The sequence below is a fragment of the Aulonocara sp. 'chitande type north' Nkhata Bay genome, linkage group LG13 (assembly GCF_057382095.1).
Source record: "Aulonocara sp. 'chitande type north' Nkhata Bay isolate Kocher_YH1m ecotype deep benthic linkage group LG13, A_spYH_male_GT1.1, whole genome shotgun sequence".
Lineage (NCBI taxonomy): Eukaryota > Metazoa > Chordata > Actinopteri > Cichliformes > Cichlidae > Aulonocara > Aulonocara sp. 'chitande type north' Nkhata Bay.
The window spans coordinates 16,065,628-16,122,822 of NC_141356.1; the positions used below are offsets into that span (position 1 = coordinate 16,065,628).

General features: G+C 36.7%; 2 protein-coding genes across 6 annotated transcripts; one reads left to right on the forward strand and one right to left on the reverse strand.

Annotated features, from left to right (window-relative positions):
- Positions 1-13,458: 13,458 nt before the first annotated feature.
- LOC147315879 (acetylcholine receptor subunit alpha) lies at positions 13,459-34,188 on the forward strand. 2 transcript variants are annotated; one of them, XM_086258851.1, is made up of 12 exons: positions 13,459-13,697; positions 20,549-20,689; positions 21,233-21,364; positions 23,747-23,883; positions 29,381-29,425; positions 29,791-29,900; positions 30,047-30,242; positions 30,341-30,578; positions 30,681-30,904; positions 31,010-31,124; positions 31,226-31,350; positions 31,997-34,188. In XM_086258851.1, the coding sequence occupies exons 1-12, from the start codon at positions 13,643-13,645 to the stop codon at positions 32,123-32,125; spliced, it is 1,647 nt and encodes a 548-aa protein (XP_086114977.1). In that variant the 5' UTR covers positions 13,459-13,642; the 3' UTR covers positions 32,126-34,188. The 2 variants fall into 2 exon arrangements, with proteins under 2 accessions (XP_086114977.1, XP_086114978.1); XM_086258852.1 differs by lacking the exon at positions 20,549-20,689.
- Positions 34,189-34,698: 510 nt separating this feature from the next.
- lnpk (lunapark, ER junction formation factor) lies at positions 34,699-46,729 on the reverse strand. Of its 4 annotated transcripts, none has more exons than XM_086258855.1 (16): positions 46,590-46,729; positions 45,551-45,621; positions 44,230-44,271; positions 43,984-44,034; positions 43,755-43,891; positions 43,482-43,540; positions 42,887-42,927; positions 41,707-41,790; positions 41,562-41,613; positions 41,282-41,398; positions 40,933-41,019; positions 40,547-40,652; positions 39,824-39,894; positions 39,331-39,501; positions 38,078-38,158; positions 34,699-36,788 (listed from the first exon to the last, which is right to left on the reverse strand). In XM_086258855.1, exons 2-16 carry the CDS (start codon positions 45,575-45,577, stop codon positions 36,589-36,591), a joined length of 1,326 nt encoding a protein of 441 aa, XP_086114981.1. In that variant the 5' UTR covers positions 45,578-45,621; positions 46,590-46,729; the 3' UTR covers positions 34,699-36,588. The 4 variants fall into 4 exon arrangements, with proteins under 4 accessions (XP_086114981.1, XP_086114979.1, XP_086114983.1 ...); XM_086258853.1 differs by having other exon boundaries at positions 40,933-41,037; XM_086258857.1 differs by lacking the exon at positions 38,078-38,158.
- Between the last annotated feature and the right edge of the window lie 10,466 nt (positions 46,730-57,195).

A 57,195-nucleotide genomic window follows, 5' to 3' on the forward strand; every position in this document is an offset into this window, starting at 1 on the left:
GCCATGAATACTATTCAGAGGGCTCTCATGGCCCTGAGTACATAGAGATCTCTGTGAATGGTACTCTTGGCAACTGAATATGGGTTGTGGCCATGAAAAGTTTCTTGCACTAAAAATCCTGCATCCAGATGAATGGAATCAATTTTCTGGGACTTCCTTACCTGGATTATTGAGAACGCATCAAGATTTGTGTCCTACAGTTTGCCATGCCTGACTGAAGTGGAACATACACTGGTCATTGACATCAACTCGTCTGAGGTAAGATAAAAGTTTGCTGGAATGCACTCAGCTAGCCAAGCTTCAGTACCACAAACATCAAAAGAGTTTTATTTTGAACAGTAAACACACATACTAGACATTATCTCAGTGTTATGTCTCTAGTTTAGGTCTGACAATGCTTAGGGTTTCAACTCTGTATAGCCTGGTTTTACAACAAGCTGCGATTTACATATTTAAAGAGAGACATGACAATTGTTACTTTTATGTACTATAAAAAGAAAATACAATCTGAAATGTTTCATGTCAGGCAAAATGAAAAACAAACTAGCAGACCATCTGAAACTCTCAGCTATGCAAGTTAATAAATCAGTAATAGAGCCTAAATTGGCATAGAGCTTAGTATTACATACATTCTGCTTTGTGACAGAAAATAACAATTACTGTAGATTAATGAATCTTAATTTTCTTGCTAAATCTTTATTTCCGAGCATAATTCTGACTTTGTAAGTCTAACCATCTAGACACAACAGAGCGAGAGAAAAAAAAAGAAGACAGGTGGAAGCACAGAAATAGATCAACAGACTGTCAGAAAAGAGCAGACACATGAAGCCCTGGGGAGATGTTGCGTCTAGGTGAGGTTTTACAATGTGGAACATCACAACACTTCCATATCAGACATGAAGAGGATTTCCACAGCAGCTCTCTTCCTTCTTCTGTTATTTTACTCTCTCTCTTCCGCTCTTTTGCAGATCTTTCTGCAGCCCCACCCTTCTGCTATGGTTTCTTGCCACATCTGTCAGGTAGAAGACAAAAACCAACTTTTTTTTTCTCTACAGTGTATTCTAAAGATAAAGTGTTGTTTCACTGAAACTTTATAACCAAAATTACACAATCTAGCATTTTAAAAAAATATAAACCGCCGAAGCAGTGAAGTAGATTTTCATTGGTGTTTGCGTGCATACTGAGAAGTGCTTTAAGTAACCCCAAAGTAGAAAAACATTATGTAACTGGATACCATTTACTGTTTAAAACTGCTACTTCCTGTATACCACCCAGTGTCTCCTGAGCAATGCAGCTTATTTGACTTGACTGATTAACATTGACAAAATAATTTGATAATTTTAAGTCTGTCCATTACGATTTAACTTAGCTATAAATTATGAAACAGTTTCATAAAAAAAAAAATGTTGCTTCCCATTTCTCTGTAATTCAGTACATGACTTCCCTCATGGATCTAATCACTTTAAAATATTAAGTGTCACTATAGCAAGCCTAGCCAAGTGTATCTAATGTTACTCAATGTACTTAGCATGGGCATCAGCAACACAGAAGCTAAGAACAAATGCATCATTTTTGATTTGTATATATCTTTAGCTTTGCATTGTTTTTCATGTTTTGTTGTTTGCACACTGCTGACAGATGAGGATGTAATAAATGAAATAAATATTCTGCAAAATGCATGATGTAGTGTCCAGTTTTCAGTCTTATATGAACTAACTAAATAAATAAATGAACAACAAGCATTTTATTTATCCCAGCATTGTTAGTTCTTGCTGGACGCTTTATGTTTTCAGGTTGTCTGTCCTTGACACCTTGAAATATTTTTTCTTTATAAATTTGGCCAAAATATTTACCTTACTCAAAAATGAACAGACAGGATTTTTGGTTTTCTTTGTGAACAGTTTAGCGAAATTTTAGTGAAATTGAATTAAATTAATTATCTTTATAATTATCTTTTTTTTTTTGCTTTTAAAATGTTACTGAACACATAATTTTCCATTTTTACTGTAAAAATGTTCTCTAAATATTACACTATTAAATGGTATGTCAAAGTGATAAGATAATAATGATGTTTCAGTGTGCTTACTAAGGCCAATTAACACATTGTTTTTAATGCTTACCTATTCATACTGTGAAACATCACTTGTGAATGGCCTTTTTATAAACAGCTGGTGTTTTCTAGCAGCAAGATCTGCTATAAAACTTTGTTTATTTTGAGTTGTATAATCTTTTCATAGAGGGTAAAGATTGATTTGCCCTTCTCGAGCCAATAATACGCATGAGGCTATGTTGATAATGACAGTCAAGCACACACATCATCCCCAACAGACTGCAGGTATATGGATCACACCCTAAATTGCATAGAGCGCCTCTATGTATGTATGCACTCAAGTAATCATGCATTCACAATTTTAACATCTTTGTGTAAATGCCTGGTGTGAGCCCATATGTGTAATGTGCATACTAATGTGTATGTGACAGTCAGTTTTTGTGCTGCAAATGTGTGAAAATGCTGTCTGTGTGTGACTGGGAGACAAAGGTAGAGGGAGCAGAGAGAAAATACCAGCATTGTCAGTTGCACTTAGTTCAGAGCCCATGTGATGAGTTCTCCACAGTGGCTGCAGGGGCCATAACCCCATTATTCGCAGGTCGCACACGCTGACCCCTAGTGTGGGAGTTTATGGGATTGAAAGTCCGGTTGTGGTCTCGTTGTGTACTTTATGGACTACATACATCGTGTGTGCATGACTGTACGTGTATTCGAGTGAATCATGACAAAGATATATATAAGAGAAAATGTAATATCAGCTAAGATTTGACCATTTTAACTAATTTATGTTCAGTTCAATATAAACAGCCCTCAGATATGCCCACAATCCTTTTTATAAGGAGGAGAGAATATACTGGAGAATTCTGAAATGCACAAGATGACCTCACTGGTCCCAAAGAGCCAATCAACAGTCAAACTGTGAAACACATTAGCTAATCATAATGCATTGATGGATGGGAGCGGATTTAAAATAATAATAATAATAATAATAATAATAATAATAATAATAATAATAACAACAACATTTCAGCTGTGTGATGGCCAACATACTTCTGTGCTTATTATAAGCAGTTATATAGCTTGGATAATATATAGCCAAGTGTACCTTTTAAGCTTTTCTTTATGTACTGTGTCTATAACACAAATTAGCCTAGCCTTTGTTAAGTGTTTTCATGTGACAAACAAAAACGTGGTTCATGTTGACATCTGGACCAAGTGTTGTAACAGCTCTGTCACATTCATTAAGAATGTGGCTACAAAATAATAGAATCATTTCAAAATAATAGAATCATTTCAACATGGCTGCCAAGCTTCTTCTTTGTTCTAGAAGCCCTTAGTATGCTCTGTGATACAATCATCTCTGTCACCGCCTGTGTCTAGAATCTGGGGGCCATGTTCTACTTCCTACCAGTGTTGGACTTTACGCTGCTTCATCATTCTCTGTATAATTGACAATTATTATTTATTTATTTAAAAAAAAAAAAAAAAAAACGCAAACTCTGTACTTCATTAACCCTTTAAAGCCGGTCGGAGCGGACACGCTCCATTTTGCGTAACTATTTTAAAATCCCGGTAGCACTAGAATCACGTAAGCTAGCGCAATAATTTTTTTTGCATATGATACCGGAGGAGTTGTACTTACATCTTATGCCATCAACTTGTCCTAGGTCACAGTTTCCTTCTACATATAGCTTTGCAAAAATTGCATAAAAAGCGCTTGCAGCAACAAAAACATAATATTCCAGAAACACGCTTTGCCGATCCGATCAGCTGTTCATAACACTTCCTATGTCCATCAGCGTCGCATGTCCGCCATGACCTGGCCGAAACCGGAAGTGACGTCATTTTGCGGAAATGTAGTTTTTTACCATCAAGGCCTCATGAGCCTATACTGGTGTTTTTAAAAGTTATGTTTGACTTTATGACTTTCTGTGTTGTTTCTGGGATGCTGAGGACTCATATTGCACTGCTGGAAATAGTTTATTTTGATGCATATGCTGTTATTTTGCAAATTTGCATTATAATATTTATTTTCGTCTTTCCTGCAGTATATGAAAATTGGTGTATTTCAAAAATAAAACTATGAAGACACTCAAAATAAGTTTTTGTGGTGGGAAACTAGTTTGTGCAACTTTTTTGTATTTACAGTTTTGAGGGATAAGCCTCTTAAATTTCTCTAACTAGAAATATATGTTAAAAAAATCAAAAAACGATTTTCAATTTTTTTGTAGTTTATTGCACTTTTTTGCAATTTATGCAAGTACTATGCACTTAATGCATACATATTATTAAAATTTGGGCTATAATGGTTGTATTGATGTATAGCAACTTGAAATGCTCCCAAAAATGGCTCCACAGCATGTAAAAATATAATATAAGCTCTGGCGGACTTGGTTCTATGGTAGGTCTTAAAGGGTTAAATCATACTGAGTTCCTTCAAATGATTTAAGTGCACTTGAACTCTAAGAACTCCACCCAGAATATTTTGGCAATGCACCAGTTGTTGTCCATCAGCTAGAGCATGCTCACAGGTATTAGCCCTGAAAGCTTCAAAGTTCTCTTTTCCTTTGTAGGACTGGAGCTTAGATCCTGCATGAAAATTTTGACACTACATTTTGATTATTCATGACTGTGGAAAAGAAGGATGGAGTTGAGACACAAAAAGTGGAGGTCATGCTATTTTATGTAAAGTCACTTAAGCACGTTTTTGTTAGATTAGGAATATAGATAATGCTTATTGTTATTATAGTGTTTACAAGTATTTTTTTTCTTTTACAGGCAGAATTTTTGCTATTTAGTCTGGTCTGTGGGTTTTTTCAAAATTAATCAGTACTGTGATTCCTCCTCTGACATGCTTTAGGGTCACAGGGAGAATTGATTTTTTTTGTACAGTAGTTATTGGGGGTCATTTGGGTTGAAGTAGAACCAGAAAATGATATATACACTTACGAACTGTAGATGTGACATGTAGGGCTGATCATGTATGTACTCTTAGACTACATATTTGAAACAAGTTAAGACTGCATTGCATATCGTAAGAATTCGAAAGTTGATACATTCAGACATAAACTCACTAAAACTATGCTTCTGTTTCTGTCAGCCCCCCAAAATCTTGTTTCCTCAAGTCTGTATATTTGCAGAAGCCAGTATACTTTAATCAATTTAAAGCATACCACAGTATCTTAAAATTCTTGAAAGTTTTATTTCAGTAAAACAAAAAAGTCATCTTTTACTGTTAAACTGATACAGAGACTGAAAAACAATATCAATGGGACATGGATTTCCATCTTTCTAACTAGACACTTTAACAAACTAAATAAACTTCTTGTTGTGTACACCAAGATGGTCATATTACCTCATGCCCACCAGGGACCAAACGTAGTAGATGTAGGTAAATTAAAAACACATCAGTGCTCTCATCTTACAAGGACAAAATGTAAGTAAATATAGTATCTCTACCAAGAATTGAGGCTAATTAAAATATACTAGGACTCTTGGCATTTAGGGACTTAAGTGATCATCTCTCACCTGGGGCCTGTTCAAGGGGACATTGGATTTTGACTTTCCTTCTCTAATAGAGTTTCTTTGAAACAAAAGAGCAAGCGAGAATTTTTCCTACTTCAAAGAATCATGAGCACAGAACTCAAAGCAGCAGAGAAGAAAGACAGGCGCATGCCCTCAAAAAAGAAAAATTAAATCTCGCTTCCTGTCCATCTCTTCTGTCTTTTGCCTTCTACTTTCATACTGTGCTATAGTCAATACCTCATGCTGTGGAGTCAGAGAGGTGAGTTACTGAACATGTTTTCTAACAAAGTCAATTTTGTTCACTGTCCCGGTATATAAGCACACAACAATAAAAAGCACAGTCTCGATTTTGTAACGATAGAGCCCCTTGACACTGTTGTATTTGGATTAATAGCATGTGGCTGGGTGATTATTTTTGTTCTTTTAACCATTTAGTGCCCTTTGGACAACATTCCAAGAAACACTATTCAGTGCATGATCGCACAAATACTCTGATATCTCGACATCACTATAAAAATGAGTGAATACATTAAGCCAAGTATGACCTGACTACACAGAAGATTTGAAAATCCACTCTTGATTTTATAAAGATGTAAAAAAAGGATCAACAACATAACTAATTTCCCCCCCATTTCAGATTTGACAAGATCGTGATTTTCAAATGTTTGAAAATAATAAGCAAAAAAGAAAGGTTGATGTGACTGTTTTTATCTTAAAATGTATAGGTTCTTTGTTTTTGAACCATCAGGTGAATGAAGTCCTGCAGTCCAGTCCAGTGTTCATGGTGTAGCGTAATTGCATGCTGCTTTACTAAAGCAAAAAAAACATGCTGAGCCAAACCTAAAACCATCAAAAAGTCTTGTGTGGAATTCCTTTAAATAATGAGCAAAACGTGGTCCAACACCCACAGCACCAGTTGAAGATAGCATGTCACAAGTGTGGGAGTGTCATTTAAGAGTAAGTTGGGGTGGAGTCTTCTAAGAACTGAATATACTCCCACTGAAAATTAAACTGTATTTTTCCCTTTTTTAGATCTTGACTCGCTCTATTGGGGAGAACATCCACAGTGTTTCATTAAGCTTCCATGGTCTTCAATGCAGGATTGCTTGACTTTGAAACTCTTCTCAACATATAATGTCTCTCACATGATACTCACCTTATGTAATACATCAAAACTTTTGAAAACATTTCTGTCTTTGTAGAAAAACATTATATGCAAAGAATAACACGAAAAGGATGTGAGCTACACAGCTGTCCTGAATAGATCATTTCTGTTCTCATTCAGGATACTGGATTCCTGATAAAAAAATTTTTTAAAAAAAACCAAACGAACAACTTTGCAAAGACAGGGTCTAATACATCCACAAAATCAAAAGCCTATTTCTTTTCCTTGACTATATGACAGCAATGAGACTGGCAGCTTTTTGACAACTGTCTCCTCTTAATCAGTAATCTCTTTCTCTGCATTTTACGCAATGGCGTTTGCTGTTACCAGTGACCGCAGTTTACTCTGGTCAAATTACCTTCAGCAATTTGCCTTTGATTTCTCCTGAGAACCATAGATACTTTGTAGCAGACTACGCAACTACACTTCCCTGAAGAGCTGAGATATGTGATGTAATACATTTCATTTTTGGTGATGGGTGGAAAAAAGTTACACAACTTCCATCTTTTGTGCTCCCTATTCTACTATACTTTAAAAATACCCAATAGTCTAGAAGACATCCACATATTTTCCTATCCTTACAAATAACCATCCTCTTAGGGCAGTATTTGTATTACACACAATCATTTATTACACAAAGCCACATTTACAGAGACCATGGCAGGATGAAATTGATTTTTTGTGCCTCGTAAGGACACTTTCAATTCTCTTGATGGTGTCTCACGACAAAGGCCTTTCTCAAAACCCTGTAAAAAAGATTTCATTTTTTAAAATCTCTGCTTGGCTGGAATGACTATCCTTGTTTCTTCAGTATGTCTATCTTTATGTCTCTCCCTCCCTTTATGTGGCCTGTTGTATTCATGTGATAATCAGATGTTTTTACATTGCAAAATATTTAAAATGACTGAATGATGCCAGACAGAATGAGTAAACAGACCAATATCCCCTCACACAGCACTTCAAATTTTCATCAAGCACCTCAAATTGCAAGCATTTTTATTTAACATATGTTAAACATATTTCTGTCTGGTCTTTTTAGACTCTAACCACTGGAATGTAAGCTCTTCACCAGACATCGTTTAGCCAGCTGGAGAAATCTGCTCTTTCTAATCTCAAAGTATTCAGACTTTAACTTCCAGCATATTGCATGGATGAAATATTACTCCCACCTCCTCTCATATGTTCCAGTCCAGTTTCATTCAACAGCTGTGGTAACCATCAACACCCCAGCTTGAGAAAAGAGTATATTGAATAAACACACAGTATCTGTATCTGCAATATGTTATCCCAAACAACAAATTAAAATGAAGCTGTTTTGCATTTGGAGTCTTTCCAGTCCTTCAGTTGGTCAGAATAATAGCTGAGTAAATAAAAAGCTGTGAGGTTTTAAAGATGTTTCATGTGTGGAGCACGCTAGAAATACGTTTGAATATAGAAGTTTGTTTTTTGTTCCAGATCCAGTCATGTTTTAAAGTGAACAGGCCTGCCCACTCTAACTAGGTGGCCCAAACATCTATGAACCAAATCCTGTATCTTTACACACGTAGTCAAGTTAAAGCATTACATTTTTACTTGTCATCCAATTTCGTCTTCCAAACAAGAAACTGTGCAGCTTAAATTTAATCATTTGGGATGTTCTTGTTTTGACAGTTAGCTGTATTTATGAAAGATCAGTGTCAGTTAAGCCTAGCAAACACTGATGGTGTCATATTGTACTTTGCTTGCTGCGGTTGAATTTACATAAGAAATTCTGCTGTTAACCCTTTTTCAGTGCACATTCATGTTTTGGAAACTAGTGTGCAACAAAGAAAAGAAAAAATAATCTATCCTTCATTTTCCTTACTATAGATAAACTGTCAGCTCATCTGAAGAACTAAGCATACTGAGATTTTCTCTATATGTAGTGTATGTGTCTAAAAGTAGGTCATCTTTAACCTAAGTCTGGCCTTTCTATGTCAGAACATAAGTGGCTTCGTCCTTACTGAGTAGCCTGTATTTTACTGTGAATACAGATTTTTTTTTTTTTTCCTGCCCATTTCTTCCAACATCTTCATGTGTTTCTTTGGTGTGATTCTGGAATTTACTTTCATCTGTAGGAGACAGATTATGTCTCCTTCCTGACTTACGTGATGGCCGTATGATCGAGTTGTGTTTATGTTTGCATATTATTGTGTGTGCAGATGAATAACATACCTTCAAACATTTCAAAATGACTTCAAAGAATGAACTAGACTTGTGTGAGATCTTTCTTTTGATTTCACCATGATGTCAAGCAGAGAGGTTGCACAGCAGTTAAAGAAGCATCAAACTGACTAATAATGTCTGTTAACCTGTTAGAAACTGTTTGCATCATGCGCATAAATTCTGTTTTCTCAAAATTTAAGCATAGAAAGAAAAAGACTTGAAAATAATGCGAAAATAGACACTACAGGATATTAAAACTGTTTTGGCAGAGGAAGCAATTTACCACTTCATGTGATCTTGTGGGAATGGAGATGTTAAGAAAAATGAAGGCTGTGATTCAACAACTATAACTGTAACATTAGCAATAATAACAAAAGCAGAGGCCAAATAAGTCTGGATGAGAAAGTAGCTGGGATGACAGGGTCACTGAGGGTTGACTCTTCAGCAATAAGTGGCAGTAAAATTATTTCCATGAATGTGTTTTTGCACTGCATGTTTTGCTTGTTATAAAAACTATCTAACAGGAATCAGTATTACAGACTTCACTGACGTTTAGTTAGCAACTGTATGATCTGATCAAATGAATGCATTTGGAAAACAGTTGTCTGGACCCATTTTTGTAAATTCCTGGCTTAAAACATTTGGTTCTGTCATCCAGCCTTTTGCTCAATGTAGTTAATATTTTTCATAATCCAGCCTCACAGAATCTCCAAACACAAGAGCTGAACATAGAAAAAATCTGTGCACCTTGCTGACTTTGTAGGTTATCATCGCCACGTCACTTCTAGTGATCCTCACTTCCAGTGTGGAGGCTCCTTAACTACCATCTAAAGTAAAGTAAATTACAAAGTAATATGTAAACCGAGAAAAAACAGAAAACTCAAACCCAAAGTAGATTCAAATATTAATACCACCACCCCCACCCTTTTATTAATAAACAGCAGACACAGAACAAAAAAAGAAACAAAAAAAAGTCATGGCAACATGCAAAGAATATTTTCTTTAAACAAATCGGCTTTTTCAAAAGATTTCAGTTTGCTTAATAGCATCTCTGATCAAAGCCATTAACTTAGTCTGGTTGACAGCAAGATTACAGGAAGCTATATTTAGGTCAAAAATAAATAAATAAGATTAAATGCACATTTATTATGACTTCATAAAAAAAAAAGTGTACACAATAATAATTCACTAGGTTGGCTCAAATGAGCTATTGTAACCTGGTTCAGTCCAGCAGGCTGGTTATTTTTTCAAAGGAAAGAGTGTCCTTTTAATAGCTAGGCAACTCCCTCACACTGCAACTAAATTAACCTCTCATGATGCACTAATACCAAATTTCTTTCACAGCTTGTTTCCTCACTAACTTAAAATCGTGTCTTTCCCAATTAGAGCATCACGCCTGTGTGTCTACTAAATAACCTTCAGTAAGCCTTGAGTCATATTAAATCATGGTTGCTCATTTGCAGATAAAATTAGCAGCCTAAAATGAACACAGACAACATAGTGCATGTAATGTGTCACTTATCCCTCTGGGAAAACAGTTGTTACTGGTTTGTTGTGAGTTACCAGAAGAAGACCAAAAAAAAAAAAAAAAAAAAGTCCTTTTTAATAATGACAATCTTTTCAGGAATGTAGTTTTATAACATGAGATCTGACACTTCAAAGAGATGGTAGAGTGTGCAGATGTAAAGTCTTGATTGGCAGTACCTTGTCAACTGTGCAACCAGTAAAACAGTCAAATTTGGGGTAATAATTGTAGCGCAGAAATGGTTTTTTATAACTGAAAATAATGTAAATTCGCCATGACATTTGATCCTGTGATTTCTTTGAGATAGTGGCAGGCGGTTATCACCACTTATCTCAAAGTATTCTTTCATATTCCCTTCAAAGACCAGTATCAGCTTTTACAAGAAAGAGGAGAGACCGAAAACTAGATTTTGGTGTGTGGGCTCGTGTGTCCTGAACAGAATCTGAGACAGGAAGCAAAACACATAAAGACATGTGAAACTAGTGTGCCAGACAGAGAGAAAGCCTAGAGGAAATGTACAGAGTGGCAGAGAGAAGCACAGAGTTTTAGACAGGGCAATAGAGGCAAACACACACAGACACACACCCAGGGTAGGCCACAGTGCCATCAAACCCTGTTGTTTAGTCTTGTACTGCCATCTACTGTGGGCAGCAGTCAGTTCATTCAGGTTAATGAGTTATTTCAGTGAATATTTATTAACTAAATGACTTGCTACACACTAATCGCGTGCTATAATGTCAGTGTAATGCAATTCTGTGATTCTTTAAACACCACCACCTTTAAGTCCACCTCTAATAATGAACAAGTTACACATTAGTTGGAGATACAAAACTCTTGACTATCATTACCTGCATAATGACATTGACTTCTAGATAAAATGTTTTTCTGATGCACATTTAGTGCAAAGGTTTATAAAGAAAAAAAAACAAGGCATTACATTTGCTTTTGAGAAAGTCCGATTTTAGTTTTGATTTGAACGCACTGAGAATACAGTGTACACAGTCTATTTAAGACCCATTACTGTTACTGTTCATCACTGGGATTATCTGGAAGTAAAAGTTGTGTGTGCTAGGAGTGAAACTTTGTGTCTTTGGTACACTTTTAATGTGAAGTAGCACTGGGTTGTTTTGATCGTCATCATAAAATTTTGTTCACTTGCTTCTTCAAAATAAATTAATATAATGGTAATGGTGTCATATTTTACCCTGTGGTCCATTCGAGTTTAGAGGTTGAGCTACATTAAATTTTTATTCTCACAGCTGCTAATGGCTGCCCAGTCTAATCATAAAACCTACTGATTTGTGACAAGGCTTCTGATCTGAGCAGTTTCATCACATACAAAGTAATATCATGTTAGGAGATAAATAAACCAGCTTTTTGTCACTGCAGCCCAGAGTTTGTGGCAAAGTTTCTGAGCAGTTTTTTGTTACAACAGTATATTCTGCTGCTCCCAGTTAAAGACGTTACTCACATTCAGGCTCGTGTTCTCACGCTTTTTCTCTGGTTTGATGCGCTAAGCTTCTGCTCTCAACCAAATCCTGCCATCTAGTGGATGAACAGCTGGCATGATCAGCTAACAGCAACTGCATTCATAAACTGTACAGTGGGTCAAACATATTTTTGTTAAATGTTTGATAAAACACTAGAATTTCATTAACTAAAACTAAAGCACAAATTTACTAGATGCCCTATACTACACAGCAAGTGTTAAAGGGTTCTATTAAGAATATTTCAGAATGCAGGCACAGTGGAGAGGTCCAGTTCAGTGCGCAGAAGTGAGGCCTAGCAGGCAATGATGAGCTTCAGCTGCCCGTGTCAGGGGATCTGTCAGTCAAAACCAAATGGATAACTAATGAAAATAAATAAATAAATAAATAATTATAAAAATCACCCCTTGTTGAATTTTAATAAAGGGGGACACTATAGTGGCCAAAAGCATATTTTTTACCAACCTGTAAAAATACCATTCCCTAAAGTTGGGCCTTTTTAAATTTAATTTATTTTTCCACCCTTGTACTTTTTTCTTTTTTTTTTTTTTAAGTTACTTCACATTTTACAGACACTTACTTGGAAATGTAGCACACTTAAAGAAAAGAAATTGAAGAACAAAATAAAATAATGTTCAGGGGTTTGTAATATTGTCTCCAGTTATAAAAAACAATATGCAATTTCCACTTTTGGTTAAATTAATCATACCTTTTGTTGAATTTTAACAAGTCCTGCTAGAAAAGGACCAACTGAAAATCATGATTAATCTGTCTAGACTGCTCTACCAATATGCAAATCAATACAATGAAAAGCCCAAAGTAACAAAAAACTTAATGTGTGATTTTGAAAATTCTAAGTGCATACTCACATGTATACTTAAAAAGTTTTTCAAAGGAAAAAAGCAGTAATGAAAATCACTTCACAAAAATTAAATAAATTGCCTCGTCAAAAGTCAGTGGTTCGGTCATAAAATAAAACTGCTCTGAGTCATTTTTAACAAAATAAAATTCACCTTAAGGAGGAAAACTTTTTTGTAACGTTTAATACATGTCAATCGGAAGCACACTGCTTCATGCAAGCTAGCAGTGTAGTGGGTATAGTGTGTGTCTGTCTGCTAGAGTGTGTATTACCGCTTAGCAGCATGTGTGGACATGCTTCTCATTCCACCAGTGACAGCTATCAGCTGTCCTCCTGTTGGCCTTCCCGTCTCTGTCTCCTAAAGTGTTAGCATGTTTGTCTTCACTGATTTAAGCCAAGCTTTCTTTATGTCTGACTGTTCTTTGCTACTCCGTTTCATTGACAGAGCCTGTGTTGGGTTCAGTGAGAGAAAATGATGATTGTGCTGATTTGTGTATATTCAATTCACAGACACACACACACACACACACACACACACACACACACACACACACACACACAGTCCCAGCTGTCTCCTCTGCATGACACGCGCTGAGAGGTCTGGATGTTGTTGGGTGGGGGAAGTAGAGTTGACCATAAGAAACATGAGCTCACATACTGGATGATCCCCTTCCCACTACTCACTTCAGCTTTAAGGTGACTGCTACAGCTTTAGTGCATGTTTCTGTGTCTATGTAAAGTTAGCATACAGGTTAGATTTGGTTCTGACCTGATAACGAGTCAACAACACATTACCAAACGGATGCCGTGGAATTCTAAGCTGTTTCTTTAAACATCTGGTGGAAATATGAATGTTCCAAAGGTCCACCTCTTACTGACATGCATCCTCTGTGTATGTTCTGGTAAGTAGTCCTCAGTATGTGTTGATATTTCAATCTTATCAGTTATGTTTCAGCTTGCTGTAACAGTGCTGGTTCGAAACAGATAAAGAAGAAAGAAAAAGAAATATATTATTTAGAAAATCAGATATTAGAAATGGTTAATTACAAAGTACTTCCCATGCTGTGAAATTTTAGTCTTCTGTAAATTATGTTCTATAGGACCAGTCTCAGGAAACAGGACATCACTTTCTGACCAAAAATAAACACGTTAAGCAACGTTAATAATATTTTAAACAATCACAGAGGAGCAGCTGATTTTGGCAAATCCATTATACTGAAATCAAAGGGCTTCATCACATCGATGAAAAGCATAAAAATAAATCCAAATAAAAATCTCGAAGCATCATAATCATAAGATTGAATCCCCTGGGAAACAACTGGCACAATGAGAGATAGGCATTTGCTACTTCTGAAAAACCCTTTACAAAGGAGCAATGTCTAAAAAGAAAGAAAAAAAAAGTCTCTGGTAATTGTGCTTTTTATGTATATGTGAAGACCATCTCTTTAGAGTTTACAGCTGCTGTATCGTGTTTTCACTATGGTATTCAGTCTTTTGTTTTACTTGTAAATCATTTTTAAAATGACGCTGTGGTTTCATCGGTCCTTGAAATGTCCCATACCCACAAAAAAAGTCTCTCCAGCATTGTTAACATTCCTTTTGCATTCAATACTGTGTATTTATCATTGAGCAGGTATGCATTTAGTGCCTTTGCCCAAGGACATTTAATTGTGACACATAGTTGTTAATCAACACACTGTTTCTTGGTGTACTTAAAACTGTGACCTTTCAAGTACTAGATAGTTAAATAACCACAACTTCAGTACCAGAATACCAAAAACCTCAGAGTCTTATATTCTCTGCATTTTCGAATAAATTCCTGCAAGGTTCATGAGGTTTATGCTACTATTTTTCCCATGGAGTATGGTACTTTTCATCACCTCATCCCATACAAATGAATGCACGGTACACATATCATTTACTCATGTCATATACTGTTTTGAAAGGAAGATGAAAGATGCTCTGGTTCTATTTAGTATCAAATTACCTCAGCCACTTTTATCTCAAAGAACCTATAATAAGATTAACTGTACATGAAATCAGTCAAGGAGAACAAACACAAACATGTCCTCTGTATTGATGATACATAAAAATAGCACTTCAGAGTTTGTTTAAAAAATAAAAATAAAAATAAAAAAAAACCTAAGGATTTAATATTTAGCAGATAATATGTACAAATGTATCCAAGACTAGAACATAAGGCTAGTGTATGTGCAACTGGAATAAATAAAATTAATTTATTCTGAAGTTTCTTTCAATCTCTTGAAAATAGGGCTGTGCAAGATCATCCACCATATCACTAATAGCAATTTCTACACTATGTAAAGGTTTTGTATTGCAATATCATTGCTAGAGAAATGCCATGTTTTTATGTTCCTTGGTGTGTACAAACAGGGGACAAGCCCAGATATGAGAGGGCAACAGCTAGGACAATTTATTAGATTCCAAAAAAAAAAAAAAAAAAAAAAAAAAAAGCTACTTCAACAACCTCCAACAAAGCACTGTACTTTGCAAAATATGGAAGAAACTTGGAAAACAGGAAAAGCAAATGGTGGATGGAAATTACTGATGTGGTTATATGCAGGAAAAGTAGGGCTTTAAGCAGCTGGGACACAATATCCAAGTCAGAAAATACTTTTATTATGTGACAATATTGCACAGGTTCCAAACACATATTGCCGAATCGCAACTATTGCACTGCTGCTACTGCTGGCACCTTGTTTCAATGCATTCCTACTTCAAATTAGGTAGTGTGTCATCAATGACAGTAGCTCACTAGAAAAGAATGGAAAATGCCTTTCATTTACTTGCGAGCACCAATCAAATTGTACTTTTTTGCTTTGCTTTTTCAATATTGCCAGAAATATAATTATATTATATATAATTAAATAGAATTATAATTAATATATTATAAATAAATTAAAGTGCTGAAAACACACAACCACTGGCAGCCAGTAGTTTGTTACTTGTCCACACTGTTGGTGTCCACCACTAATCCGGGAATAACATATTTTTCTATTTCAATTCAGTGACTCATACTGATAGATTTCATGAAACACATTGATGATAAATTGATGTAAGATGGAGGTGGTATGTCAGGATGAATGGGTGTAGCATGTAAGCCACCAGTTGGATATTATCTGCATCACTGCAGACGTGAAACAAAAATGGATGCTCATAAAGAATTTGAAAAGGTTTTTATTTCAAGATGTTATGAGTGTTCCTCGAAACACATTTACTAGGGTCTTATATCGACATTTCAGCATGTCAAAACTCTACTTAAATATAGTAAGAATTAGATATTCAGATAAAAAAAAAAAAAAAACTATATTCTACAATGGCATATCATGTTTTAATATATAACCCTAACCCTTTGAGCAAAAACCATCTTTTTAGATTGGGCTTAAGAATTCACAAGGTACCAGAGATAAGTTGAAATATGTGTTTTTTAAAGGCTCTTGTTTGCCAAAAAGTTCTAACAATCTGTAAATTGTAAATAAAAGCAGAATATCATGACTGCAAAAAATTTACAAATATCAAATGGAAAATCTGTGATCTTAGACACCAGCTGCGTATGGTCCTGCTGGTCCACAGCTAACTGAATCTGAGATGGTAGAGTTTTCATGTTGGATTATGTCCATAGGAGAAGGAATTTTTGGAGAGGAAATGAAACATACTACTAGATTTTTTTCCATTTGTTACAAGGTAGTTAGAATATTTGCAGAAAATAACCTTTTAGAGGCTTTTTTGAATAATTAAGTTAATAAAGTATTGGTGTGTCATCCACACCCCAACTCAACTACCCCAATAAATTTGGCCCATTCCAGTAAGACACATGAAGAGAAGAGAAAGTGAATCCCAGTTCCTGTTATGGACACACGTAACTGTTATCATAGACACAAACATACCAGTTCAACCATATTTAACAGGATGCTCCAATTAAAGTCCACTATATGGAAGGCAAAAAATTCAAAGCAAAGCCAGGCAGACAGATGAGCTAGTTTAAAGCGTAACTGGTTACTTGAATATCTTTTTTAAAAAAAACTTGCTCAAATACAGTCACAGTAACAACTAATTATTTTCCCCAGAAGCGTTTGTCTGCACCTTCTGTGTGCTGACACTCAAACTAGTGATCTCTTTTCAAACGTTTCAAGAGCCCATATGAAACTGCATTAGACAAAAAGATTTTTATTTTGCAGCAGCATCATGTGAAAATGCAGAGTGTGGGCAATGACTGACAGCTCCAAGTGGCTCCCATGTCCCGCCTCTTCTCTATTTTTGTATGTGGTCAGATCAAAGCTTCTCAGTGCAACAGACAGATGACATGCACACAGCAACAGGCACAGCTAATGGCAGACAGCCAAGGAAATGAATATCAACATTGCAGACAACGACACCACACTCATTATACAGATCTTCGATAAAGATCCCAAATGAAACTTTGAAAGGAAACCAAAACATGCTTTTGTGTGCATGTGTGTGTACATGGTAGTGGCTTATACTATTATACATACATACACACACTTTGGCATCTTAACTCAATCTGACTGCTCTCCAAGTTCTGCTTTGTGCACCACAAATTGTGTGTCTTGTAGTATTAATGTGTATATGATGTTTATTTACATTCAGCTAGATATGGGCTGGGCACTGTGCATGTTCTTGTAACACATGTGAGGAACCAGTTTCAGTATTAACATTCAGTAGCAACATCACAGACATCATGTATTATGTGTTGTGAATCCAACTTTGTTTTCTTTGGCATGTTAAAACTCAAGAAGACACTCTCAGTCTGGAGTCTAAAACCTTGTTGGTGCCCACCACAACACATCAATAATGCCTAAAACAAGCAAAATCCTGATGCGTTATCAGGTGGTTGAGTCTTACCAGGGAAATAGCAAAAGTTGTAAACCTGAACCATAAAGTCCTGCTCAGACTTATTGCTCAGATTGTACACACAAACATAACATGCTTAGATTTAGCGTGTCTGTAAATCTGAGAGTCTACTTACTTATATGACTACAACTTGTAAATTGCATAGGTTGCCTGTCCTGAAGCACACCCTGTGTTATTGCTTTTATCCAAATTTATCTTACATATTTTTTTAAAGATCAATTTTGTGGCTTTTTGCCTTTAACAGTTGAGCAGTGAAGAATAGACATGAAGGAGATGGAGAGAGCAGGGGAAGGGCAAAGAGCTGACGGTTAACCTTCAACCTGGGCTGCTGCATTTCAGCATATGGGCACCTGCTCAACCAGTGAGCTAAAATGATTGCCCTTTTTTGGTTACACTAATGGGATCATAAACCTCATATTGTGTTCAATAAGTGAGACCATAAACTCTTTAGGAAAGTGGCAGTGATTTGACAAACATAAACTGCTCCATGTATCTGTAGCTGGTAGTTATTTTATAGTAGAGTACCCCTCCAAGTCAGAGTTCACAACAACTAAGTGTTTGTTTTTTGCTTACTTTCAGAAATGCCTCCTCTCCAACTAAGGGGTTAAATTAAGTTCTCAAAAACCTAATAAAGACTAAAAGTGGTACTCACTCCCAAGGTTGCTAGTCCTTGGAGAAATTTCAGCTGTAGAGAAGCAGTTTAAATATAGAATAACACTCAATTGTAAGATAACACTCACTTTTTCAAAACCTGTATCTATTCGTTTTGATAATCTGGTGGTGGGGAGTATAATGTGTCTGAGGGATGTTACCCTGGTGGACTAGCAGCAAAAGACTATGTTGAAGCTTTAAGTTTGACATTAGTGTGTCAGTTTGGTAATTTCTCCCATTAAATATATTATGCCCCTTCACATGTACCAGGTGGCTTCGTTTTCTATTCAGATTAAATGTGTGCCTCAGTTCTTCAAACTACATGACAGCATCAGAGTTTGATGAATACAGATGTATAAAGCACTCTAGGACACTAAACTTTAAATGAAGCATCTATTCTTTCTCTGACCCTTTTTATTTATTTATACACACACACACACACACACACACACACACACACACACACACACATCAAATTTAATCATATGCTTTACAACAGGACTCTTTGTTTACTTTTGCAGTAAAATATATTTTGTGCCTACATACAGATTGATTGTCTTTTCTTGTAGTAATGATTGCCCACTCCTCTACAGGGAAGAAAAAAAAAAAGTAGCCAAATTCCCCAAAAATGCTAAACTGTGGATTTTACTTCACTACTCATGGATCAAAACCCTCATCAGAAACACATGTCACTATTTAACAAACTAACTGCTGCAGAAAGGAGATGATTTTATTAAGAGAGATAAATAACTGGGCAGCAGCATCATTAAAAACTCATCAGTCAGGAGTGAGCCAAAGAGATGTGACCATTGTTCCCATTAATGAGGGTTTACAACAATAATTACAGCAAAATGAAACACTTTCTGAATGTTTTTACTCTCCGGCTTTTAAAGTTCAGCTAACACACAAACTTCAACACAGGTGGTGTCCATCCAGAAATGTTTGATAAAAACTTATCAAGTTTGACGCACTGACTGTTTTTGAGATTTTCCTTTTTGGTGATACTTTGAAATTAAAATGACTATAAAACTGAACTGAATTCACACAAACTGCAGATAAGCTGATTAAGTGTCTCCTACTACCAAAGCCATTTCAAAATAAAAGCCTGTCTCTCTCAGCAAAAGTAAACAAACCTGCCTGCCATTACAGCTGGAGGGCTGAACAAAGTGAATGAGAACATCTGCGTATGAACTCAAAGGCATTACCTCCATTTAACATTGACTCCATGAGGAATGATGGATGGCCAGATGCCATTTCCATTAGATAAAGGATTTTGCTTTGTATTTCCACGTTTAAATGCAGTTTTTGTCCTGTTGACAAAAAATAAATAAATTCTCTGTCCACCTTCACAGTAATCACCATCTGAGCTTTCTTGTCTGCAACTCAGCACAGAGAGAACATGCAAACACAAAGGACATGTTTAGTGGCATGCTCCCATTAATAATCTGTAGTAATCTGACTTTCTGTCCTGATATCCTGTATTTGCATAAGACTTCAGTGAAACTGTAGCTTCATGTTAGACACAGAATGTTGAAAAACATCCTATAAAAGTACAAATACAGTAAAATAAACAAATAACACTCAGATGCTAGTTTATTAATGGGATTTTCCTTTTATTTTTTAAATTTAGCAAACATGTTTCTGTATAACTTAAGAATTCACATAGTAATTTTGAAAAAAAAAAATCCAATAACATAAAATCATGAAGTGTTTATAGTTCATACCTAAAAGCTGAAAGAATGGCTTCACTGTGGGGTTGGGAGATTGACCTACTTTTGAAGCCAATCTCAAGTGGACATTGGAGGAACTGCAGGGTTTGACACTTCACAGTTTCCTTTTTTTTTTTTTTCTTGCCATGGATGTTGATGGTTGGATGTGCCCATATTTCCCATTTGATCAGACACTAAGTTTAGAATTTTGATGCACATCTGTTAATGTCTTCACTACGTTTATCAGACAAATGTATACTGCAGCCTGAAAAACCATAAAGCAGCCAATAATAGTACAGTCTTAATTTCTACCCAAGTGCAAGATGGTACATTTAACTCACTGATTTGTCAATGAAAAAGAGATCCAATGTATTGTTACATCTGATTAGGAGAATCATCAAGTGGATTTATTATTTTGTTGTTTGTGTGTTGCTCAGAGTTAACGAACATTGTGAAAAACATGAAATACCATTGTCCGCTCCTCTTCACTTTCTCTGCAGGAGAAAAACTCTCCCTGAATACTATCCAGGTGATGTTAAACTTTGTCAAGGACAACCCGCAGCTCCTCAAAGAATTGAACTTGGACATGGAATCAGACGTAGATTTGGAGGAGTTCAAAACCATATTGAACAGACTCCCTGGTCAGTGATGAGGAGATTTTCTAGATTTTATATGCATCTAGCTTTTCTTGAATCTTCTATCCAAGAAAAACCCATCCCCTGTAGGAATAATTAACATTTTTATGTATTTTAAATGTTGAATTTAAATGTCTTTTTTTTTCCCTTTTTTTTAAATGCAGCAACATACCACAACAACAGTCAAGGCGCTTTATTTTGTAAGGTAGACTGATAATACATACAGAGACAATAATCATATGACCCCCTATGAGCAAGCACTTTGGCAACAATGGGAAGGAAAAACTCCCTTTTAACAGGAAGAAACCTTCAGCAGAACCAGGCTCAGGGAGGAGCGGCCATCTGCCGCGACCGGTTGGGGTGAAAAGCTATGAGCATTGTTTTTGTTTTGTTAATTTAAGATTTTCTCTGTACAGAAAAATCTGATTAAGGAAAAGGCAACTAGCAGAAACAATGTAGCAAATGGTCTGCTTATGTTTTTCTTTATTTTGTTGTATGTCTTTGTGCGTCTCTCCTGTTTTGACCTTATGGGTCTGTGTGTGCCTGCAGAGCACGTGAAACAACATTTGTTGAGCAAGACCAGCTTGGATCTTCCCTACACCTCAAATGTTCATTCTGATGTTCCACAAAGACAGGATATCCTACAGCCCCCCATGCCATTAGTGCAAGGGCCCAAAGGAGGTAAAATCTGAACTAAAGCATATTTTAAAAGGGATGGATGGATTTTCTACTTATTTTATCTGTGTTCCAGCCTCAGTAACTTTGACACAGTAACATCTGCTGAAATTTTTACACCTCCGATGATTTTTGACATGTCATTTTTGCCACTGTCAGCTATCGTTATCCTTTAAAAAGGGACTGTTCATGGCATTAGGGAAAATTTCTTTAAAGTGGATGCAACTTTGCATCCATCTAATGCTTAGTGAATCAAACTATTTATCAGCAGGAAAAAATAATTATGTTTTATGAAAGCCCAACATGAGCTGGTATAAATGTTTTCTGTTTAGTTAGCCAGCTCTCATCTCATCAGCTGTCATCTAAAGTAATTTATTTTTAATATGTAAATTAATTACAATTGTTGGAGGATGCAATTCGATGTTAAATGACCTCAAAAACAATTAAGGGCATGACATTGGTAAGATTCAAAAACTAAATTTTCCAAATAAAACCACAAAGTAGATCAGTATTAACCGCAGCCTAAGAGCCTCCTTATGGACCAGAGTGCCTGGGTGAATCAGCGGCCCAGACAGAGTGCTCCTCTGAGAGAGAGAGAGAGAGAGAATTTGCTCATGGTGGCTAAATGAAACCAGATCCGAGCTCACGCAGCTCAATGTAGCCAGCCAACAGATTCCCAAAATAATATGCAAAAGCTGTCACCTGCTCACAGGGCTGTTTGCTTGGTCACGTTAGACAAAATTACATGATGTCTTTGCTATGATACTCAGTAAGATTACCAATACACTGCCTCTTTTGCTTTTTGGGTCCTTATAATAAATACAAGTAAATAAAATATTTACTTTGTTTTTATTATTTATTTATTCATTCATTTTTTTAGGGCCTTGTAACTAAAGTAACTAAAGTAAATAGTTTCTTCAGTAAAGTAATGGTGCATTGGTACACATTTTTAAAGCAGTTTATATGTGACAGAAGTATTCATGTACTTTATATCTCACAAACTGACAAATGCCAATAATATATTAAAAGTTAAAACTCCCAGTACCATTAGAAATGAGTAGACCCACTCTGTAAACAGAACTGAAAGCAAACTAAATTTAGGACAAAAATGTGAAGCTAATGGAAAATGCTAGACTATTAAAACTCCTGTTGTTGGCTTGATGGTTGTTTGCTGTCTTGGTTTATTTATCAGACAAAAAAACAAAAAAAAAACTACCAGGCTGAATTTCATCAGACCTAGTGGAGAGGACAAGCATGGGCAATAAAGGAAAAAAAAAAAAAAAAAAAAAAATTGCAGGGCATGGTGCTCTCCATGGTGCTTCGGAACCCAAGCTGATCTAAACTTAATGTCAAAGGATTAGCCAGGGTTGGTATTCCCAAACATCCTAAGACCCCAAAAGTTCACTAAGGACTCATAGGACTTGCAGACTTATAGAAGCAGATTTGATTACAGTGTTCATAGGACATTCAGTGCAGAGGCTTTTCACCAGTATAAAATGACCACCATTTGTTGCTGTTGATCTTTTTGCATCTGTCCATCCCCGCCTCTGTCCTTCTCTCTTCTATATGCACTCTAGCTTTCTCTGAGATAAACGCAATGTTTCAGATTACATGTGGTAAGTCAGGCGTAGCAACAAATACCTTTGAAAATAATATTGAGAAGCTAAATTAGAATAGAGACTAGAATATAATAGAATAGCCCTTTATTGTCATTGTACACTTCAACAAAGTCCATTCTGAAAACCACTTGCCTTTTACGGATGCTGAATTTTGAAACATTGAAATATTACATTGATGTATAAGTGATAAGAACAGGAGCAGATGAGACAGTCAACAGAAAATATCTGAGTCCTTCTCACCCTCTCACTTCGTCTGAAACTTGAGAAGAGACCAGGTAAGTAAGGGGAAACCACACACATTGAAACATTTACCAGAAAGTAATATCACCATGGTAACAAATGTGAGACAAAGCAATAATCCAAAGGAACTACATCCGCAATACTCAAAAATACACATTTTGGTCCCTACATCAGGAAAATGGAGTGTAAATCACAGAAAATGTAATTTACTCCCTTCCCTGTCACTTCAGAGAAAATACATTTAGGGATACTTGGGTGGCAAGATGTTCTACTTATCATGTAATGCTGTCAAAGTGACTTCAAAATATAATTAGTAATGGCTGTGTGGTGAAGAGTTAGTGTGCAAAACTCAATACATCATAAGTAAAATTCCTTCCAATAAATCTGACACTTTTTAAATTAATAATTCGACAACCCAGACTGTCTTCAGCTTCTTTATCGATCAGTCTGCTAAAGTCTGACACCATTATGCTGTCGGTTTCAATCCTCCTGACTGCCCAAACTTTATTTTTGTTTGTTCTAAATGTAGAATGTTGCTCAAACGATGAGACGACGCTGGTGAAACGACTGTTCACTGGTTACAACAAAGTGGTTCGTCCTGTTAACCACTTCAGTGAAGCTGTAGTGGTTACTGTGGGATTACAGTTAATACAGCTTATAAGTGTGGTAAGTCTGTAACTCTTTGTCTGCATTTTACATGAAGAAAGATATGACCAGCTGTCACCACTGTGTTGTTTCTTGACTTTGACCTTTTGACTGTAATTGCAGTTTCTCTAAAAGGACAAACAATCAATCAACAATTGTTGGCTTAAATTTCAAATACTAACCAATATAATGAAATTACAATAACCAAAGATTTTTGATTATGGAGGAGCTGGCCTTAAGGTGTTCAATGAAAAGGACTATGGTGACAGGGAATGATTTGTTCACAAAGGTAAATGCACCTTCATAGTCTTAGGCTGAAATTGGACAAACTGGAAAGTGTTACAGATGATGACTGTCTAAATCAGACAGGGAAAAATGCTGCAAGACACAGTAACTGAAATGAACCCAGAACTTACTTGTTGTTGATGTTAGGACTAAAAACTGGGCAAAGGCACTGAATGACAGACATTGTTGCACTTTTGATTCACTATGGTTAGACCACTTAGGGGAAAAAAAGAAAGAAAAAAAAAAAATCAAGCAGTGGTCTGTCTTTATTTATTATTTATTTTCTCAAAGAGAAGAACTTTACGCATGGAAAAGGAAATATGCTTAGACGATATTGGTTCTCTTTGGATCTGCCTTCATATATGAACAAACATTCTCTGTGGTGAAGTTCAAGCTAATCCAGATCCTCTCGTGGTCATGATCACCTGCCTGCTGTCCTTCATATTACAACCTCAAACGTTGGACATGACTGCAGTGCACGTGTTCAAGCCCAAACAGACCAGATTTCTCGCAATGAACAGGGGAAAAAAAAAGGAAAAAAAAAAAAACAACCTTAAAACTGCAGATTAGATCATAAAACTGAAAGTAAAATAGCATTAGCACAGAGTTAGGTCTTTAAATTTGTTTTGGGTAATGTTGAATCAATAATGATAAACTAAGTGCCTTTATTATCCCTGTTTTACATTTTCATTGCCTTATTGTGGGATCTACACTTAACAGTAACATTTATAAAGAGATCAAAATAATATTGAGCAGAACTGAGTTGAGCTTATTGCTGCATTGCCCCACAACTTTCTCAGCTTCTCATGTGGCCCCAAAAAGTAATTAATGCAAACATATGTAACTCCTGCCAAATAAGTGCACAAAATTGACAGAGGTTAAAGGAACACTGTCTTTGACTGAAAAATAAAGTATTTAGAGAGGAGTCATGTGTCAATATGATCCCAAGCTTTTCTTTTTTGACTGTATTCAGCAGCAAAGCAAAATAATAAAAAGGACCATACATAATTAAATCTCAGTCAGTGCCACAGAGATAATACCATTATTCTGGAAAGAAATTATTATACCAAATGTTATGAACTGGATAAGACAAACAAAAGAACATACGTAATGAAGTCTTTAAAAGATGAGGACTGCCATGTGCTGATTTGGAGGACCAGTTATGTTTTTGTAGTGCCCTGTATAAAACTGGAACTCCAAAGAGTGGACATTTTCCATTATATAAAATTAGAATAATTCATATCAAGTCATGCAGCAATATCACTTTGGTTGGTACTGAACACACCAAATCAGTTCTGAAAACCTAGATAACACATGAAGAAACCAAGAAACCAAGAGAGTCAAATAACACATATGATAAGAGATATCACGCCACAAGCAGTTACTTAATCTGCCACATACATACCCAAATCTCATTTATACCAGGAGATGACAAGCCAACCAAACAACCAAGGTGTTTTGGGGGTGTAGACACCCTGTTAAGACCAAGACTTGAACTCAGACATGTTCCACAGACATCCTGTTAATCTTGATTAACAACTGAATTTAAGACACAAGAACCAGGATAACAACAAACATATAGGATGGCACAGCAGCCTCAAAGAAGCGATACAGGTATAAATAAAACAAAATGAGCAACTGTCATTGTGTGTCCTTCTATGCTTATTAAGTCCATGAAGATGACTAGGTTTGACAGTCTCTGGGACAGTCCCTTCATCCATTTTATTCCTCTTAACTCATTCACTGCCAGCCATTGGCAGTGAATGAGTTAAACCCATTGACTCATTCACTGCAATTGACGGCTATAGACGTCAATGGCAGTGAATGAGTTAAGAGATGGAAAAAGTCTTCTCGTTTCTTCTTCTCACTTCAGTTTTACTCCAAGCAGTTTATAGTGGACAACAAATTAGTATTACCAGTGCTGACAAAAAAGATGAAAAGTTGATAACGTCAAGAGGGTACTGCTTTGTATGCCAAACCAAAATAAAATAATCATAAAAATGTTTGTATCTCGTGTTAACTAAAAAATGTAAAATACAAAAACATGAGAAAGTGTTTGTTAAAATTTTAGTTAATTTAAATCCATTTTAGCCTCAAACATGAATGCTAGTTCACAGTTGGCTAATTTCCCTGTTAACCACAAAACCAAGGAAAAAAATTTTTTCAAGACATGAGCAATGCCACCTGTTAAACCCCAACGCCCCCAAAGCCGGGGGCAAGAGGGGGAACATCTGGTTTCATGGACCGTTTCTCAATATACATACTTGTGTGTACCTGCGTTCACGTGGACTTGTGATATGTCATCAGTCGCAGACCAAATATGCTTCCAAATCAAAGTACGCATCAAGTATGCTCAGAATTCCTGGATGTGTTCTCGCTCCTTCCATTTTATCAAGCATCGGTGGTGGCTTGGGTGAACTTGGTACAGCCAAATATCCCAGAATGCATTTTGTCCAAAACTCAAACGCGGCAATGGTGGAGGAGGGGAGCTAAACTTTTAAGATATTTCCAGGTGAGAATGTACCTGTGTAAACTTCAAATATCTGCTCGATTTATAAAGACATCGCATATTTGCAAAATTGCTCTGACGTTTTCGGAGACCTCTGTTACCCCACCAGCTCAATAGCTCAGCGGTCCTCAAACCCAGGGCCACAGACCGGTACCGGTCCGTGAGTTGTTTGGTACCAGGCCACGAGAGTTGAGGCTCGGGTGTGAAATTTATGGTTTTCAGGGATTTTATTATTTTTCTATTGTTATTTTTCTATGGTTTTTATCTTTAACTCTGTTTCCCTGGGTCTTTTCCCATGTGTTATGACTAAATTTTCCTTTTTTTGGTACCGGTACTGGTTTTATTTTGTTGTATTTACAGCGACACCTTAGAGGACGGTCTGTGAAAATATTATTACTGGGCCGTGGCGCGAAAAAGGGTGGGGACCGCTGCAATAGTGACAGGGTGGTCAAGGCTCACTGGAACCGGCGAGAACAGCGGACTCCCGGTACATCGTTTTTAACCCCCCAGCGGTCTTTTGCACCACAGGTTAAACATGATATATAAGTCACTTAGCTTCTAAAAGTTAAGGTTTGGTTTATTTTGGTGTTTTATTTGTTCCTGAGTGAATCAGTTTGGCTGAGATTAAAGTTAAGCTTCATAACTGTACTGTTTTATTTAATACTTAAGTCTTACTTGGAGAGCTGTCAGTGTATTTTAAATTTCACCAGTCACACCACCTGAAGTAAAATGTTCTGTTCTTATTTAAAAAGCTGGGGGAATTAAATCTAACATTAAAAATATTTAAATTCAGGAGGAAACATTTTCACTGGGAGCAAAAACAGCATGTTAATACATGGAGATCCTGAAGCCTGCTCCAAACATGATCAGATTATATTTTAAATATTTGTTTAATTCTTTTCCAAACCTCAGCAGCTTGTAAGTTTTGAGTGTCTACTAAAATGAAAATAAAACCGTTCTACCATCTCACCTGTTTGTTATTATTCACACACACCTATCCTATTTTTATTAATAGAGAGAAAAGCTTGTGTTTCTGTCATGTAGTGATTGTGCTTAACTGTATGAAGCTTATTAGACATTATGAAACAGATGACACGTAAAAGCGAATTTTGCAAAATTGCTTAAGATTTTAAAAAAAATTCTTTAAAAGAAAAAAAAACTACTACATTATATGTAATTGCTTTCATGTCATGTGCAATTTCCATTGCAAATATGAATCACAGTTAAATTAAGAGGGAATGGCAGGAAAAACTCCTGAATGGAGATGTCATCAAGTACACTAGCGTTCCAATTGTAGAATGATCGCGCTGCGTTCTCGGACTCCTGTGTGAACTTACAAAGTCTACTAGAATAATTGAGAAACGCTCCTCCTGTGGTATTCACAGAAACGGCATACAAAACATTGCTACGACCACTAAGACGACAAACAATTAAAAGCGCATTACAGCACATTCTGCAAAATGTTGTAAACACAAAGCACGAATGTTCGATTCACCTGATAGCAGGTACACGGACAATTAACACCTGGACTCAAAGCCGACATCTCGCAGATTCCAAAACAGCAAGTTTCGTCACACTGCGACCGAAATTCACTGGACCAGCAGCAAAAGAAGACCAAAACTATGATTCATTTTTAGAAAACAGTGAATTATGTCTTACCTGTGCTGTCTTTCTTGCATCGAAAACAAGTTTCCACAGCTGCCAGCTACATTAACTGAATAACTGCATCTCCCATAATGCCTCAGAGCCATTTTCTGTCAAAAAAAAAATCGCCAAAGTCAGCCCGATGACAGAGATTGGACAATGGCAAGTGTCATGCGTTTGCTGCGCGTAAGTTTTTGGCTTTGCAATTTGCGTTTTGTTGGGAGTGACGTAAACGTGGTGACGCTATCCGTGATCCTATTGGCTTAAATGGCGGGGTCAATCATGCAAATTGGCCAATAGAAACCGAAGTTCCTGCTCCACAGAATTTAAAGTCTCAAAGACGCAGTGCAAAAACAAGGCCCATTATACCTGTGCGTGGGTAATCCTTCAATATATATATAGAAAAAACCACTAAGCATTTTTAGGCATGCAATAAACTTAGATCATTTTTGCAGTTTAATTCCTAAGAAATTTCAGCTGTCACAGATTCTGCCAAGATGAGCCAAAATGTGCCAAATTGCAGAACCATCTGTAACTTTGGTCAGCAGCATCAGCCTTTGCACAAATAATGTCTATATGTTGATTCCTGGATTTCTGGAATTTATTGTCTACCACAGGATAATATCAAAGGGGTTATATGCTGTAACATTCACAAAAAAAATAAGCAGGAAAACAATCTTCTTACCTGTGTTCCATCCTCAGTTACTATGACGCAGTAGCATCTGCTGTAATATTTACACCTATGATGAAGTCTCATTAGTATTAGGTTTATTTTGATTGTTTACACAGAGTTTGTAATTGCAGAGAAATACTCTATTCATTTTGGGCATGTCATCAAGCTGGCACCTTTGGGGTTCAAGATGTTAAATTTGGATTATTTTTATTGTGATAGATAACTAAAATATGGGGTGATGCCAGCAAGAAATGAAACAAGAAAAAAGATGTTACCATCATTTTGTTTTGTTTTTACTTTTTACTTTTTAATACAGGTCATGTAAACATGTATGTGGGGTAGACATCACAAAATAAATTGTCATAAAAATGTTTTCACCTGTTCTTGACCTTTTTGTCTGTTCCCAGGATGAAGTTAACCAAATTGTGACCAGTAATGTCCGTCTCCGACAGGTAAGTCTGTGTGACTACAGCTGGCCATGCATTATAACTTTAAGTGGGACTACACACCATTTGAAGGTTGGCCTAATGCTATGGACATCAGTGAAAGTTACAAGTTACCAGAAAATCACAAGCTTCGCAGCTTTTGATGAATATGATGCAAAGCAATGAAGAAAATAAGTCATAAAAAATAAATTAAAATATAATGTAATTGATTTCCTCCCAGCATTCCACTATGTCCCACACAAGCACTGTGTTTGTCCCACAGTTACTTTACTGGGATCTGGTCATCCCATTTAATCCTCTAATCGGCATCACATAGCTAAATACAACCTTAGAAGTGAAATAATAATCTAAAATTTTTACTCACTTTACAGCAATGGGTAGACGTTAACTTACGGTGGAATCCTGAAGACTATGGAGGAATCAGAAAGATCAGAGTTCCTTCATCTGACATATGGAAACCTGACCTTGTGTTATACAACAAGTAATTTTCATTTCTCTTTGTGTTAAAAAAAAGCAAACAAACCTATATTTGGTGGTGGTGGTGGGGGGGGGGTTAATGACTTGCTGCTCCACTTACATGCTTGGTTTTCCTTTGCCTCTGTCCTCTACCCTCCTTTTTATCTGCAGTGCTGATGGTGATTTTGCCATCATCCATGAAACTAAAGTCCTGCTAGAGCACACTGGCAAGATCATATGGAACCCTCCAGCCATCTTTAAGAGTTACTGCGAGATTGTTGTCCTTCACTTCCCATTTGACCTACAGAACTGTACTATGAAATTGGGAACCTGGACATACGATGGCCTGCTGGTCGTAATCAACCCGGTGAGCGTAAATGCTTTTTTTAAATCTGGGAATTTAGACTGTGTGCAAAACAGCTGAACGTGGGGACGCTAAAATGTTTGTGAACCACTGTCTTTTAGGAGAGTGATCGACCTGACCTCAGTAACTTCATGGAGTCAGGTGAATGGGTGCTAAAGGACTACAGAGGGTGGAAGCACTGGGTGTACTACACTTGCTGTCCTGACACACCATACCTGGACATTACCTACCATTTCCTGATGCTGCGACTGCCTCTCTATTTTATCGTTAACGTCATAATTCCCTGCATGCTGTTCTCTTTTCTCACGGGATTGGTCTTCTACTTGCCTACTGACTCTGGTATGTTCATTCTGCAAGCTTGATAGGTAACAGAAAACAATTGTCAGTGATTTTTTTTTTTCAGATTATTTTGAACTTAGAGGTGATTCACTTTCTCTGCAGGTGAAAAGATGACTCTCTCCATCTCTGTCCTGCTGTCTCTGACTGTCTTCTTGCTGGTTATTGTGGAGCTGATCCCCTCCACTTCGAGTGCTGTTCCCCTCATAGGGAAATACATGCTCTTCACAATGGTAATGGTCATTGCCTCCATCATCATCACTGTTATCGTCATCAACACACATCATCGCTCACCAAGTACGCACACCATGCCGGGGTGGATCCGTAAGGTTTGTATGGGGGTATTTTTTCTCTCTCCACTTGTAATAAATGGGAAATATTGTTGCTGTTTTATAAGACTAGTAATATCATAATTTTATCTCCCTGCATCTCAGGTCTTCATTGAAACCATTCCCAACATGATGTTCTTCTCAACAATGAAGCGTCCCAGTCAGGAGATCCGGCAGAAGAGGCTGTTCCCTACTGACATGGACATTTCCGACATCTCAGGTGAGGCTAAACTGCAACTCCCATTACCATTATTGCATGCTAGTGAACAGTTTTAGTTTAAGTCTGTCCTAAAATTGTTGACCTTCCTCTCTCCTCTGTAGGTAATCCTACCCCGACGGCTGTCACCTATCAGTCCCCCATTGTTAAAAACCCTGATGTTCGTAGCGCAATCGAGGGGGTGAAGTACATCGCAGAGACTATGAAGTCAGATGAAGAATTTAACAATGTAAGAGAAAATCTGCATGAATTATTGATAGTGTATCAATCCATAAAATTTCTTAGAAGTTCAGAGCCTTGCATTCAACTCCCCAGCCATTCTTGTGCTTCTCTAAAACTTAAACGAATCTACAAGTGTAGGCACAGTAATCAAAACTTTTTACATTTCTGCTCTGAATCTGGATCTAAATGAAATGGCCAAAAAGACAATGATTTAATGGTTTAATTAATTAAATGGAAGGTTAGAATGACAGTAAGTGTGCCAAACAGTGTGGCCCCAGGAAGTCACCCCATCTGGGGAAACTCCGTCTAATCCACAGTTCTCCAAAAAACAACTACTTGTTATTTCATATTAATAAAACTAATATAATGTTTTGAATGTATAAGCTTACTGGCTTCTACATTCTCGATTAATCATTTCTACACCGAAGAGAATGACAGGAGTCTTTCTTATCTTCTGCCAATAAATGTAGTCCACAAAATCATATCTGACAGATAACTGGGCAACATTAGGTAATCTGATTTTCCACATCTTTTAGTAATGTTATTGATTCAATTGAAAAGCTTATCTCTTTTTGTGTCCTAGCAACTGATCAGTAAATTCCAAATATGTGAATGCTCAAAGTTAAAGTTTCTTCCATACCGTCTTATTGCAGGCAGCAGAGGAGTGGAAGTTCGTTGCCATGGTTTTGGATCACATCCTGCTCTGTGTGTTCATGGCTGTGTGCATCATCGGGACTCTTGCTGTCTTTGCTGGGAGACTCATTGAGCTCAACACACTGTAGAGGCCTTCATGATGGAGGAGAATGCATTTATCCCACTGTCCCTCACGCACAGATAGGCAGTCAAAGGTCGAGCTAATTTCAAAATTCTGTTCAGGGCCTTTAATTGTGTTGACTTTGAATGTGCAGATATTTTTTACTTTTATTGAGGAGTCTGCAGTAAAAACTCCAGGCATCTCACAGGTATGATGATACACAAATATCTTGATGGGTTATACTGGGTCACACAAAGCTGTTCTTGTTATTAACAATCCAGCATTTTTCTATTGTTTCTCTTGTATTTCTACAGTTGGTGATTGCTGCCCTCACAATTGCGCAGACTGTTATTTTACATGTAAAATCACGAACAGTAGTTGTTACGTTGTCATATTTGGCAGCTTGATTTAAGGTTTGTGTGATTGGTTCTCTTAAATGTTATTGTCAGATGTTGTCTTGGATTATTTTCCCCTTAGAACTTTTATTGATTGGTTTTGCCAGACATTCAGTTTGACAATATCTTAAGGGTTTTTTTCTACTATACTCACAAGATAATAGCAAGGTTTTATCAAGCAAATTTTTCCAAAATATGTTAAAGTCAAGCGGATCTTTAGTTACCCTATAGCAAGTAAAAGTGGTTCAAATAATTAAGATTGGTTAGTCAGCTTTGATTCCATTAAGTGAAAAACAATGGAAATACCACAGCTGCAGTATTGGCCAATGTGCTTTAACAAGCTAAAGACAGCTTGATGTATGTATGCAGCTGCGACAGACCATTTATTTTAGTATAATGATATGGTTCAGTCCTGCTGTCTGTGTTAATCATTTGTTTGTTTTTTTGTTTTAATTTGTAGTTTTCTAGATGTGGAATAAAGTGAAAAATAACATTTTGTTTTAGTGTTATGAAGTTCAGACTACACTGACAAATCACTGGATGTTTTCATTTCTTGTCATGTTCAAGAATCCAGTTTAATTTGTTTTTGTGTTGTTTTCTTACTTGGAAGAAAGGTATATGGTGGTCACAAAAGGACAGCCAGGGTCAACAATAGTCAGTGTGTCATTACACCACCACCAGATATTACCTGAACTGCTGATTTAAGGCAGGATGTTGTTTTTGTCAAATTCTGACCATACTGTCTTAATGTGCAGGAGAAAGCGAGACTTATTTGACCACCCAATATTTTTCCAGTCATCCATTGTCTGATTTTGATGAGCATGTGTGAACTGTAGCCCCAGTTTCCTGTTCTGAGCTGGCAGGAGTGGCACCTGGTGGGTTTGCTGCTGTAGCCCATCTGGTTCAAGGTTCCATGTGTTTTGCATTCAAAGATGCTCTTCTACATTCGTTAGTTGTAACGACTCATTATTTGACTAGATATTTTCTCATTTTCTGACTATTCTCTGTAATCCCCAAAAATGATTATGGAGGATAATCCCAATAGATCAGCATTTACAACAGCACCAACAATTACACCACCTTCAAAGTCACTTAAATCACCTGCCTTCCCCAGTTTGGTGGTTGGTTTGAACTTCTGCAGGTCATCATTGCCGTGTGCACCTGATTAAATGGAAAAATAATGTGACTGGCTGATTACACGTGTTAATTACACGCATTAACACGCACTTGAACAGGTGTGCCTGGCAGTGAGTGAAAGATGGTCAAAGTAAATTTGGTTGTTCACAAAACCCATTTAGAGTACACAACCTGTGACTGAATAATTAATAAGTCCACTAAAAATCACAAGTGGTGTCTGACAGTGAACTGAAAAGTGATTTACGGTAATCTAAGAGAAGGATCATAATATTTAGGATCAAAACAATTAACAAAACACAACCACGGCAGTCCTTTGTTGTTGAAAAACTCTTTATTGGGCGTTCCAAGTGCAAATTTAATGACAAAAAGCATGGGTAGAAATCCATTTGATAAATTTAGGAAGGCAAAAACAAAACTACAAACGGAAAAGAAACAAGTATTACACATCAGGATGCGAGACACCATGTTGAGGATCTGGGACATTCTTTAAATATTTAACAGGCAGCCTCATATTTTGAAGTTATACACATATTTCACCAGCATGTAAAAATACCAAAAACGGTTTGTTGATATTGGAAGCATTAAGCTAACCACAAGTCAGTAAGATGCTACAGCTACCAGTTTTTTCCCCAACTTTGTAAAACAATCAGATGAAGGGAAATAACGGGATTAAACATTTTTTTTTAAATTCAAGTGATACTCTACGTGTCATGACAGGAGACTTGAAATTCACAAAGTGTTCTCTCCTTAACATTTGACCAAGGTTTAGCCAAAAATATTCTTGCCTCTGGATTCTTTGGGCTGTCCCAATCCTACCAGCCAACTTTTGGCAAAACTATTTTCCCCACGTCATCAGGGTGTGTCTCTGGGACCCAACCTGTGCAACACCGGTGATGCAGGACATTTACATTTGCATAGACACTCACCATTTCTCCTGGTTCCACCTAATAACACAACAAGCCAAAAGAAGAATTAATTCCCATCCCTTAAGCTATACAGCTAGGACTTAGAATAATGGCACCAGGTACCTACTGTGAACATTTAGAATGAACGTAAACACCGAGACATAAACTCTTTCAATATTTTATGATCTAATGTTTACCGAAACAGAATCAAGGAATACACTTAAATAGCTGTGAACACAATGGCAATAAAAGGTTAAGTGAGTACATTTAAAAAAAAAAAATGTCTGATTTACTAATAAAAACACTGTATAGCCAAATAAATAAAATAAAAATATAACTCAGTGCAAATGACGACGTGAAGTAGAGACGAAGCAAAGCAATGGATTTGGCAAATTATAATCCTAACTGAGTAAAACCATTGGCAATGAAAACATACAGATAAACTGGCAGCTTAAGCTCAAAGTCGTTTGTTTCTTCTGCTTGCTATACAGAAGTTTATTCAGCAATTTTTTCATTGTTATCAGCTAATAAATATTAATGTTATAACTAAGCTAATAACAGTTTTTGACAGGCAATATCTTGCAGACATTGATTAAAAGTAAGAGCTTAGTTTAAATGTATTCTGCACAAAGATGGCAAGGAAAAATAGAGTCAACATGTTTCCTCTGGTTAATCTAATTTTCCAGATTTGATGGCCAGTTTGTTTCAATCCAGCCACAAAATAAGAGAACACACACACACACACACACACACACACACACACACACACACGCGCAGATTATAAAGGAAATAAGAGTAATGAGAGTCATGTTACCCGTTTCCATCAGCATCAGAAAAGTGGTGAATACCATACCAATTGGTAGAGCACAGATTCTTTAGCGTAACAGTTGAAGTTAAACATTATTTAAATTCATTCTCTCAGCCTCTTTAAAAAAAAAAAAAAAAAAAAAAAAAAAAAAAAAAAGAGAATGAGTCTTTTTCCCCCCACTTTCAGTGAACATACTACAGCTAATTGTTTCTGTAATAAGCATCCTTCCTTTCCTTGATGCAATATTAGCCACACTCTGGTTTACTCCCCTCATTCAGCATTCAGTTTCAGTACTTTTGCTTCCAATAGATTTAAATGCAACTAACTGCTCATATCTCATTATTGGCAGTCTGGGACAAAGATCCAGTAATATAATGAAAACAAAAGAGAAACAAAAAGCATTACAATGTATGGGAATAAAAGCATACATGCATCAGCATTGGCTAAACATCACTATAACAGACGGTATCCAAAGAGATAAATGTTTTTTTATTGTCAGCCTGAAATATAGGATCAGGGACTTAAAATGGAAGATGAAAAAGCCACAGCAGCAGCAGCCTGAAACCTAACAGCATACTTGTATGCACATACTGTAAACACAACAGAAGCTGTTCTGATTCACAACAGGTTTATCCTGAGATGGACTTCATGTGTTATGCATGTCAGTGTTTGGATAGTGTAGGAAAATCCAGTGTTTCCCACACTGGATAAGGAGTGTTTGTGTTGACCTTTCGCTACAACTATCTGACATTCTCACCCACTTCAGGAAGTCATTTTAATCAGCAGTAATCCTCTTTTTAACGTCATTTCATCTGAGGAAAAACAATGTGTGAACCAGCAGTTCTATCTAAAACACTTTTTCTTATCAAAACCATACAGCATCCAACTACATTAACCCTAAAAGGACCTTAGAGTGTAAATCGTTACTTTAAGTTAGTCAGTGCACCTACAGAGCAATATCACCAATCAACCAACTACACAACAGAGAAATAGCCTTAAAATTCAAACTACAACCCTCAATCTGACTCCTTCCCAGTCATCGGATCAAACTCATGACCAAGATATGTTGGCATCATTTTTGGCAATACTGTTGGACAATTTCACTAATAAATATAAATAATGATGATGGTAATCCTTGTCCATCAATGCTGCTTTTAAATATCAATAACTATCCTGGCTATTACCATCACCTTCTGCCTGGACAGAACAATCACATCCTTGTGGACCTTTTCTGGCCTCTTAGAAACTACAATGGCTGAGCTCCTGTCTCACAGGGGCTGCTGCGACTCTGCTCTGGTTTATCCTCGGCCACCTCTTCCTGAACAATTTCTTCTTCTTCTTCTTCTTTCTCTTCCTCCTTCTGCTGCAGCTGATCCTGCTCCTCTAATGGGCACTCGCTGTCTACTTCTTTAGTGATTCCTTCACAATCTCCCATCTCCTTCTCATCTGAGGAGAAAACATGCAAGGAAGAAAGGTATATAACCACGAAGCAAAAAGATAACAGAAGGGAGGCGTGAGAAAGAGCAAGCTTTGGGGTAACGTGAAGAGTTTGCAGTACAACGAATGATTGGTTTCTTGGATCAAGTGGTAAAGGAAATTAGCAGCATTCCTGTTGTTAAGGTTAACATTCTGTAAGCTTACAAGAGTTTACAAGAGTTCTACAAACAGATTTTGGAAGTAGCAAGCAATGTAAGGAGCTTTACTAACACACCCAGAAACCTCTCCTCTTCCATAAATTAAAGGGCCAGGAAGATCAACATCAGAGGCTATGGTATACGAATCTACATCTCAAGTACATGTTATTACATTTTAGGGATGAAAATGAAAAATGCTGTGATGTATAATGATTCATTTAGTGATGGGCAAATCCACTTGAGTTCTAGAAAAAAAGAAGAAGAAAGAAATCTGATGGTGTAAATTCTGTCAATTACACAGAAATGTATTGTAGAACTAGACTGTGGCAAAAGGAAGATTTGATTCCTGTTTGTGGAGGATTTATAGTTCATGTGGAGATTGGCAATGATTACATGATACAGCACATCTCCTGACATAAGTGCAGAGTAAATAAATTTAGGTCACATTTTCCAATGGGGTGACTGAAAGCACCTACCAGTCCTTGGATATTTGAGCAATTTAAAATTGCCCCAAAAATGTATATTAATGTTATTCGAGCTGAATGGGAATTAAATCAGGAACAATGGCATGGGGTTTTTTTTTTCGATCATTTTCACGTTTCTACATGGACTCCAAAGCAAAAATTACTTAGTTAAGAAGAAGGTCTAAATATTTTACACACTCAATGAATACCAAACCTGGGTCAAATAAGTCAGATCAAAGTCATGTTGTTTAAATGTATAATCTATAAGGATAATTTCAGCTCAAGAAGGATAATTTCAGCTCAAGAAATACAGGATCAGTGGATCAGCAGAAGCATAAAAATGTCACATTATATTTTTTATTTATCTATTTATTTTGTTTTGCAGTCTGGCTTTAAAATTTCTTTAAGGCAGGATAAAATCCATTTATGACTCTTATCGGGCCCAGGTCTGGTGACATCCATCACCAGCTAACACCCATCATTGCTTTAGTCTGATTACTGGTAGCAGTTTGGGATTGGCTGCATTCTACAGTGTTATGAATTCTACAGCAAAGAAAGATGGACCCATCTGGCGATAATCAAATCAGTTCAAATTATGCCAGTTCGCACAGCGCAGGGAGAGAAGGGGCAGGGAAACCTGGACTCCGCAGAGGTCGAGTCTCTGGTCTCTGTTGGATCTTGAAACTGTGGACCAAATTCCACGGAGCTGGAGCTTTTGCTAGAAGCAAAATCATACCATTAAACCCACCGATCACAGGAAATGTACTGTGAAACTTGCACGAATGCAGCTTTTGATCAACTGTTGACTGAAATACATGCTGAACTGCTTCTGCTTCTACTTGGTGCAGAGAAGTTTCTTGCCCAACTACCTCATGAACAGAAACTGCAAAACATGTAGCCTAGAAATTCTGTTCAATTAGTTCGACTGTGCAGTTTCATGAGCACTGAGCAAGAAAGCGGTTACAGGAAACTCATTCCATCTTGCTCATTGGAATTATATTTCTTGATTTTACAATCACGGTGTATTCCCCTTAAATAAAAAGTGGTGACAATCGAAGTGTGCCCGTGTGCTGCCTCATCTGACTTGTTGCTCACTAAAAAGCTTTAAAAAGGATTAAGGTTGAAAAAAATCAAAGATAAAAAAAATGAAGAAGGTCAACCGGCACATTGCAGCGAAGCATTTAAAACAGGTGTTAGGACATGGAAGAAATAGCCAAGATGTACAGGAGAGTCTAAGTGTAAGACTGCATACGGGGTGCCATTTGTACCAAAATTATTGACACTGTGTAGTTAGGAGTGTGTGTTCTCTCTGTCATGTCATTCATTGCCCCACCAGAAAAGGTGGAACATCTCCTATCTATACTTTTGTTAAAAAAAGTTCGATTAAGTCTTGTTCAGTTGGACTGTGGCCTTGTATTAAAACTTTAAATGGTTAAAAATCTGACACTGACTTTGCTCAATGCTCTAGAAAAAAAAACTCATTGAAATTTGAGATCAGGATCACAAATTACAATTCAGTGTCAAAGAAAATGCAACAAATCCAAACTATAACACAAATGTGTGGTTGTCAAAATCATGTTGTCACCAACTACAGTTCAACAACATTCACAGCTAAACACACTTTTGGCATAAATGGAACCTCATAACTGTGTGCCCATTCTCTTAGATTTAAATACAAACCAACCTATGGTTACATTCAGACTAAATTTTCTTTTTTTTTTTTAAACTTAGGTATTCATTAAAAACAAACAAACAATGATTTCTGTTCTGATAAGTGAACTAGAACAGTCTTGGCACTGGTCATAACATTTAGTTTTTGCTTGGTTAGAGTTTAGCATGTTAGGTGAGAGCGACACAACTGTGTCATTTGTGTGATGAGTGTTCCGGTACCTCCAGAAGGTGGCGCGCTCTCCTCTGTATCTGTCCCAGAACGTGGTGATGGCCCAGGTGAACGTGACTCAGCCCGCAGCCTCTTTTCAAAGTTGAACTCTGGAAGTCGGGGGGCCTGAGGACGAGTCTTCCTGGCTGGATTCATAAAGTAGCAATACGCGCAACGAAATGCTGCAGGGAGGAGGAGAGAGAAAGGAAAACACACACAAAAAAGAATTGGCGATTAGATTGCTTAAATTCTGTACACATATCCGTGAATGTCCAGATTTTCATCAATTTGTGGACTGTACCATTTACGTGTTGTACATATAAAGATGGTTTCAGAACCATGAAAACCTATTTATCATGGAAACACTTTATCCAGGAATCTGAGCTTTCAGTGAGCTGTTGAGAAGTCAAGACAGTTTTATTGTTTACATTGCTAATCTTCCAATCACTTCTGTCTTACCTAAAAAACATCTTCAAAAATGCAGTAGTGCATTTCTGAGCTTACCTAGATATTCAAACTCTTCTTTCAGAGCCATGCCATTATGAGAAAAACACTGCTGGCAGATCAGCGCGTATCTATAAGAAACAAGACAGGACAGAGAAAAATATAGAGGCAAAGAGAATAATGATCGCTGCATTCCAGGAGCTATTCAATGAAAAAAAATACACCTCAAAAACCTGCCTCATCTTTTTCAGTTCATGATTTCCCATGATGTTTTTTCTCCAAATGGTATAACTCCAACAGACAAACATAGTGAATACTATAAGTGCAGCTGAAGAGCAAACAGGTGTGAGTTCATTATAAACTATTTCAGGCGGGATAACTTCCCACAGCACTCTATCTGGAGAAGCAGCTAACCTGGCATGCACCACCTGGTTTTATTTATGTTTTATAGTTTCTGTTGTAACTACATTTTTTAAAAACACATTTACCATACAAATAATAGATAAAATGAGCAGCCTAGCTTTTCACCCTTGTGTAATTTTTTGCTATGGTGTTCATTTCCATGCAGATCATTCAGGTACAAGCTGCAGAGCTCAAAGAATAATGTAATGTTGCCTTTACCATGAGTGAATGCATTTATTTTGATTCTATATTATAGTACAGTTCAATACATGGCAGTGTTGGGCTGACATTGACTGCCCAACACTTCCTGTAGAGCCTAATCCATCAGTTTGAAATAAGACAATTCTACAAAGGGCTGTAAATTCAAAAAAGGATCGTCACCTGTTCTGTGGTCCATCCCCTACCAGATACTCAATGACTCTGTCCAGAGCTCCCCTGTCTTTGGGCAAGATGGGTCTAGCTAACGGAGGACCTGGAGGGTGCATACCTGTAAATAAGTCCACACATGGAAATTAATACAGACTCACATTACAAATACACTGTTTTGTAAGTTTAAAAAAACAGATTGGGTTAAAAACAAAAAAACAAAAAAAAACAGATTGTGGGCTTTTTGCCAGCCTCAAAACAATATAAACGGTATAAACACTAAGAGTGGTGATGTCCAAATTACTACCTTGAAAAGTTAGGAGAAATCAGGCACTGCAGAAGTTCTTGTTTGCCATGCATAGATGCCTGATTTCAAGCTAAGATGCTCTTAAAGACATTACCTAGCATTGGGGAGGAGGGAGTCCTCGGTACTGCGCCCTGTAGGACCGAAGCAGACAGAGCAGATCTGTCTGGTGGACCTCCTGGAGCTGAGAGAGGAACACGTTCTGTTGGAAGAGCGACACAAGAGATGGACACAAACTGGCATCTAAGAGAACTAAGTCAAAGGCAGCTGGCATTGCTGTTTACTACAGCTGCCTTTGACTTAGTTCTGTGCCTTTGACCTAAACCTTCATATAGATTTTGATGCTGAATATTCTTTTTACATGCATCACAAATGGGCACGGCATGAGATTTAAGAAATATTAGGATCGTTTATTATACTTAAAGTGTCTCATTTTGTCTGCTTACCCACAGGTGTGCCTGCTGGTCCCAGCAAGGGACGTGCTCCCGGTGGAGGAGTCATGACCATTGCATGCGGGGTGCCCATTGGCATCGGTCTCATTACCACCCCTCTCTGCCGAATCTCTGCCCAGGGGGAAGAAATTAATTGAAGCATTTGGTCCTTTCCAAACATAGGATTTGTTTATGCCATCACAGAAATCTCTCTCTCTCTTTTGAAGAGCTCCACTCTTCTGATCAGAAACTTTCCAAGTAAATCTAAGTAACACTGTACAGAATTATGGGGTACCTTGTCCTGGCCTGGGAGTCATCGGAGAACGCACTGGAGTTGACTCAAGTTCCTGCAGCAAAACAAAGCGGAGCAATGTGAAACAAAATAAAAATACAATACAAAAATAAACAGATAAAATAAACATCAAGTGAAAAGCTCTCACAGCTTTCTTCTTAGCCTCAGGATCAAAACGTTCCAGGATGAGCTTGGCATTTTTGTACGTTTCTGTCTCCATCACCTCCTCAAGCTGGAAAGACAAAAAAAGGGAAATCTAAGCTATAACATCCAGGCTCAACAGGATAAGAAATGTTGAAGTAACTCGAGGAATAAAAAAAAATACTGATGGGGCCAGTGATACCCCTCAGCCTCCTAGTAAATACACTTATGGTATCAATTTCAAAACACTATGTTGCTTTGTTCTCGAGTTATTGCATTCACAAGATTTTCAGAAAACTTGAGCTTGAGGCTGAAGTCACTGAGATTCAAATTCATCTGAGATTTTAGCAGATATTAAGCCTTAGGGGTAAAAAAAAAAAAAGGCCAGAATGATTTTCTTCTTGAAGATGCTTTCTGCTTCTCAAGGCGTGAAACTAAATAACATACAAAATAAAAGAACAGACCCAGCTCTGATACCACAGAGGGTTCGGAGATTGAGTGGAAATTTTAATCTGACATACCACTGCAATCCTGAAGAGAAATAAAAAATAACTAAAAAAACAAACAGACAAAACTGGGGGAAAACTTACAATTTTTCAATCACAGTTAAATAAAATAATAAAACTGGACGTGTAACACACAATTTTTCAGATCCAAATAACGAGATCTGACCAATCAGACCACTGTATTTGGCAATAAGCAGACTGTAGCTCAAAATACAAACCTGTAATGAATATACAAATTATAAAATAACTATTTTATCTAAGACACGCGGCTAAAAGCTGCTTCAGGTCCATCGGCTCTCTCAAATTATCTCTCTGCCTCTTCAGTCCTAACTCTGCCATCAACAAAAACAGGCCGCGAAAGCGACTGTGATACAGCTTCAACTCCTGGATTAAAAAATGAAATTCCCTCTGCTGCTGCCTTCTTATGAGAATTGAGAGTTGAACCCAAAATCTGTTTATTCCTTTTCTTCTTTAGAAGCATCAGGACCAGCTCATCGTCACTTAATACTAACTGTATTTTTTTCACAGTGCATATTTTGAGGACGAATTTCCAGCAAAAGCGCAATGCATTCATATGTGTTACACTACAAGTTCAAATGTGAAAAGTTTGTAATTTCAAACTGTTATTTTGCAGTGCATTCAGTGTGTAATGGCCTTTACAGTGAAAGACTGAATACTTACAATCTTTTTTTTGGCAGCCTTTAAATCTTCGAGTTTTTCACCTAAAAAGAAGAATGAATAACTTTAGTCAACTGGCATCATTTCCAATAAGCTCCTTTTTCCATCGACCCATGCTGTGGAAATAAAACACAGTTTAAATTATTATATGCTCAATTTGTGATTCTGCTAGTATCTTAACATATCTCAGGAACAAATTATGCTACTTTGTCTTTGTAGCATAAGCAGTATGTACTGTCAACAATAAGAGTGTGACTCGAGTCGCAAAGTTAGGTTGTAAGAAAACACATTTGTAAGCAAGGACAATCAAAATGAAATGCTTCAAATCATATAGTCAACAACCATTACTCCTCAAGCCATTTTTCAATAGGCCACTGCTCAGCAGGCCACTTTGCCTGAGCCTCCTTGTGCTCAACTATGAGTATGACCTAATTAATTATAGAAGGAGGCACAGCGCGAGCAGTAGGTAGACAGATTTGATCCAACCGAATTGTATCTTATGCGAGACAACTTCTAGCTTAATAGAAGCCTGAAAATAATATATGTGCTTTTGAGTTTAATGGACAGACAAGCAAAGGAAGACTGATAGATCACTTACTGTTTCTCTCAGTGCGTTTGGAGAAGAGAAAAATCAATAACTTTCTGATGAACCACACCCTGTTGAAGAGCCAGAAAGAAATGCAGAGAGAAGAATATTGTCTTCATCATCTTCGTCACATTCAGAAACCCTTTTCTCTCCTCACAACTTATGGAAAATAATAAGACCTAATATGAAGTGTATTTTTTACTTTGACACATTGAAAGTTATCTGTACCAGATAAAAACAAAGACAACGCTGTGAATTATTGTGAAAAGCAACAATGGCACTCACAGCACAGGGTATATGAAGAAAGGCAGGGCCATGGCTATTCTCTGCAACCAATGCTCGGGGAGGTAAAGACAGTAGACGATCAGGGAGATCAACAGGTAAAGGGCAGATGAGTAAAGTAGTAAACGGCCAACCCATAGCTGCAGACAGATACATACAAATATATCAACGAGAAAAAGAAAGGACAGCTCAAGAATACAACTATAGATCTTTAATGTTTTGCTGACATTACCTTTTGCAGACGCTGGTTTTTAGTTTTAAACTCTTCCAGCTCTTTAATCTCCTACAAGAGAAACATGGTAAAGATTATGTATACACTAAAAGAACTACTATGGAATGTACTCAGGTTTGTAGTTGTATTTGTTGTATGTTGGTGTTTCCAGGTGGCATACTACATCATATTTTTAGTAAACCTAAAATGGAATTGAAACATTGTGCAAATCCATAAAATCAGGTAAAAAATATACACAGTCAGTACCTTGTCCAGGTTCTCCAGCTGTTCAACTGTTGTTAGCTTTGCCTGGATTGCAGATAAAAGTCAGAAAATCACCATTAGCGTAATCAACTGATTTGCCAATAAAGACTCAATTTTGATTTATCAAGAGTTCATCTACAGAGGGGTCTGCAAAAAAAGCGAGATTAATGGTTTTATCATGCTATTTTGAGCTTTGAGTTTTCTGTCTCACAATAGTGTCTCTTGTTTTGCTAAATCACTGTAGCAACTTATGCTTAACACATAACCTGACTGGAGCCAGGTTATAGGTTATGACTAGAACAACATGTTTTAAGAGCAATGTAGATTTTCTGCTTGGGTAATATGGTTTATATGTAAAGCAGAACCCAGAAAGCCCACTTAAAAAAGTTGATAAGTCCCATTGTGATATCCCTTACCTTTGACTGTGGTTTTAGGTTTTGAGAAGCCAGCAAAAAAATCCCGGCTTTGCTAAACTTCCTTCATAGTATACCCTTCTGATTAACTAAATATTTTAGTCAAAGGAAACTTAAAGCAAATGGGATGTTTGATTTTCTGAGTGAGAAAAACAATCAATACCTTCATTGTTGCAAAGTCTCTCATGCTGCCTGTCTGCTCCTCTTTCTTTCCCTTTGACTTGGTTAGTATGTCTAAATATAGTGTATGAATTCACCTAGCTTGGGTGCTAAGCTCAATCTGTTCATAGTTATCAAACTGTCTCACAGTAGAGTCACACAAGGCAAAACTTTACTGAGAATCAGCATCCAGAGTTAGCATTTTATTTAATTATTCAAGGCTTGTGAAGTAAAAATAACGAGTTTGGCAAATATTAAAAAAAATAAATAAATTAAAAAAAATAAATAAATAAATAAATATATATATATATATATATATATATATATATATATATATATATATATATATATATATATATATATATATATATATATATATATGTATATGTATGTATGTGTTAAGTAATGAGTCAGTTAAGTTATTTTGAATGTAAGGAGTATGACTAGTGAGCTAAAAAAAAATCTTTTAAACCATATTTTGGACAAAGTTGACAAGCTTTTTAAGTGTTTTTTGGGTTTTTTTGTGGATTGGGGTTAGACATTTGACTGGAAATTCAGTGCATGTGGTTCATTTCAAAATAATCACTTGGATTCAATCCAATACAATCAACTTTTTAAATGCCAGTCACTCTGTGATTTATCATAACCAAGAAAATTTCTCATCATGTTTTTATTCAAAATGCAGTTTTCATTTTGAATTTTTCTCTGTTTCATTTTCTTGTATTCAAACATGTTTTCTGTCAGTCACTTACCTTCCATCGAGATATTAGGGCCCCCATGTTTTTGAAACTACACAAGTCTCTGCTTTGATTTCTTTGGTTCACTAAGAAACACACAAACAACACGTTACAGGTAAACAAAGCACACGGTCTTTGCTGCAAAAGTTACACAACTTTTGATATTAAACTCCACGTTTGAGCCTGACCTAGACATTTATGCACTTACATCATAACAGTATTTAGGAAGCTGCCTACAAAATCACAGACAATGGCAACTCTTGTTGCAATGGATCTACGAACATAATCTCTCCCTATGGCTCCTTATACATGCAACAAGGTGGCTAAATATATCACTTTTCACTTTCTTATTTAAATTTTCAGAATCTCACTGGTTAAATGCAATGCATAGCAGTTGATTCAAGTTCCATCCTCTTCACTTTAAAATGGCCAGACCCTATAATGAGATGAGTCTAGCCGCGGCTAATGTCACCGCTGTCATTCCAGCTACAAATATTTCTGAAACTGGAAACAGTTTGTAGTTTCCAAACATGCACAGCAACATGAATAAAGCCCCAACTGTGCTGTATTTCCGCTGAGTACCTAGCTTGCTAGCTGACCTAGCTTTAAGAGTTGGGAGTCAAGTCCCTGGGCGGTCACAAGACATAACCGCTAATGATGCTGCCAAGATTTATAACTGGTATTTCCTAGCTATTTAAAGAAGATATTTCCTATTGACAGCAGCAGCAAACAATGATATAACTTGCTGTATTCCTGCTAACGTAAGGTAGTTATGGCTAGTATTAGCTGCTCATTTTACACTGCTGCAAATCAGCCACGGTAACCTAAATACTCAGAAGAAAGAAGAGCCTTAGAAAACTAAGCTTTAGCATGACCACTACTTTTTGGGGCATATACAGAACTCTGATCAAGAAAGTACGTAAACTGATGTACTAAGCTAGCTTCTATAATAACAACATACTGGTGCCGACATCAGCAGCAGGCACGCTGTGATAATAATATTCATCTTTACGTGGTCTTTTCAAATTAATACGTATTCGCAGAGGAAACTTACATTTACTCGATGTCTGGGTGTTTCTGTTCACTGACCATTCAGTAAAGTTCACGCAGAAACAAGAACATCTTGTCTGCTAATGATACCTAAACTGACATTTCAACTGCCAACCAGAAAGAGCGTTTGGCGCGGTGTTGAGACGTAACGGAACGTATGTGACGTGGCTGGGCTGACCCATTTCCCAGAGTCCTGTGCGGTGTAGTCTTTTTCGTTTCATTTTGTGAAATTTATTTTTTTATCTAACGTTATTAAACAATCTTTAAAAAAATTAAAAAAAACAGGACTAATGAAAACAAGAAAGGCAGATTGGTCCACAATAATTGAAAATTACATTAAAAACACAAGTTTAACATGTATATGGCTTGTATAGGATATGCTGGTGTACTTTCATGAAGTCATGGATGTGAACACTTTCTTGATAGTTTTCTGCGCTGCTAGTGTTTCAAAGTAGCATCTATTGCTTTTCACTTAATACTGGCTTTCCTTCCAGACCATTTCCATACATGCAGGTGTAGCTTCCAGCCATCTGGTCCATAGTATCTACACCTCCTTTGGTCTTGTTGTAGAATGTGATTAATTGTGTTTTTTCTCCTTTCTGGTATTTTCATCCACCATTTTGTTGTGATACATTGCGCTCAGATGTACAGCAGCTTTCTTTCTGACATATACAACTATATGGTAAGGCTGCGGGGTTTTTTCTGACCCACTTGTGCATTTAAAGGTTAACATATAATTTGATTTGTCAGAGAAAAACATACATATCTATTAATGAATTTGATGCTACTGCAAAACAAATGAATGAATAGGTGAATAAATAAATAAATCAATGTGAATCAAAGGAACCATTCTCGCTTTAGAAGTCTGCTCTGTTAACTAACTGATAACTCAGCGGAAAAACCAGAGGACTTATAGGATCAGCACAAATATCTGCAGGTTGCCTTTATGTGGGTATCATCAACATATAGTACAATACAAATATATGCATATGTGTAAATTATTTTGAGAGGTAATAATCATAATATAAGGAGATGGACTACACAATTTTATAATGGGAACCAGAACCAGGGGAATGTATTGTACACACTCAGATGTTGGTCTAATGGTACCTGAAAGATTATGTTTGGAGTCTTCAAAAAGAGGTTTCAGATTTCTACAAAGCTCGCTCTTTTTTTTCTTTTGGACTTTGATTTCTTCTTTGAAAGAAGATGGATTGTTTGGGCTTTTACGGATACTACTCGCTGGAGAAATAGGATGAATGGGCTAAAACAGTGGCTCAGCTGGCTGCTTATGAGAGGATGACATATACATGGGCCCCTTGGGGCATCTTCACTGCTGTAACTTGGAGGTCAATTTAGTAGTGTAACCAAGAACATCAGAAAAAAACTGGAGTTGTATATGGTGCTTTGTCTCAATTTTTAAGTAACAGCTACAGCTTTAATAGCCTTTTCTCTCGTCTTTGTCAAATTAGGAGAACCATCTAAGCTAAATAATAATAATACTAAAGCACTGGAGAGTATTTTCTATTGAAATTCTTGCATCATGCCATGTTTCCAAAAGCATAAAACTGAACAGTTATTTCAGCTGTGTAATAAGACATTACTTTCTTCCATAACAACACTACAGATGAAAACATTCAACTCAGTGCCAGTCAAGCCTTTTTCTTGTAGTTCCCCAGTTTGTTGTCAACATCTGTACCCTGAAGGCCGACAAAGCTGCAGGCTAACTTTAAATTGTAATTCCAACTCTTGCCATTAGATGTCGCAGTTTTACTGTATGATGTGGACTTTAAACCCACCAGTAGGACTGAGAATATGTATATGCCTAGGTGTTAAACTAAACAACTGAACAAATCGCATATGTGTACATTTAGCCTCCATTATAGGTCTAAATTATGTTTTTTTCCTTCTTTTTGATATAAACCTTTAGTACATGAAAGTGGCTTGAAAGAAAGAAAGGAAAAAGAAAAAACCATTTGGGTTCCAGCTCAGCATCTTAATCACAAGTTCCCGTGGTGTCTCACTGTTATCCCATCGCAGGAAATGTGAAGTTGTGATATCTCACCAATATTTATTTCTCAGCTCTCAGCCGAGCTGTTTCAGATTTGGCTGCAGTATGCAGAGATTTGGCCTTCAACTTTTATGCTTCCAGCTTCCTCTGGAGTCTTAAGAGTTATGGGCCTAATAAAATTCTGCCTCTTTTCTCTCTCACACACAATCACTCCTACACACACACACACACACACACACACACACACACACAAAAATCACACACACACACACACACACACACACACACACACACACACACACACACACACACACACACACACACAAAGATAGGCCTATGCTGTATATATAGCTGATGAGTAATCCTGATGCTGATGTTATTTCCGTTTCATTAACCTGTAATAAATTAAACACTGAATGAAAATGAGCAACAGGGACTTTTCCAACTCTCCAGTGCTCTACTTGCATAGAGTACACACACGCTAATTTACGCGGGACAGCTGGATGTCACTAAACAATAATCACTGGTGTTTGACAATTTTAGACAAAGTACAATAAAACGCGCATTTAATTGAGTTTTTAATTAGACTAATCTTTCTTTCCTCTATTTAGATGAAAGTAGAGAAGAGATGTTTTTATGTTAAAGAGAATTGGAAAAAAATGTGTGAAACAGCTTTTTTAACAGGGATTTCATCGCCTGGGTAATTGTTGATAACGTCAGATTCTGCATACGTATCTAAAAATACAGAAACAATGTAACAAAAAAGTATAACTCCACAAAAACAATTTAAAAAACGAGAAATTTTTTAAATGTTGTTATCAGATCTTTTATGATTTCCACGATATTTGCAGCTTCCTCTCCAACTTCATTCATTTAAAGTCCTTATTTGCATTAAAAGCTGCGCTACAATCGACTTTGAACAGGCGACGTTGATTCGGGTGCACGTCAGGGATGAGGGGCCCCCTGCACTTTGCACTCAATTAGCGAAACGTGACAAGAAGAAGACGAATATTTCGAAGTGAGTGTGGTGGGGATAGATCGTTCTTTGGACTCCGTAGTCAGTGTGTGTAATTAAAAAAATAAAGACCTGCTTTATGGACAATGTCCAACGCAGAGCCCGTATATTTGTTCTGGATGACGCCACTCCGCCTACCTTTCTAACTGTAGGATTTCATACTTTACTGATTAGGGCATTAGGCAACATGTTAATAATTTCGCCTCTTATACTTTTTCTGGTTTTATTTACATTTAGTGTTTCGACTGTTTGACCCTCACTAACCTGCCTTAATAATGTATCTACCCGCATCATTTTTATTTTATTTTAATATAGCCTATGTTTATTTATTTATTGGTTTAGTTTTGGGCATCTGTTTCACTGAATGAGGTGCGAGGCCAAAATGTTCAGTGCTTTGTGTCGCAATATATCAAAACACAAAATATTAAATACACTGTCCTAAACACACTGTCCTAAACACTTATACACATATTACAACATATTAATTGCGCGAAATTTCACAATACTACTGCTACTACTACTACTAATAATAATACATTTGCGGATATTTAGGAGATACAGAATTTACAAGATATTATTTTCCTGGCGTGGGTGGATTTCCTGTAAATGAAAATCTGGTTAGTTAATCGATGGAGGACAAACAACACATGCTTTTAGTGCACTATAAGTTTCATTCATTATCTGTGGGGGGTTTTTTGTTTGTTTTTTTGTTTGTTTTTTTGCTTTTACAACTGCCGTTTCACACCCTAACATTATTTTTTCTATTTTTTTTTCTTACCGCAGTTTAGAGTAACTACATTTTTCGAACAAGATTACTAAAAATACACAGCCTTATATTAATTTTACTAAAACATACGCACTACCAAAGGTAACGACTATGACCACTGTAAGCTGCCGTTTAGAACGAACATCGGTATTTGGCACTCTGCGATGAGAAGGTGTTATAGAAGCCTATTCTGCATGCCAGACATTATCACGTGTGTCCTAGACGTCCACAGGGGCTACAGTAACTACCGTTTAATATACACACATTGTACAAAGTAAAAAATCTCAAAGCATATTGTGTTCCATATGGTTAAATGGTGAGCAGTGGGCATCATTTTCACTGGATATATTTATTTGATACATTAATTAAAATACACCAGTCCTTTGTGATTTCTGCCATCAAGGATGTTTTGCCTCATTTAAAGACTTGCATCAGCTTGCTCTACATTTGTTTTGCACAAAAGTACTTCATGAAAATTTAGTTTGGTTACCACTGAACCTGGTCAATTCACCAGCTAAGTAACTGATCTGTACACATCATAATCACAAACCATCCAAAACTGATCAGAATAGTTTTTTCAAAGCAGGCCTGTCAACATAATGGTAACTACATTTACACATCTTATATTTATAATATAGCTATTTCTCGGGACTGTACTATTGCATTGCAAAGCTAGTCGAGATTTATGCCTCATATAAGAGGCTACAGATCCTTTTGAAGAACAGCTTTCACAAAAAGATCAGCCAATCAGTAAACCACACCTCTGGTGCAGTTTCCTCACTTGCTGCCTATAATGCCTTCTGTCTTCTCCTACAACAGCTGCAGATGTATTGAACCTCAGCTGATTAAGGCAGCAGGCCAAGGTTAGAAACAAGAGAGTGGTGGTGGATTTGTTTGTGCGATACTTTCATGATTTGGCTGTTGTTTAGTCCAGGGATTTTCCCATGCTTCTACAGAAGGACCAGCTTTTGTCCTTGTGAATTTCAATATTGTTTGAGGCAATGAAGTGGGGGCATCATAAGTTGCTTATTTTGATATGAATATGTATGCTTTTGCAAAATGACTTACAGATCTAAATTTTTTGACAGTGTATGCTTTAGTTAGGAAAGTATTCAGGAAATATAAGGGATATTTGCTATACTTTTATCATGTGAAAGCAACACAAATGCTCACAATGTAAAGTATTTTGAAGATGTGAACCATGCATTATTGTCACTTTCCTTAAACAAGGCTTTTCTAATCAATGCCTGTCGGCTAATCTAAATGTTAAAATTGGATACATTTTAAGTTACTACAGTGAGACCATTAAAAAGAAAAATCTGGTCATGTTTTCACTGAAGGCACATAGTGAGATGTTCTCATAATAAGTGAATGCTCAATGAAAGTGATTAGACACATTCTGTATATTTATTAGACAATAACTTGTCACCTCATACTGTTTTTAAAATATAGTAGCAGAATGGGTTGAAATTACTCCTCACTATTTAAAAAGACATCCATCAGTTGGAAAAAAAAGCATATTTCATAAGTTGCTACTTCCACTGTGTGACTATACTATGAGACTGCTCCTACTGCTAATATTATTACTACCACTGATTATTGGTAATTGATAATTTTTTCATCCATTAAAAACGATCTAATAAACCATTCTTGATTGTTCTTTTAGGGTCCAAAAGAGGGCTGGAACTTATTGCAGGTAGATCAAAGACCTACAGTCAGTTTTTTTTCTTCCACTATATATTCTCATCTGTGTTAGTAAGATTTGTTATTTCGTTCTTTTCCATGGAAAATCCAAATTTGTTTTGGACATCAGGTGTGGAATTAAAAGTTTAGAATTCCTTATTTTTCTTATGACATTCACTTACACGGTGTTTATTAGGCCTTATTTGATGTGGCTTCAGTGTAAAAACATCCAGCCCATCCTGTAGGATTACTTAATTATACTCAGAAGACCAAGTTTAAAGAGACTCAAGGTCAAATGCTAGCTTTTCCTTTCTGAGGGCCATTGACTGTTGTCTTGAGGGTAATGAGCACATGCGAACACGATCTTTTTATTCTGTTTTATTTCATAGTTTTATCTTTGAAGGTGTTTTAACATCCTAGAGAGACTCAAACTACAAGTTCATTTTAATTGTAACTCCTGTGTAAGAAGCAACTGCAAAGGTGTCAAACACTGGGAGCAGGCGCCATTTGTCCATTTTGGCCTAATAGATGAATTTCCAAAATTATGCCTTCTATTTCTATATTTTTGCTCATAAAGAGGTAAAATAATATTGTTTTTGCTTACAAAAACTATGTGTGAAGGATTTGTGTCTCTGTAGAGCCATTACAATCTGTAAATTACATAAATTATAACAAAACAAACGGAGAATGTGAATCTGCAAAGTTATATTTTTAAAATCACCCTAACTTTTTAAAAGATGTCTCAGTAAATGCTTTACACATTAAACAAGAAGGTTAATTTAATTTAAGTGCTCCGTGACATGATTTTTTTCAAGGGAGTGCGGTAAGGAATGTCTTTCTTTGGACCTCTTTGTTCAACTTTTTAGTGCAAAACAAGTGTATTGTCTCCAGTACAGTATTAAGCATTTACTGGTCCAGCTCACTCTACATCAAATTGGGCTGTATGTGGCCCAAACTGACCCTTTAGGAGGAGGATCTGTTCCCACCCTCTCTTCAAGCTGCCGGGGAAGCTGCTTATCACGAGTATCTTGGTTTACAGTGCCCGCGTTAAACCCATTTTTAAGCAAAGGCGTTAGATCCAAGGATTTCTCCAAAGGACACATGATGTTCCGAAATTTTTCCTCGCTAATCCAACAGAAGATGGTTTCGATCAGACGGATGTAGGCACATCGAGGACTGATTCCTAGAAGGGAATTTACACCTGGGAACCAACACGAGAAAGAAATGAAACAGCCCGAGTGCAGGAGTTGTCACTGCATTGGAGATACGAGAGGAGGCCGGTGCAGTCAGAGCCATATCAGAGGGCCGGGAGACTGCACCGGAGAGTAGGCCACAGTGTAAACGGCAGTTGAAGTTGAGTAAGTTGAAGTCACGGCGTAATTATAGTACGAGAATGTATAAAACGATCTCCACATCAGACAAGGGTTTCTAGATTAGCGGTCACATGACTGGATTTGATAGTTTATTTCAATGCAATTGAATGGCATTTCTACTCTTCGCTTTTCCCAATTTTCATTGCAAAATTAAAATAAATTCCAACAATGACTTTAGGCGCAAATATTCCATCTTTGTCAGCAGCTTACTGGACTGCAACTACTCGAGTACTATATGATGTGTATTGCTTCGTTATTGTGAAGTCTTTTCTGTACACTGTTCTGGCTGAAGGACTCGTATATGCTGTGCAGCTGCATGTGATTACACATCTTGGCAAAGATTTGTGTTAAGAGTGGCGTGATGATGAACGCTCTCCACCCATGAGGTTTTGTTCAACTTGTGAAATTTAACTTGGAATTTTTTACTTTTAATATGTGTTCAGGATTCTGTTAGATACAAACAAAACACAACTATACGTGACGCACACGAGTAAAGCGCTACGTCACTATAAACGTATAATATTTTTTTTTACTGTTTTTATCTTTTAAAGATAGATTTTAAATCTGCGGAGTACCTGCTAAAAGACTGACCTTTATTAACCATCCGATCTGGATGTTATTAAGACTCATATCAGTATATCTCAAATACAATGGAATATTATCCAATATGATGATTAATCAGTTAATGTACTAAATGAAAACAAAAAGACACCTATTCTAATTGTTGATCTTGTAATTACCAACTTTGCAAAGTGCAAAAAGCTATGTGACTTCATGATTACCAATAATGGGCTGTCCTGTTACTATTAAACGTTCAGCTGCAGGGAATATTGTGTAGTCTTCACAATGAGAAACTAATGATAACCAATATATCCAGAGTTGAAATTAGCCAAATCAATATATATATATTTGAAATGTATTGATATTCCAGGAATTAAAAGGACAAAAGCAATGAAAATTGTGCAGATAAAATAGGGAATCTTTGTTAGATGTGTGTGTGTGTGGAATGGTGACATATTGAAATATGTCTCAGTATGCTCATGTTTTTAAATTAATTCTATTTCAGTACATTGTGAAGAAAACATCATTTTAAAACAAGGAAACAGTGTGCTATCTTTTTGTTTTCAGGTGAAAATCTGGTTAAAGAACAGCAGAATGAAGAGAAGAATCAGGAGACTGTGACTACCTGTTCTGAACTGGTGAGGAAGAAGAACTAAAAGACAATCATCTGCAACCTTTGGACACCTATGAGCAGGTGGTAAGAGACATATAAGAGGGTAATACACAAACCCAGCTAAAGGAAGACCCAGAGCTCATGGTGTTTTTCTCTTGTACCAACACAGATTTTATTATGTTTGCCATTGAGAAAACCTTTTGGAATGCTTCTCTTAACTCCAGCTTCAAGTCATGTGGTTTCACTGCAAAGCCATTAATGCTCTCTCTGCCTCAGGCCATGTCCTTTGAACACAAGGCCATGTGAGCAAGCATGAAGTTTTATCCATAGGGGTGGCTGTAGCTCAGGTGGCAGAGCAGGTCAGCCACTAATCAGAAGGTCGGTGGTTCGATCCCAGGCTGCATCCTGGCTGCATGCCAAATATCCTTGGGCAAGATACTAACCCCATGTTTGCCTACTGGTGGTGGTCAGAGGGTGGCGCCGGTGTCCGGCAGCCTCGCCTCTGTCAGTGCGCCCCAGGGCAGCTGTGGCTACAATGTAGCTTGCCATCACCAGTGTGTGAATGACTGAATGTAGTGTAAAGCGCATTGGGGTCCTATGGACTAGAAAAGCGCTATACAAATGCAGGCCATTTACCATTTTCATTTGAAACAAACAAAACAAAATATATGTTTTGAGTTTTCTGTTAATATCTTTTAAAAAATATGTATATTGGATTTTGATGTTATTTTCTTTAAGTTGGTGTTTATCATGACGTTAATGTGTATGCATTCATAAAAAATGTCCTGCTTAATGCTAATAACTTCAGTTTAGTAGTCAGTACCTCAGTATACTGAAGCTGAATATAAAACCAAATGAATATGAGTCTAAACAATCATCTTTGCATAACGTTTGATGTTTGCCTCTTTGCTATTTCTCCTCTAATCAGCAAAATCAACAGAAGTGCAGTTATATTCCTGGATTTCCTTTATGTACTCGTTTAAGGATGATGAATATGAGGACTATGAGGAAACTGTTGTTGATCAAACATTAAAAAGATTATCATTACCACTGACACATTGTCTAATGTCTAATTCCTCTTTTTTGTCTCGTTTAATGTCGCATATATATTCTTAAATGTAAAAAGTAATGAAATAATATTAAATACCCTTGTGACAGGACTGTTTATAGTAACACAGACTTGTTTCTTTTGAAATGGGTTTAGTGGGAGTTGTGACAACCTAGATGTTGATTTGTGACAGTTTAATGACTTAATTTTATAGCTTTAAAGTTTCCAACATCTGTTGTTTATGGGAAACCTGACCAAGGATGAACAATATTACAAGGTTACAAAATGTGTAAAACAGTTTTAAGTATATTTAAATATTCTGTAAATGTTAAAATTAAAAGAATCACTGGTTAAAGATATTACAGAAAATTACTTCATTAAAAATTGAATTTCTCAGTGTATAACAAAAGCAGTGAACAGAAATAAATAACATCAAGGCAAGTAACACAACATCTAACTTAGGAATGCAAATGTCATTGTTCAGTCACAGAAGTTTGAGATTTGAACTCCAGAGAAACCAAAATTATTTAGTGTTAGTATTTCCTGAAGGTTATTCTATGGCTAAGGAGTAATAGAAGAGGATGATGTTCTACCAAGCTCTGAAAAAACCCTGGGTACTCAGAAAAAGGAGCTCGACAACCATACTGGACAATGGATTTAATTGAATTTTAAAAACGCCTGTTGTAACTGAAATGTAAGGCAATCTAAAATACTATACTATATACTATACTATTTAACATTCGACAGCAAAGAGAAGAAGTACTGCATTAAAGAAAATCTGGAAAGAAGAACTTCTCAGACTTCTGTTCTTTGTTCTTTTACACCTTGGTGTGCTGAGTCTGAACAACATGGGACCAGACAGCAGAAACACCCAGTGAGTCCAAGGCTGCTAATGAACCTTGAACCGCAAACAAATCCCAACAAACCACACGGCCACAAACCACCATTTCCTCAACTCGTGACTTTTATTGGGGCAATACAGACAGTCTGCTGCCTCTCGCTTTGTTTGTCTCAAACATTCACCTCATCTGTGTGTGAGTGGGACTGCAAACGGGTGTGTATTTGTGAGTGATGTCTAAAGAAAGACAAAGGAGAGATTGTGTTTCTGGCTGGAAATAAAGACATCAAAGCTAGCTACCCCCAATAAAACTATTTTTGGGGTGTTTTACCTTTGCAAGAACTTGATGCTGTCGTACTAGTAGTTGTTGCAAACTTTTAGTTACATAATATTGAAAATTAAAGGAGTGTAGAAGTAGACTTGCAGGGGCTTTAATAGTCAGTCATTTCATTAAAGAAATAATCAAACAATTCTGAAAAAAGTTCCAACTGGAAACCTTCAAAATCAACATTTCAATTTTTTTACAATGTGGAATGAAGTTGGTGCGTATTTAATCAACCCATGCAGTATATTACCTTTAAACAAGTCAGTTTAACCTACTCACCAAGTGTCCGAATCAAAAGCCAAAATTTCATTTTTTATGTTTTTAAGCAATTTTGAGCATCGTTATCATGGAATATATCATAGCTCCAACAGGAAAAA

Excerpts from the sequence above, each read along its gene's own strand:
- LOC147315879 (XM_086258851.1), top strand. The coding sequence starts at position 13,643 with ATGAATGTTCCAAAGGTCCACCTCTTACTGACATGCATCCTCTGTGTA. Across the intron at positions 13,698-20,548 it reads CATCCTCTGTGTATGTTCTG|GAGAAAAACTCTCCCTGAAT; the intron begins GTAAGTAGTCCT and ends CTTTCTCTGCAG. Across the intron at positions 30,905-31,009 it reads TGCCGGGGTGGATCCGTAAG|GTCTTCATTGAAACCATTCC; the intron begins GTTTGTATGGGG and ends CCTGCATCTCAG.
- lnpk (XM_086258853.1), bottom strand. The coding sequence starts at position 45,577 with ATGGGGGCCCTAATATCTCGATGGAAG. Across the intron at positions 42,928-43,481 it reads CAAACGCACTGAGAGAAACA|GTGAAAAACTCGAAGATTTA; the intron begins GTAAGTGATCTA and ends TCTTCTTTTTAG. Across the intron at positions 41,614-41,706 it reads CTGAGGCTAAGAAGAAAGCT|GAACTTGAGTCAACTCCAGT; the intron begins GTGAGAGCTTTT and ends GTTTTGCTGCAG.